The sequence below is a fragment of the Vigna unguiculata genome, chromosome 3, assembly GCF_004118075.2.
Source record: "Vigna unguiculata cultivar IT97K-499-35 chromosome 3, ASM411807v1, whole genome shotgun sequence".
NCBI classification, from domain to species: domain Eukaryota; kingdom Viridiplantae; phylum Streptophyta; class Magnoliopsida; order Fabales; family Fabaceae; genus Vigna; species Vigna unguiculata.
Window position 1 is genome coordinate 30,392,174 of NC_040281.1, and position 72,089 is coordinate 30,464,262.

The 72,089-nt window shown below is 41.2% G+C and overlaps 6 protein-coding genes across 6 annotated transcripts; all 6 read right to left on the minus strand.

Moving 5' to 3' along the window:
* Window positions 1–31,274: 31,274 nt before the first annotated feature.
* Window positions 31,275–31,978, minus strand: LOC114175292 (glycine-rich protein 23-like). The gene is made up of 2 exons (XM_028060070.1): window positions 31,834–31,978; window positions 31,275–31,582 (listed from the first exon to the last, which is right to left on the minus strand). The coding sequence occupies exons 1-2, from the start codon at window positions 31,976–31,978 to the stop codon at window positions 31,275–31,277; spliced, it is 453 nt and encodes a 150-aa protein (XP_027915871.1).
* Window positions 31,979–32,274: 296 nt separating this feature from the next.
* LOC114175293 (ctenidin-1-like) lies at window positions 32,275–33,102 on the minus strand. The gene is made up of 3 exons (XM_028060072.1): window positions 32,972–33,102; window positions 32,834–32,913; window positions 32,275–32,582 (listed from the first exon to the last, which is right to left on the minus strand). The coding sequence occupies exons 1-3, from the start codon at window positions 33,100–33,102 to the stop codon at window positions 32,275–32,277; spliced, it is 519 nt and encodes a 172-aa protein (XP_027915873.1).
* Window positions 33,103–33,225: 123 nt separating this feature from the next.
* LOC114175294 (glycine-rich cell wall structural protein-like) lies at window positions 33,226–35,418 on the minus strand. Its single transcript, XM_028060073.1, has 5 exons — window positions 35,253–35,418; window positions 34,969–35,143; window positions 34,121–34,557; window positions 33,637–33,936; window positions 33,226–33,467 (listed from the first exon to the last, which is right to left on the minus strand). Exons 1-5 carry the CDS (start codon window positions 35,416–35,418, stop codon window positions 33,226–33,228), a joined length of 1,320 nt encoding a protein of 439 aa, XP_027915874.1.
* A 429-nt stretch (window positions 35,419–35,847) lies between these two features.
* On the minus strand, window positions 35,848–36,711 carry LOC114175295 (glycine-rich protein 5-like). Its single transcript, XM_028060074.1, has 3 exons — window positions 36,622–36,711; window positions 36,221–36,566; window positions 35,848–36,179 (listed from the first exon to the last, which is right to left on the minus strand). Exons 1-3 carry the CDS (start codon window positions 36,709–36,711, stop codon window positions 35,848–35,850), a joined length of 768 nt encoding a protein of 255 aa, XP_027915875.1.
* Window positions 36,712–36,713: 2 nt separating this feature from the next.
* LOC114175296 (ctenidin-1-like) lies at window positions 36,714–37,176 on the minus strand. Its single transcript, XM_028060075.1, has 2 exons — window positions 36,987–37,176; window positions 36,714–36,835 (listed from the first exon to the last, which is right to left on the minus strand). The coding sequence occupies exons 1-2, from the start codon at window positions 37,174–37,176 to the stop codon at window positions 36,714–36,716; spliced, it is 312 nt and encodes a 103-aa protein (XP_027915876.1).
* An 8,793-nt stretch (window positions 37,177–45,969) lies between these two features.
* LOC114175297 (ctenidin-3-like) lies at window positions 45,970–46,753 on the minus strand. The gene is made up of 3 exons (XM_028060076.1): window positions 46,602–46,753; window positions 46,328–46,500; window positions 45,970–46,238 (listed from the first exon to the last, which is right to left on the minus strand). The coding sequence occupies exons 1-3, from the start codon at window positions 46,751–46,753 to the stop codon at window positions 45,970–45,972; spliced, it is 594 nt and encodes a 197-aa protein (XP_027915877.1).
* Window positions 46,754–72,089: the final 25,336 nt, after the last annotated feature.

Consider the following 72,089-nt stretch of genomic DNA (forward strand, 5'->3'; position numbering starts at 1 on the left):
AAATTCCTTATGAAGAAAGCAGATTCGAAACCAAGGATATATGAAAATTGTGAGCAATGCCAAAGGGCAGCCAGATCCATTATAAGAAGGGATGAAATGCCTCAACAACCCATGCTATATTGTGAGGTATTTGATATTTGGGGTATTGATTTTATGGGTCCTTTTCCTCCTTCTTTTGGGTTTTCTTATATTTTGCTTGCTGTAGATTATGTCTCCAAATGGGTGGAAGCCATAGCTACAAGGACTAATGATTCTCGAGTTTTTATGAGTTTTGTCAGGTCTAACATTTTCTGTAGATTTGGGATACCACGAGCCATCATCAGTGACCAGGGGACTCATTTCTGTAATAGGCTACTTGAGAACATGTTGAAGAAGTATGGGGTGACACAAGATACTATATCATATCACCCCCAAACTAATGGGCAAGCAGAGATCTCTAACAGGGAGATTAAAAAGATACTAGAGAAAGTAGTGAAGCCTAGTCGAAAGGATTGGGCCACAAGATTGGATGATGCACTTTGGGCACACAGGACAGCCTACAAAACACCTATAGGTATGTCACCTTTGAGGGTGGTTTTTGGAAAGGCTTGTCATCTACCTGTGGAGATTGAACATCGGGTCTATTGGGTCGTGAAAGCATGCAACTTGGATTTGGAAGAAGCAGGAAATGAGCGAAAACTTCAGTTGCAAGAACTAGAGGAGATTAGGCTTGCAGCCTATGAAAATTCAAAGTTCTACAAAGAGAAAACCAAGAAGTTCCATGACCAAAAGCTTGTGGCTAGAAAGGATTTCAAGGTAGGCCAGAAGGTGTTACTATACAAATCCAAGTTTGGTCACATGAGTGGTAAGTTGCGCTCTACTTGGGAAGGACCATACATTATTACAGAAGTCTTCCCTTATGGAGCAGTGGAGATCAAGGAAGAATCTTCAGCAAGAACTTTTAAAGTTAATGGGCATCGTCTTCGGATATTCAATGAAAATCAAGATATGCTGAATAAGACGATGGATGGGATGAACTTGACTTCTCCCTCATACCTTCCACCTTGAGGAGGTAAGTACACTTCATACTTTTTCTTTGCATTTTATACATATTGAATACATTGAGGACAATGCATGGATAAAGTGTGGGGGTGTGGGGAGTTTTCCCCCTTTTCTGATTTCGTTTGCTATTTTTGTTTTCTTTCTTTTCTAAATTTTGTTTTTTTGTTTTCTGTTTGTTTTTATTAAAAAAAAGGGTTTCCGCTTTCAATAAAACATATTGACATTGGATTTTTGGATTTGATTTACTAATTGGAACGATCATAATTCTGGGAAAATAAGAGTCATGTGCTATGAATGGATTGTTTCTGTGATTTACTGATTGAGTTGATTTGAGAGTTTCTGCAATAAATCTTTTGTGAAAGAGTTTTTGACCTTGTGAGTTTTGAGCTTTATTGTAAGGATGAACTACCTTGTGTCATGCCTATCTTTCTGGTGTGATTTGCTCATGTCTTGTTGGTACTCAAATGTTTAGCTTGATTCTGTTGTTTTGCATCTTAGGTGAACATGCATGATTTGATATGACTGAGGCATTTCTTGTTTTTAACTATTTGGCCAAATAAGCTAACCATGACATTGATCCATTGGTAGCCCCTTGAGCTTAAACCTTTTTTTCTTGTTTTGAGCATACTGTTAAACCTTAAAAAGAAAAAGACCATTTTTTTCCTTACCTTAGGGAGAAAGAAGGAGCTAGTGGATTATGTTGAGATTGGTTGAGGAATAAAGTGTGGGGGTGAGTATTTTCCCCACAAAGTTATAAAAATGGCAAAAGGAAAATAATTGTTGATGACAGAGTGTTGAAATGAAAAATGATTGCTGTCTGAAAAAGAGCAACAAAGGAAGAGAAAAAAAAAGAAGAAGTAAGGATTGTTTTTGAAACTATGCTCCATAACTCTTTCTTCCCTACTATTTCAAAAACACACAAATCCTAAAGTTTTTCCTACCTTTGCCTTGGCTTCATTATAACTTGTGAAAAGTCCTCATGATTTTTGAATGCATGTTTTCTGAAAGCTGTGAATATTAGAGTCTTGCTAAGCATTGAGAGTGTTTACTTGCATGGGTATTTTGAGTGAAAACACAAGCCAAAACACTTGAGCGAATTTTGGTGAGAAAATATACATTTAACTTGAGTGTTTCTCTTTCATATTTGATTATCTTGTAAACTCAAAAGATTAACACATGTGTGAAAAACAGAATTTTATCCATTTGTTTGTGCTTGACAACATGATTTCTAGAAGATTGATCTGTTTCCATTTGTATTCATTTCTTTAATCCACTGAAAATATGGAATAAAAGACCTCAGAGTAAAGTTTTGAAATTGTTCAATTTTGCCCAGGAGTGTAAAAGGATAAGTGTGGGTGTGTGATGAGTTCAAATTTTTGCCCTCATTTAATATTTAAATTTGGGGATTTAATTGAATTTTCTGTGCTTAAAAATTGATTTAATTAGGATTTGTGATTATTGGATTTATTGAGTAAGTTTGGTAAAAATGACGTAAAAATTGATTTTAGTTGCATAAAATATTATTGGATATTCTAACGTTTGTTAATGCAGCTGGAATTTATTTTTGGTCAATTAATAGTGTGGATTTAAAATATTAAAAGTTACAAAATAAGTCCAAAATCAGGAAATTCTGGAAAAGAATAAATCAGGAGCTAAATGCACCCCTAGTTTTTATTTGCACACTCCTTCTAAAGTGGACCACCAAAAACCCTGTTCTGCACCCCTAGTTTTTACTAAGTTGCACCCCTCCTACCACTTAAACTCCACTCAACCAGATCATGCCATGTGGCAATCCCCACTTTTTAAAATTAGCCAACTAGAACAAGCCACGTGTCATAATCCTCCACTCATCAAATTGACCACTCAGATCTTGCCATGTCATCATCTCCTCCATCTCACACATGAAACCCTAACCCTAATTTTCCTCCTCTCCTTCCATCACCACAGCAGCAGCCACCACGACGCAACGCACCTCCCTTGTGCCCTTGCACCCGCGTTCCGCAGCCACCGCAGGAGCGCAACTCGCCGAAAATCCGACCACCATCACCGAGAGCTAGAACCAGAAACGCGCACCGCAGCAGCGCACCTCACTGCATCTCGCCGGAAACAGCACCGTCCTTGCAGAACCATGGCAGCACCACCAGTCACGGTCGCGCTTCATCCCTGCACCAGCACGCACCAGATTGGAGAAAAAGAACCACTGCATCTGCAACACTTCCCGCGAACCAGAACAGCACCACGTCTACGGCAGCAACATCTCGCTGGCAGCCTCCATTCCCGCAACCTTCACGCACCATCGCAGCAGCCATGACAGCCATTGCTCCGCCACCGTCAAGCCTCGCCGGAGAAGGAGGAGCCGCGCCGTCAGCTGCACCATTGCAGCACCTACAAGCCTCCATGAAACCCTAAATGCAGCAAACCCTAGTCTGGAGAGAGAAAGTGCATTTTGCGCCACGTGTCAGCATCTGATAGGCAGTCAACTGGTCAAACTCTGGTCAACTTGTCAAACTCTGGTCAAAACTGCAAAAATGGTTAAATAAGAGGGACAAAATTGGAAATTGGACAGAAATTAAGTTGCTAATTAATTAAATAAAAATAAAAGATTTTATGAACTGACAGATAAAGCCCAAAGTCCAGTGGAAGCCTATATAAAGAGACTTAAGGGAGCTGAAGCGGGACAACTTACAACATACAACTTAGACAGTTTAGAACTCTCTGGTTTTGGCAGACACCGTCATCCATCACATCTATCATTCTCTCTTCTCTTTTTATATTTCTTTCCTTCGTATCATCATGTATTCCATCAAAGCCATGGAGGGCTAAGCTTTTAGGGTTGATTCCATTGTAATTTCTTAACTGGATTCTGAGGTTAGATGAATTTATGTGTTTGTTATTTTGATTATTGTTGTGGTTTTTGTTTATCTATGTCCTTTGCTTCTTAATCGAATAGAAAATAATGATTTTAAATATACATGCATGCTAATCATATGAGTCAAAAGGTTTTTAAATTAAATTGAGACTTTACATTGATTTTATTTAGAAACTTTCATTTGATTAAATAAGTTTTTGCCAATAATTGAGACTATACTTTGATTAGAGGTAATTACTTTAACTAAAATTAGTCAAGACTTTACTTTGATTAATTAAGTTTTCTATTTGGTGAAGAAACAAAGGAATAGACATGATTAGGCATAGTAAAATTAATTGAGACTGTACTTTAATTGAATTTACTATGGACAATCTAACAATTCTCATTTTTAATTGAGACTTTACTTTGATTAAAAATGAGAATGCCAACAAATGAATTGAGTCTTTACATTGATTGATTTGTAAATCAACAACAATAATTAATTTAACAATAATCTCTAGATAACCAATGAAGAATCTTATTTAGAAAAAGTAGTGGAATTGACCTATTTACTATTACTGTGTTTACAATCTTCCGTGTCATTTTCTTTGCACATCAAAATCCCCCTATTTTTATAGTTGCTAGTTTTAATTGCATTTTTGAGAATCAAATATTTGAGATCAATTTCGTATTCGTTGTGAGACGACTCAGGGTTATCTTAACCCTAACTATTTTGTTCACTACTAACTGGCAATACTGAAGTTGCTAAAGTAGTGGTAATTTGATCGCCTAACGACAGCAATATCAGACACCTAAAATATTTTTACACCCATTGAACACCCGAAATATTTTTACACCTATTTGACACTTAATATATTTTTACACCCATTTGACACCTAAAATATTTGTACACCCATTTGACACCTCAAATATTTTGACTCCCATTTGAATCCAAAATTTTTTTTACAGCCATTGGAGGCGTAAAATATTTGTATACCCATTTGACACCGAAAATATTTTAACACCCATTTGAGACTTAAAATATTTAATATTTTTGCACCCATTTGACACCTAAAATATTTTTACACCCATTTGAAACATAAAATCTTTTTACTCCTATTTGACCTGTTGACCTCGAGTACCTGTCGTATCTGCTCACATCAATAAGTTGATGATCATCACAAAAGGAAAAGAACCACATACAAAGCAACCAAATGATGAAGGATTATCTTGTTCCTTTTTAAGATTATTGAATATGGTGTGAGTTGATTAAGAAAGCTAAGTGAAATCCCCACTGGAGATTAAGATAGCGTGTTATCTAGATGTGAAGGTTCCTGTCACAAAGCTCAAGAGAAGAAGATGATGGATTGATTCAAAACAAAAAGGAAATGGAAATCACATAAACCATAGAAAACCCAGAATAATTAAAGGAAGAAGAAAACATAAAATGGTAAAAAATGTGAGAAGCACCCCACTACAAGGCCAGGCTAGAAGCCATGGCAACCTTGAAGATGAGTGGATGTGTGTTGCCACTTGCTATGCAAGATAAGGCTTAAAAGTATTCACTCCTAAGGGAGGAAACTCTCACAAATGGTTGAGACACAAGAGTGTTTTTACTTCAAAATGTTCAACCCTTTTACATGTCTAGGAGCACCCCTTATATAGAAGAATTTAGGGGCCTCTAAGCAAATAAAAGATACCTAAGGATGTCTCTACTAAAACCTAACCCTAGCTTCTAGAAACTAGGTCAAATAAGGTTACAAAAATGAGAACAAAAGAGCTAACTATGGTGTGTGCAAGGCTAATTTCGTTCTAGCACAAAAGGAGACAAAGAATGTGTCTCATATGTCTCCAAAAAGTGGCCATAGTGTGCTAAAAACAAAGGAGACCAAAGGTACATAGGTACACTTGCTTTATGCATTTTTCTTTATGCTTTATGCCTTTGCTTTACTCTCTCCTCCACATCATTTATGCTCCCCAATCACCATGCGCCACCTAGCATTGATTTCTTACTCCTAATTAACCTACGAAGCAAATAAACGTAGATTAGCATGTTGGCTTAAGTTAAGTCAACTATAGTCAACAAGTCAAACCTAGTCAAAGGTCAACAAGTCAACTAAAGTTGATTCAACTAAGTCAACTTAGGGAATCAAAAATAACAAACACAAATGAAAGGGATGAAGGATTAGTGAACTTCCTTTCTAAACATGCTTAGTCTTCTTAGGCATGTGCCTCCATCCTTGGTTGGGGTCAATCCTTCATCAAAAAGCCACCACACAAACAGTAGAAGACTGAGTTCCATTGGGGAACTCTCACTGGTTCGGATCCTAGGAGGTGAATACCTCAACTAGAAGATGAAGGGTTAGCTAAGAGGAACGGTGGGAGTCTTCTCAACCAAATCAACATTTATCAAAGCTAAGTGTTTACAAACAATGGTCTGCCCTTTCATAGAGTCAAAGGCAACCATAGAAACTAAACCCAAACCCTAAAGGAAGAAAAGGAAAATTGCAAATATACACTAGAATTGGGAAGGAGAAAGGAAACGATGTTCTAACTAGTTCCTAATGACAAAGTAGAAATGCTAGTCAAACCCTAACGGTGATAAGGTGAAGAATACATATGGAATGCTAACGGCAAGGCGCAGTGAAACTGGTGGTTGATGGCAGAAATGCGTGTGGGTAGAAAGTGAACCCTAATGCATTAAGATTGATTTTCAAAAGGAGGAGAAGCACGCTATCCAAGCTACATGCGAAAAAGATGTTCAAAAACATTATTTGGGCTGGAACATGGGCTTCATGGTGCAGGAGGCTGATGAGAGATGTTGGTTGTAGATGGAATAAGCCTAATCAAAGGGTTCTCTAAGATGCTGCAGAAAGTCATGCTAGGTGTTAGATGCGCGGGCTACAAGAGCTAGATCCATATCATGCTGACCACGCATAAGTTCTGGAAGTAATTGGAATCGAAATTGGTTGCCACGTGCAGGCCCAGTTGTTGAAGAAAATGGTTGCTGCCAGCGTGGAGGTGTGCAGAATGATATTGGGTTGGGGTGCTGGTTGTAGACCCAAAACGAAACCCCAATCTTTCATGTGGATGAATGTGGGCCGCAAACCCACTACCAATTGGGCACCTTAGAAAAATAACTACAATTAACAAACAGCCAAATTAGATCATCATTTATTTAATTACAAATAAAAGAAAAATAAAAATAATGGGACCTAGCCAATGGCCCAAGCTGATGAGGTTGGCGATACCATTGATCGGCGGAAATGTACTCCGTTCGATAGAGATGGCCTCCTAACGTCGATTGTTCGATGGAATCGACGGGAAAACGCAATGGAAGATCGATGACTCGATTAGTTCGGAATTCCAGTGGGGAACTCACGCACTCCTCACTGTTACAGTAACCCAAGAGGAGAAATCCTCAACTAAGGAAGGAGGTAAGCTGACGAAAATGGAGGAAAGATTCAACTCTCATATATTCATCTAAGTTATTTTGATACAAAGCATGGCTTACCATTTTATAGTTCGAATGGCAGCCGTGAGAAAACAGAAAAGGTAAACTAACTAATCGATAAAACTGTCGTGAAGTGATGAAGGATTCAAACCATGAATCCTAACGGTGCTAAGGGTTAGAGTTTGTGATTGAAGAAAGGAAACCCTACGGGTTTGAACCCTAACGCTCCAAGAGACAACGAGACTCGAGTGGAAACCCGTGAACCCTTAGCAGAAAAGAGAAAATAGGGCTGGCGCGATGTGTGTTGGGTCCGTGTGATGCAAAGTAATGCTGGCTGCAGATGTTGGAAGAAATTGGGATGAATCAGCCGTTGCAAGCCCACACAAAAGGTGTTGTCTTGCTTGGGCAAAAATCAGCATTATTGACGCATGGAGATATGCAGATAAAGAGCAAGCCACTCGTGAGTGAAATATAGATGTGTGAGGTTTGAAGAATTGGGCTTAGGCCCAACTGGGTTGATGTGCGAAGCTCAATTGCCATTTACAAACCCAAACACGTGAATGAACTAGTTTGCACATGCAGAAAGGTGTGGTATTTGATGTAGAGAAGAGTTGGGCCGCAGGCCCAATGCCAAATACTTCAATATCTGGCATCTTGGAAAAGTAGGCTACATTTAGCAAAACAATCCAATTAGAACAAGTTTTATTTAATTAAAAATAAAAGAAATTAAAAAGAAATTAAAAGGAATGGGCCTAGGCGTTGGCCTAATGTTGTAAGCCTTATTGGGGTCACATCACAAGCTATTAAAAGCCCTTTAGGTGAAGCAAGAAAATAGCATTTGGCCTCTTAACGAATCCACCTCTAGTAGTTAAAGGCTGGTATTCCGATCTTTGATCCGCAGATTTAGGAGCGATTGAAGCGAATACAATAATAGAATGCAAGAAAGGGTTCCCCCAAGAAAGGCAGGCATCTCGACTGCTTCCAAAATCAGGTCATCGACCAGTAATGCGACTTGTAGAAGTCTCCCTACCTGTACTTAGCGAAGTTGGTTGGCACTAATAAGGAGAGTAGAAAGCAGCTACCAGCCATCAAGAGATCCACGACTTTCAGATCCGCATGCAAGGGAAGATCTGCTTATTGTTTAGATGACAAAGCTCCCCACTAGACGCAAATTGTTGAATCAACACCAGGCAGTATAGGAGTGCTTTCTTTGATCAGGACTGACAGGACATACCAGCTCATGATTATCGGGCATTCCTTCATGTCGGGAGGAGGTACTAGTTGGAGGAGAAGATAAGGACCGCTTTCTTCAATTCCGCTCTTGCTCCCATCCCAATGGTCTAAGATTGAAGATGATGTCAATAGTTAGCCAAGAAGGTTTATGGCAAAGATATTCATCAACCACCACCCCCACCACCATCACCACCATTACCACCACCACCACCGCCATCACTACAGCCACGACTACAACAACCACCACCACCACCAACACCACAACGACAACAACCACGACCACGACCACCTCTACCACTACTCCACCAATACCACCACCACAACCACCTCCACGACCACCACCACAACTACAACCACATCCACCACTATCACCGCCACCACCATTGCCACAACCACCATCACAACCACCACCACCACCACCTCGGCCACCACCACCACTACCACCACTACCACCATCACAACCACAACGACCACCACTACCACCACCACCACCACCACCAACACCATCATCAACACCACCGCCATTACTACCAAGGCCACCACCACCACCGTGACCATCAGCACCAACACAACCAAGGCCACTAGCATGGGCACCACCACCACAACCAAAACCATCACCACCAGCACCACCACCACGGGCATCACCAACCCCACACCAACCACCACCACCACCACCATCACCACCACCACCATCACCACCACCACAACCACTACCACCACCACCACCACAACCACAACCATCGCCACCAGCACCACCACAACCACCACCACCCCCTCACCAACCACCACAACCACTACCATCACCACTACCACCCTCACTACCGCCACGACTAGCACAACCAACACCACCACAAACACCACAACGACCACCACCACCACCACCACGACTACCACCACCACCACCACTACTCCACCAACACCACCATCACAACCACCATCACGGCCACCACCACCACTGCAACTACATCCACCACCATCACCCCACCACCACTAGCATAACCACCACCACCATCACAACCACCACCACCACCAGCATCGCTACCACACCACGACCATTATCATCACCACCTCCACCATCACCACCACCATTACCACCCCCACCAACACCACCACCACCACCAAAACAACGACAACCACCAATAGTTTTACCACCACCAAAACCACAGCCGCCACCACCGCGGCCACTACCACAACCACTTCAACCCCCGCGACGACCACCACGTCCATAATCACCACCAACACCAACACCACCTCGGCCACTACAACCATTCCACGACCACCCCCGCCATTACCACAACCACCACCACCCACAATACCGTCACCACCATCACCACCACCATCGCTGCAACCACCACCACCACCACGGTTGTCACCACCACCACAGCCACGACCACCACCAAGGAAACCACAACCACCACCACAGCCACGACCACCACCAAGGAAACCACAACCACCACCACAACGACTACCAGCACCACGACCATCAGCACCACTAGCACCAAGGCCACCACTGATGTGACCCCAACAAGCCCAAGCTCAAGTGCATCAACAAGCCCAAGCCCACATCAAGGCCCAATCACTAGAAGTATGATGAGAAAGATTCACATGGGCCTCTCACAAGATTATCAAGTCAATCATGGGCTTTTTACATTATTCACATGGGCTAAAGAAATCTCTAAAATATGAGATGATGCATGAAGGAAGTAGTATAGATTTAAATTGGGCCATTGTTTAGGCCTTGTTTTTCTAGAATAATAAATCAAACAATGTGTAGTTGAATTGATAAAATTGGGCTTAACTAAGCCCAATTGGAGGTTTGGCCATGAGCTACCAAAGGTCAAAGGTAGACTAAGTGGAAGTCAACATTCCTCCCTACACCTCATGGATCATGCATCCCATGGAGCCAAGTCCATACTCCACCCATGTGCCTCTTTCATCCAAGGGCTAAGAGAGTGTCTTCTTTTCCAAGTCTTCATCCAAAGGCTAGGAAGATGCCTCCTTCTCCAAGCCACCATCCAAGGGTGATGATTAAAGCTTCTTCTCCAAGCTTAATCTAAAGGCCAAGAATTAGTCTAGCTTTTAGGCTCACATATAAAAGCCAAAAGTAGACCATTTGTACATTTTAACTCTTGAAATTTCTAATAGAATGTTTGTGTTGAGATCACTCCACTCTTCTATTATTTTGAGAGCATACATGGCTAACCTTCTCCTTCATCTCCTCTAGCCACCTTCCATACCATAGTTCCACTTCTACTCTTCATCTTCACCAAAAACCTCCATTGCCTAGAGCTCTTCTTGCTCTTATCTTCATTTCCGCTGCATTTCATCTTTTTTTTTGGTGTCTTCCATGGATCTCTTACCTCTCCTACACCAAGGACGTCCAACAATTGGTATCTAGAGCCATCCATGCCTTTGGTGCATCCATCCTCTTGGTTTGGGTAAGGTTCTTGGTCCATACTTCTCTCTTGTTTCAATTTCCATTTTGTCTCTCTTCTACACTGTTTTCTTCACTTTTGCTGCTATTTTTTCATGTTTTTTATGCTCTCCACCGTTTGACATTGAGGCTACATGAATCTCCATTGATTGATCTTGTAGTACTGCTTGCTTCATTGGTGCAAATCTGTTTTTAGGTTCCATTTTCGTTTTCCAGCACTTGTTCTTTTCTTCCTTGTTATTTTTTCTTCATTTTAATTGGTGCATCTTTCAATTTTCAGTTCCTTATGTTGTGTTTTGTCTTAAGTCATGTTTTAGCACTTTAATTCATCTTAATTTTCGTTCATATGGCTGAATTCTGCACTTGCTTGATGAGAACCAAGTCCTACATCACACAAAATGAGCTATGAACTTCAAGTGATGCTTGTGGATGTGTAAGGCAATGGTCTCACTATTTTTCGTCCATTTCATCGATTGGATTGTGCTTTTGAGTGTTTAAGATGTTCTTCTATGATTCAAACTTGATACAAGATCATAATCAAGTTCATTCATCTTGAATTTTCATAGAACATCTTACAATTTCCGTGAACAATTATGCTCTAGTCTGTTTTTCCAAATTTCACTGCACGCACACCTACTGTTTGAGATTTTTCATGACTGATTGCCTGATTTTCCTCATTTAGCTAACATCCAGACGAAAAATACAAAAAAAGAATCATTCAAAAATGTTAAGTACAAAAAAAATGAAAAAAAAATCGGCGAAGTTAAGGAAAATTTTCACGTTTTCTGGCGCAGTGGTCTTGGGAATTTTATGTTTTACTATTGTTTTGTGCAATTTGTGGTGCTTTTAAGTGCTCTTTGTTATTCTAATTGATTCCTTGATTGTGTACTCTATATTTGCTAGAGTTTGCCTGTAATAGAAGTGGAATTTATTCCCTCAATTTGGCATAAAATTGCAATGAGTACAGTGGCTGTTTTTGAGCACTTTTTCTTCACTATTTTCAGTTTTTTTTCATCTATTCTAGTGCATTTCTAGGTTCCTTTTTGTGGTGCTTGCCTTTCTTTCCAGCCTTTAATTTCTTGCTTGTCACTTCTTGAATCTCCTTCTAGTCATGTTTCATTTCAATTCTCTTTTGGCTTAACATTTCTAATTAGTTTTTCTTGCTTTCTCCTTTGTTTGGGTTCATATACTTGACTCTTGGTTATTGGTTGTGATTGATGATGCTATGAAGTTTAGAATGGTTTCTATGATTTGGTAGCATCTTATCCTTTTGCACTCCTGGGCAAAATCAAACAATTTCAAAACTTAATCTGAGGTATTTTTTTCACATCAACACTGAATCAAAGGAATGAACATCACTGGAGACAAATCAATACTCTAGAGATCAAATTATCATGTATATACAAATAGAAAGGTTCTATTTTTCACACATGAGTTAATCTTTTGAATTCACAAGACAATCAATTATGAAAGAAAGCACTCAAGTTAAATATGTATTTTCTCACCAAAATTCTCTCAAGTGTTTTGGCTTGTGTTTTCACTCAAAATACTCATGTAAGTAAACTCTCATAATACTTAACAAGACTCTAATATTCACAAACTTTCAGAAAATATGCATTCAAAGATCATGAGGACTTTTCATAGGTTATAATGGGGCCAAGGCAAAGGTAGGAAAAATTTTAGGATTTTTGGGTTTTTGAAATTAAAATATAGAAAGAATAATGGAGCATAATTTCAAAAACAACTTTTTTTCGTTTATTGCTCTTTGTTGCTCTCTTTTTTTTTTTTATAAAGCAATATTTTTTTTCATTTCAACACTTTTTCATCAACAATTTTTCCTTTTGCCATTTTTATTAATTTGTGGGTGAGGTACTCACCCACACACTTTATTCCTCAACCATTCCTGAACACAATCCATTAGCTCCTTCTTTCTTTTCAAGGTTATGCAATAGGCTTAAAACAAGAAAAAGAGGTTTAAAGCTCAAAGGGGCTACCAATGGATTAATATCAAGGTGGGCTTATTTGGCCAAGTAGCTAAAAACAAGAAATGCCTCAGTCATATCAAATCATGCATATTCACCTAAGATGCAAAACAAAAGACTCAAGCTAAACATTTGAGTATAAACAAACATGAGCAAGTCACTCAAGAAAAAAATAGGAATGACATATGGCAGTTCATCCTTTACATTAAGGCTCAAGACTCACAAGGTCAAATTCTTTCACAAAAGATTTAATCAAGAAATTCTCAAATCAACTCAATTAGCAAATCATAGAAACAGTCCACTCATACCAACATGACTTTTAGTTTTCTATAATCATGATCATCCCAATTATTGAATCAAATCCCAAAATCCAATGTCAATATGTTTTATTGAAAGCAGGGAAATATTTTTGGTGGATTTCTTATGAGACATATTGTTTAAAAGTTTCACTTAGTAAAAAGTTAATACTTTCACAATTTTCTCAAAACGAAATCACAATTTTTTTTAAATGAAAAAAAACACAAAAAACAAAAACAAAAAACAAAAAAAAAACAAAAAACAAAAAACATCAAAAGGAAAATCCTACCTACAGTTTGTCTCCCCCACACTTATTTCAGAAAAAATGTCCTTGATGGACTTATTTTGGGGAGGAAACGAAAAATCTTTTGACTATTGGCTCAATCTGGCCATATGTCAAAATTTATTTTCTTTAATTTTATAAAGTACAAGTCAGCTTGTACAATTTTATTAAAGAAAACAAAAACACATATTTTTGAAATTTTTTTAATATTTTTAAAATTAAAAACAGAAACAAAAAACAAACATGCATGTAAATTAACTTTTTTATCAACAATGTTTTCAAAAGAATATGAATCTAAGCTTTTTACCTGTTGTAGCAACCTTTCTTCTTTTTCTGCAGCCATATCAACAAAGATAACCACTGAAAACTTATTTGCATCATTCACATCAACAAACTTGATGTGTCGAGTGTGTGGCTTCAACTCAACTTGAGCATCATCAGGTGCATTCAGATGGTTAACCGAATCATCAGTAATCCTTGTAATCTCATCTTGTGAGCAAAAATTTACACCTGAAGTAGTTGAATCTGCTGCTTCATTATTAACCAAGTCAGTTGCAATAGTAGATGCTTCAGCTGCATCCTCGAATATTGTTAGCTCTTCAACTGCACTTGGTTCCTCCATTGTATTGTTCTCACAACTTTGCTCTTGAAAATGATCATTTGTACTCATATCCTCATCGACGGGTACAACTTTATATTCACATTGAGCATCATCAACATATCCATCAGTAGATATGTTTGTGTGAGAACCTTCAATTTCTTCATCAACTTCAGCAACATCCTTAATATGTCCATCAGTAGATATGTTTATGTGAGAATCTTTAATTTCTTCATCAGCAACATCTTTAGCAAAATTGATATGTCCATCAGTAGACATATTACTATGAGCATCATTATATTTATCAGTAGATATATCAGTGTGATGTGATTCCGCTATCAATTTTTCAGATTGATTCTGCAAGCTTTGTGTGGCAGCATTCATCATCTCTTTCTGATCTGTCTGATTCATTTTCATCATTTCAGTCATCATATTCATCATATCTTCCAAAGTGACCTTTCTCACTACAACATTCATTAGCTGACTCAAATCTTCAGACATTTGTTCAGCTCTGATGGCCAACTTCAGAAGCACATCTTTGATTTTATGACGAAGTTCGTTAAAATCTAGATTTTTAGGAAATCTCTGATGGGGTTGAGGGGTGGTATTAACAGTTACAAGTAATTCTATGAAGTTGTTCTTACTTGCATCCCTCAACATATCAGACAATATTTGCTTATTTTCGTACCACTCTTGCTCAATATTTCTGCATCTTTGATCAACTCGCAACCTTTCATCCATGGACTCTAATTTCTCTATAACTCCGCCCATTAGTATCATAACTTCTTTGTAGGATGGTCCATTGGTTGCTTCAACTTGCTGTGGTGGTATATATTGTTGCTGAACACTATTTGGAACATATGGTTGCTGAGGTGAACACTCAGAATATGGTTGTTGCTCATATCCCAAAAAAGATGATCTAGGATATAGATCATTAAATTGTCGTAAAGTTAACCCACTTGTATCAGGTGCAGAAGTAGGTGTGACAATTTGTTGCTGATAATCATATGAATCACGTGGTTGCTGTGGATAGTAATCATAATTCACTTGAAAATCACACTGTTGATTATTTTCATATGAAAAACTATTTTGCATTTTTGAAAGAGGTTTTCTGAAAAGAAATAAGTTGAAAGCTTGTTGAGTAGACATCCAGGAAAGAGAGGTGCGTCTCAATGGACAACTTAAGTACCTTGTCTTTCCTTAGCCAAAGTTTTTCCCAACTAGTTTCACAAATTTCCCAACAAAATTCCTCAAACAAAATAAAAAAATTTCCCAATAAAATAAAATAACTAAAGAAAATAAAAAAAATGTTAGAACAAAAATTGAGAAAAGAAAATGTTAGTGATAAACAAAAAAAATAAAAAAAAATAAAAAAATAAAAAATAAAAAAAATCAAAAAATCAAAAGAATAAAAATAGAAATAAGAACTAAAATGATAAAAATTTTAACCGTGTTCCCCGGCAACGGCGCCAAATTTGATAACGCTGTCGTTGACGCGATCAAATTAATACTACTTGTCTATAACAACTTCAGTATTGTTAGGAAAGTAGTCAACAAAATAGAAAGGGTAAAGTAACCCAAAGTCGTCTCCCAACGAACACGGAATTGATTTTTAACAAATTAGTTCTTATAAAACTATACAAAGCGGTTAGTCAAATAAAATAAAAAATATAGGGGATTAAAATAAACAAAGATAGAAATAAAATTTAAAAGATAAAAAGAAATAAAAACAATAGTAAAGAAAATAGATTGATTCCATTGCCTTTTCAAAATAGATTCATCATCGGTTATCTAAAGATTATTGCTCAATTAATTATTGTTGTAGATTTGCAAATTAATCAATGTAAAGTCTCAATTAATTTGTTGGCGTTCTCACTTTTAACCAAAGTACAGTCTCAATTAAAAGTGAGAACTTTTAGATTATCCATAGTAAATTCAATCAAAGTACAGTCTCAATCAAATTTTACTATGCCTAATCATGTCTATTCTTTTATCTCCTCGCCAAATAAAAAGCTTAATTAATCAAAGTAAAGTCTCGATTAATTTTCATTAGAGTAAATACCTTTAACCAAAGTAAAGTCTCAATTATTGGTAAAAACTCATTTAATCACATGAAAGTTTCTAAATAAAATCAAAGTAAAGTCTCAATTAAATTTAAAAACCCTTGAACTCATATGATCAACATGCATATAGATTTAAAATCATTACTTTTTACGAGATTTAAAGATAAAAGACATAGATAAATTAAAACCTCAACAATAATAAAAAGAACAAAGAAATTAATTCATTCTAACCTCAGAATCCATAATGAAATTACAATGGAATCAACCCAAGAAGTTTAGAACTCCATGAATGCAAAATAAAGATAAAAGAAGAATAGAGAGAAGAAAAGAGAGAGAAAGAAATTAGGCCCCCCTAAGGGTTCCTAAATTCCGACGTGCCGAGCTTGTTTTTTTTCTGCTTCTCCCTTGGTCTCTTTATATAGGAATTGGACTGGGCTTTTCTGTTGCTAAAATCTCTCAAATATCTTTTAAAATAAAGATAAAGATAAATATTTAAAAATATTTGAAGAGATATAGACTGTTTGACAAATATAATTGGTTGATAATATCAATATCTAATATAATTAAATTAATTAATTAATTAAAGATATATGATAAATTATCACCAATTAGTATTTGTATTAATTTTCCAAATCAACCCTTTGCAATCTCCTTAAATTATCTTCTAAATAATCCAATATCTTCAAGATCTATTTGTTTGTTGTGTAACTAAAAAGATTCAAGAAGATCTTGTCATATTTAAACAGATTTGGTAGTTATTATCTTTTAATATTTTATGATATAATTAAATAAGATAATTATTTAAAAATATCAAATAAAATATCTAAAGATATATTTTCCCAAATTATCTTCTATCATAAAGATAAAGAAAACCGCAAGGTCCAATTTTTTTGTTCCTTTCTTCTTGGTTTAGCCAAACTTCTTCACTTTTCCAAGTTTTTCTTGTCGTCTTCATGCAATGCTTGGCCTGAATTTTTGTGCTTTTGATAATTTCTTATTCTTTGATTTATCTTTAAGGTGTCATGAAGCTTTAATCAATTTATTTCCACACCTCTAAATGAGCTTAAAACTTAACTTCAGCTGCATCAACAAACGTTAAAATATCCAAAAATAATTTATGCAGCTAAAAATCACTTTTTAAGACATTTTTATCACACAAGCTCAAACAACCTAATTATCAGAATTATCAATTAAATCACTCTTTAAGCACACAAATTCAATTAAATACCCAGAATTAAACATTAAATGAGGGCAAAAATACGCACTCATCAATGATGCTATGAAGTTTAGAATGGTTTCTATGATTTGGTAGCATCTTAGGTGGTGGATATTGAAGTAGAATTTTAGCTTGTGTGCTTATCCTTTTCCTCACCTATTGAGAGTTTTGGACCTATTCATTTGAGAGTGTGTGTGCTAACTCCATTGCTTGGTATAGTTTTCTTGCTGTTTTGTTTTTTGGTGCAGGTTTGGTGGCTGTTTTGGCCTTAAAACCAAGGCTATAGTTGCTGTTTTGAACTTCATTTTGGTGGCTTAAGGTGCTTACAAGTGCCTTACTTGGTGGTGGTCTTTGTTCAAATCAAAAGGAGGCTACAAGCCAAGCTCTTGGCTCTTGATTTTGTGCAAATTGGCAGCACTTTGGCAGCACATTTGGAGTTGCATTGTTTCTTATTTTTGGCTTTATTTCTTTGTACTTTGTATTTCTTTTGGGCACATCTTATTTGGTACCATTTTGAGGCCTCCTTGATTGTGAAATTGCATCTTTTGAGCATCAAAATTTGAGATATTAAGTGGCTTGAGGTTGCTTCATTTTGAGTACCAAATTAGTGAACCAAAAATGCTTTCAAATTCTCATTTGTATCAATGGCCTACTTAGGTGTCTTCAGGAACCAAAGGTGTTCAATCCCATCTCCTAAATAGAACCTTTTTCATATTATAGTGCAACATTTTAGTAAGTGAGTGTGTTGAAAGTTCTAAGTGCTTTTTCACCTTGCTTTTAGGCCGCATAGTTAGACGCTTAGTGGTTTAAATTTGTGAGACCAAATTTGAGTCTTGTTTGTGTTTGTTTGTGCTTAGTGTCTCAAGTGATTCTATTTACTTAGCCTTAAACAATTGTGTGATCTTTGAAACCTTTTGCAAGTACATCTTGGCAAGGATTGGCCTTGGTACTTAAGAAGTCTTTTAGACTCACCTCGCCTAACCTGGAGGTCTACTTGTGCTTGGTTTCTTCTTTCACCATTTTGTTAAAGTTCTAAGTTCTTTTAATCACCATGAGCACTAGAAGGGCTACTCGTGCTAGTACCCAACATCAACAACATGATGAAAACAACCTCCACACAAGTGGTGATGAGGAGGTTGAGGTTGATCCTAGAGTCCTAAATAATCTCTCTCAAGAGGTTAGGGACCTTAAAATTCAAATGGCTTCCATGCAAGCCAATCTTCAATTAATTGCCAATCAACTTACCCCTCCCAACCATAATACCCGTGCCTCTCCTAGGCCTTCTCGTGCCCCTTCAAGGCATGAGTATGATTTTGAAGAGGAGGAAGATGAGCGCATTAACCTTAGACAATCGCCTCGTGTAAGAAGGCAAAGGCGCATACCTCCTCACCCAAAGGAAGTCAAAATTGATTTGCCTCATTTCTATGGAAAGGATAATGTTGAGGTTTTTCTTGATTGGGTTGCCAAAGTAGAACAATTGTTTGAGATTCATGTTGTGGAGGAAGAGAGGCGTGTGTCTTTAGCTACTCTTAGCTTTCAAGGGCATGCTCTTAATTGGTGGACTTCCTTAGTCCTCCAAAGAAGGAGAAAAGGGCTACATGATATTGAGTATTGGAATGATCTTAAGGAAGCCCTTCATGCCCGCCATGTTCCCTCCTACTACAAAAGGGAGCTCTTGGACAAGCTCCAAAGGCTCCAACAAAGATCTATGTCTATAGAAGCGTATAGACAAAAGATGGAGCTCTACATCATGAAAGCTGAAATTGAAGAAGAAGAGGAACTTACCATTGCTAGGTTCTTAAGTGGACTCAATTACAACATAAGAGATAAAGTTGAGTTGCTCCCCTACCGCAATTTTAATGATCTTATTCAAATGAGCATCAAGGTGGAGCAACAACTTTTGAGACGTCCTTCTCGCAAGGATTCTCCCTCTTTTTCTAAAAGTGATTTTCAAAAGAAAGATTTTTCAAAAGAAAAAGAGTCCACTCATAAGAGCCTTACAAAGGTAAGTGACAAGGGTGAATCCTCCACCAACAAAAGAGGTAGTGACATTAAATGTTTCAAGTGTCTAGGTAGAGGTCATGTGGCCGCTCAATGCCCTACCAAACGCACCATTGTGCTTATGGGCGAAGACCTCTACACTAGCCAAGATGAGTCATCTTCAAGTGACTCCGCCACTTCTCATTCTAGTGATTCTCAAGAACATTCATATCCAAATGAAGGGAAACTTTTGATGATTAAGAGGCTTCTCAATAACCAACCTAGCATTCCTCTCAATGATCAAAGAGAAAATATTTTCCACACAAGATGTGAGGTTTTGAAAAACACTTGTTCTTTGATCATTGATAGTGAGTCTTGTTGCAATTGTTGTAGCGCAAGATTGGTTGAGAAGTTGAATTTGAATTTGTTACCCCATCCCAAACCTTACAAACTTCATTGGCTTAATGAAGATGGGGATCTCAAAGTTGAACATCAAGTAAAAGTCAAGTTCTCCATTGGGAAATTTAAAGATAAAGTTTTATGAGATGTAATCCCAATGGAAGCTTGCCATATTCTCTTGGGGAGGCCTTGGCAATTTGATCATAAAACCTTACACAATGGCCACACCAATGAGATCACCCTCCAACATCATTCAAAAACTTTTGTGTTGCATCCCCTTACTCCTAGCCAAGTTGCTAGTGATCAAGTTCAAATGCGAGCTAGGAGAGAGGAAGAGAGTTCCAAGAACTCTAGTGCTTCTAAAGATTCTAAGGACAAGACAAAGGTAGAGGAAGTTTCTTCTTCTAAGGATGTTGCTCATGAAGTTCTTTTAACTCATAAAACTCTTTTGCACACTCTTCATAATGAGCAAACTCCCTTCCTCTTACTTTGTCAAGCAATCCTTACTTGTCTTGAACATCCTTCTCTTAAGGATCTACCTCCTTCCATTCGTGCTCTCCTTCATGAATTTCAAGATATTTTTCCAAAGGATGGCCCTCATGGTCTCCCACCTTTTAGAGGGATTGAGCACCAAATTGATTTTGTCCCAGGGGCAAGTCTTCCTAATAGACCTGCCTATAGGACAAACCCAATTGAGACCAAGGAGATAGAAACTCAAGTGAATGAGTTGCTAGACAAGGGATGGGTTCAAAAAAGTTTAAGTCCTTGTGTTGTGCCTGTGTTGTTGGTGCCCAAGAAAGATGGAAAGTGGCGTATGTGCTCTAATTGTAGGGCTATCAACAACATCACCATAAAATATAAGCACCCAATCCCAAGACTAGATGATATGTTGGGTGAATTACATGGAGCACAAATATTTTCAAAAATAGACCTCAAAAGTGGTTATCACCAAATTCGTATTCAAAAAGGTGATGAGTGGAAAACTGCTTTCAAAACAAAATTTGGTCTATATGAATGGTTAGTCATGCCCTTTGGTCTAACCAATGCTCCTAGTACATTCATGCACCTAATGAATCATGTCTTGCGAGATTGTATAGGCAAGTTTGTTGTTGTCTATTTTGATGACATCTTGGTGTATAGTACAAGCTCTAAGCTTCATGTGGGTCATCTTAGAGTTGTGTTATCTCTTCTCCGAGACCACCAACTCTATGCTAAGATTGACAAGTGCACTTTCTGTGTAGAATGTCATCTTTTTGGGATTTGTGGTCAATAAGAGTGGGGTGCATGTTGACCCTGCAAAAATCAAGGCCATCCAAGAATGGCCTGTGCCAAAGAATGTTGGGGACATTAGAAGTTTTCATGGACTAGCAAGTTTTTATAGAAGATTTGTCCCCAACTTCTCCACCATTGCTTCAACCCTCAATGAACTTGTTAAGAAAAACATATCTTTTGAATGGGGTGAAAGACAACAAAAGGCTTTTGATGATATCAAGACTAGGCTCACCCAAGCTCCCATTCTTGCTCTTCCAAACTTTGAGAAAACTTTTGAGCTAGAATGTGATGCTTCTGGGGTGGGAATAGGTGCGATTTTGTTACAAGAAGGCCATCCACTTGCCTATTTTAGAGAAAAACTAAATGGTCCTTCTCGTAACTATCCCACCTATGACAAAGAGCTATATGCTCTTGTGCGAGCTGTTCACACTTGGGAACATTATCTTGTGACAAAAGAGTTTATTATCCATAGTGATCATGAAACTCTCAAGTATTTGAAGAGCCAACACAAATTGAATAAAAGGCATGCAAAGTGGGTTGAGTACTTGGAACAATTCCCTTATGTTATCAAGTACAAAGGGAAAGCTAATGTGGTGGCTGATGCACTATCAAGGAGATATACTCTCTTAGCCAAGCTTGGGTCCCAAATTCTTGGATTTGACAACATATGTGAATTGTATATTCATGATCCCTTCTTTGCTACCATCTATCATGATTGTCTCACTAAGTCCCAAGGCGGCTTTTATCTCTCAAATGGATATCTTTTCAAAGAAGGCCGCCTATGTATTCCTCTAGGTTCCCATAGAAAACTTTTGATCAAAGAAATGCATGAGGGGGGACTTATGGGTCACTTTGGGGTCGCAAAAACTTTGGCCATGCTTAAAGAGAAATTCTTTTGGTCCCATATGAAAAGGGAAATACAAAACTATTGCGCTAGTTGTTTGAATTGTTTGCATGCTAAGTCTAGCGCAATGCCTGCAGGGATGTATACTCCTTTACATGTTGCTTCCACCCCTTGAGAGGATATAAGTATGGATTTTGTCCTAGGGCTTCCAAGGACTTCTAGGGGTGTTGACTCTATATTTGTGGTAGTGGATCGTTTTTCTAAAATGGCACATTTTATACCATGCCACAAAGTAGATGATGCTAGCAACATAGCAAGATTGTTCTTTAGATAAGTGGTTCGCCTCCATGGTTTACCCTAAACAATTGTGTCTGATAGGGATGCTAAATTCCTAAGCCATTTTTGGAGGACCTTGTGGTCTAGGCTAGGAACAAAACTTTCTTTCTCTACCTCTTGTCACCCACAAACTGATGGGCAAACCAAGGTAGTCAATAGATCCCTTTCCACATTGCTTAGGGTTTGGCTTAAGGGGAATCATAAATCTTGGGATGAGTATCTTCCCCACAGTGAATTTGCTTACAATAGAGTGGTCCATAGCACCACCAAACTCCACCAGTGCAGAAAAGTGTTTTTGTCGCGGTTATTTTGGTCATTTGGCCTCGATTTAAGACCCGAGGCATATCTAGCCGAGGTAAAAAGGTCCACCTTTCTGCCTCGGTTCTCACCCGAGGCATATCTCATCATTACTGCCTCGGTTTTGATACCAACCGAGGCATAAAATACGTTAAAATTTTAAAAAAATAATTTCGAAATGGCTGAAACTTGCAAGAACACAAGCAAGCAAAAATGCAACTCCGCCAGTTCGCAAAACCTCAACACCTTGCGCGTCCAAAATCTCGTGCCAACAACCATTACATCAACCATTATGTGAAGTTCACCTACACCAAAACGTGAGGAAACACAGCAAGACGAACCCCAACCCTACAGGAAAAACACCCAAGAAAATGGATTCAAATCGCAAAATGAAAACGCAAAACATACCCCAATGTGCGGACGAAGGTAAGCTGCTATTCTCGTCGGAGGAGGCGCAACGCCGACAGCAAGTGGAGAAGTCGGGCATGGCGGCGGATCTGCGATGGTTGGTCGCGGGACTGAACAGTGAAGATGCATCTGCAGTGGTGGCGGAACGGCGTGGAGGCACAAATTTTTTAAAACCTAACTAGGCTTACTGCCTCGGTTGGTTCGAAACCGAGGCATATACTCACGCAAAAAAAAAACAGCCACGTGGAAAAATTATGGCACTGATAGGCCTCGGGTGAAACAACCCGCTGTAGTAAACCATTATATGCCTCGGTTCAGTGGGACCCGAGGCATAAAATTGCCCAATTATTTTCGAATTTTAAAAAAAGCGGGAAAGTGTGAGTTTCTGCCAACGTTACTGCCTCAGTTAAATTTATAACCGAGGTATAAACATTCATAGGCCTCGGTTGTTTGGTTAACGAGGCATAAAAGTTGTTCGAAATCACAAAAATGCCACCGCGTCCTTATCTACCTCGTTTATGCAAGAACCGAGGCATATAGGGCGCTGTCTAAACATGAAACTGCACTAGTGCTCTCACCCTTTGAGGTAGTTTATGGTTTTAACCCTCTCACACCATTGGACTTATTACCTCTTCCAACTTCTTTCGATTTTGTTCATAAAGATGGGGTTTCTAAGTCCAAGTTCATAAAAGATTTTCATGAGAAGGTTAAACACCAAATTCAAGCCCATGTTGAAAAGATTGCTCATTCTAAAAACAAGGGCAAGAGAGTTCGGTCTTTTAATGAAGGAGATTTAGTTTGGTTGCACTTAAGGAAGGAAAGATTTCCTAATATAAGAACATCCAAACTTAGTCCCCGAGGTGATGGTCCATTCCAAATCATCAAGAAGATCAATAATAATGCTTATCAATTGGATCTTCCACCGGAATATGGTGTGCATCCTACTTTCAACATTACTGATTTGGTTCCTTTTGTAGGTATTTTTGATGAAGAGGGTGACCACCAAGATTTGAGGGCAAATCCTCTTCAAGGGTGAGGGGATGATGTGACCCCAACAAGCCCAAGCTCAAGTGCATCAACAAGCTCAAGCCCACATCAAGGCCCAATCACTAGAAGCATGATGAGAAAGATTCACATGGGTCTCTCACAAGATGATCAAGTCAATCATGGGCTTTTTACATTATTCACATGGGCTAAAGAAATCTCTAAAATATGAGATGATGCATGAAGGAAGTAGTATAAATTTAAATTAGGCCATTGTTTAGGCCTTGTTTTTCTAGAATAATAAATCAAACAATGTGTAGTTGAATTGATAAAATTGGGCTTGACTAAGCCCAATAGGAGATTTGGCCATGAGCTACCAAAGGTTAAAGGTAGACTAAGTGGAAGTCAGCATTCCTTCCTACACCTCATGGATCATGCATCCCATGGAGCCAAGTCCACACTGCACGCATGTGCCTCTTTCATCCAAGGGCTAAGAGAGTGTCTTTTTTTCCAAGTCTTCATCCAAAGGCTAGGAAGATGCCTCCTTCTCCAAGCCACCATCCAAGGGTGATGATTAAAGCTTCTTCTCCAAGCTTAATCTAAGGGCCAAGAATTAGTCTAGCTTTTAGGCTCACATATAAAAGCCAAAAGTAGACAATTTGTACATTTTAACTCTTGAAATTTCTAATAGAATGTTTGTGTTGAGATCACTCCACTCTTTTATTATTTTAAGAGCATACATGGCTAACCTTTTCCTTCATCTCCTCTAGCCACCTTCCATACCATAGTTCCACTTCTACTCTTCATCTTCACCAAAGACCTCCATTGCTTAGAGCTCTTCTTGCTCTTATCTTCATTTCCGCTGCATTTCATCTTCTTTTTGGTGTCTTCCATGGATCTCCTTCCTCTCCTACACCAAGGACGTCCATCAACCAGAACCAGAACCACGACCACCACCAACCCCACGACCAAAACCACCACCACACCCACGACCATAATCACCACCATGACCAACACCACCACCTTAACCACAGGCACCACCACCACAACCATGGGAACAACCACCACAAGCACAACCACGACCACCACTACCAACCCCACCACGGCCACCGCCACCACCACCACCATCATCATCACCACCACCACCACCACCACTAACACCACCAACACCACCATCATTCCCACACCACCACTACCACTACCATCACCACCACCACCATGGGCGCCACCACCATTACCTCCACCACGGCCACCATACCTCCACCACCACCACAACCACCACCACCACCACCACCACCACACCACGACCATTATCATCACCACTACGACCAGATTCACAATCACCACCACTACCACCACGTTCACAATCACCACGACCACTACGATTACAATCACCAACACAACCTCCACCACCACTAGCAATATACCACTGCAAAAACTACTACCACAACAACCACCATCACCACCAACTCCACCACCACCACTACCACCACCACCACGGCCACCACCACCACGAAAACTAACACCACCACCACCACGGCCACCACCACCACGAAAACTAACACCACCACCAGAGCCACCACCACGACCATCATCACCACCACCAACACCACAACCACCACCACCACAACCATCACTGCCACCACGAGAACCACTACCGCTACCACCACCACCACCACACCCATCACCAACACCACCACCATGACCACCAGCACCCCACGACCATGACCAGCACCACGACTACCCCCACCAAGGCCACCATCCGGGCCACCACCACACCCACGACCAACACCACAACCACACCCACCACCAACATCTCCACGACCGCCACGACCACGATCACTACCACCACCACTATTGCCACAACAACCATTACCACAACCACGACCACCACGGCCACCGCAACCTCCATCACCACATCAACCACTACCACCACCAACCTCACCAACACTACCACGACAATCACCACCACTAAAACCATGACCACCACGACGACCACCACCACCACCACAATAACAACCACTACCACCACCACCACAGCCACCACGACCAACACGCAACCACCACCTCCACCATGACCACCACCATCCCCACCACCAACACCACCACCACCTACAACAGCACCGTATGACCATGACCACCACCACAGCCATCACCATCACCACCATCACCATTACAAGCACGACCACCACCACCACTACTACCACCACTACCACCACCACCACCATCACCACCACCACCACCGCAACCGTCACCACTACCACCACCACCACCACTATCTACACCACATCACCAAATTCACAATCACCACCACCACTATGATCAGAATGACCAACAAAACCTCCATCACTACCACCACCAATATACCACTACAAGAATCACCACCACAACAACCACCATCACCACTACCACGATAACCACCACCACAATCACAACCACCACCACCACAACCACTACCACCCCTACGAACACTACCATTATCCAAACCAAAACCAGGACCACCACCACCACTGCCACCGCCACCACCACCATCACGACTACCACCACTAGTACAACTACGACCATCACCACCACCACCACCACCACAACCACGACGACTACCACCACCACCAAGGCCACCACTACCACCATGGACACCGCTAACCCCACCACCACACCTACCGCCACCACCACCACCACTATCACCACTACCAGCATGGCCACCACCACCACCACCACCAACATCACCACCATCATTACCACCACGACAACCACTATTACTACAACAACCACAAGCACTACCACCACAACCACAACCACCACAACCACGACCACCACCTTAAACCCTAAACCCTACACCCTAAACGCTAAACCCTACACCCCAAACCTTAAACCTTAAACCCTAAACACTAAACCCTAACCCTAAACCCTAAACACTAAATCATAAACCCTAAACCAGAAACCCTAAACCATACACCATAAACTCTAAATCTTGAACCTTGAACCATGAACCGACCTGAAGCCAGCTCAACAATCATCACCACCGCTACCACACCACGACCGTTATCATCACCACTACCACCAAATTCACAATCACTACCACCACCACACCGATAATGATGTGACCCCAATAAGGCTTTTAGCATTGGGCCAACGTCGAGGCCCATTCCTTTTAATTTCTTTTAAATTTATTTTATTTTTAATTAAATAAATGTTGTTTTAATTGTGATTGTTGTGTTAATTGCAGCTGAAGTGTTGACATTGGGCTTGCAACCCAACTCTCCTTTGCACCAAATATCACTCCTTTGTCCATGTGCAGCCCCAAGCCCAATTCTTCCATATTTCACTCCACGCTAGCAGCCAACATTTTGCTTCAGCGGCTTCAACGTCAATTGGGCCTACACGTGGCAACCCAACCACCACGACCACCACCACCACTTCCAGTACCACCACCAAAACCACAACCACCACGACGACCACCACCACCAATGCCACCATCACCACCCCCACCATGGCCATTGCCAACCCCACGAGCACCACCCACGAACACACCCACAACCACCCCACTACCACCATGGCCACCACCACCACCACCACTACCACCACCACCATAATAAAAATAAAGGGGATTAAGATAAACAAAGATAGAAATAAAATTTAAAAGATAAAAAAAAATAAAAACAATAGTAAAGAAAATAGATTGATTCCATTGCCTTTTTAAAATAGATTCATCATCGGTTATCTAAAGATTATTGCTCAATTAATTATTGTTATATATTTACAAATTAATCAATGTAAAGTCTCAATTAATTTGTTGGCATTCTCACTTTTAACCAAAGTACAGTGTCAATTAAAAGTGAAAACTTTTAGATTATCCACAATAAATTCAACCAAAGTACAGTCTCAATCAAATTTACTATGCCTAATCATGTCTATTCTTCTATCTCCTCACCAAATAAAAAGCTTAATTAATCAAAGTAAAGTCTCAATTAATTTTTGTTAGAGTAAATACCTTTAATCAAGGTAAAGTCTCAATTATTGGTAAAAACCCATTTAATCACATGAAAGTTTCTAAATAAAATCAAAGTAAAGTCTCAATTAGATTTAAAAACCCTTGAACTCATATGATCAACATGCATATAGATTTAAAATCATTACTTTCTACGTGATTTAAAGATAAAAGACATAGATGAATTAAAACCTCAATATTAATAAAAAGAACAAAGAAATTAATTGATCTAAACTCAGAATCCAATTAAGAAATTACAATGGAATCAACCCAAGATGTTTAGAACTCCATGAAGGCAAAATAAAGAGAGAAGAATAGAGAGAAGAAAAGAGAGAAGAAAAGAGAGAGAAAGAAATTAGGTCCCCCTAAGGGTTCCTCAATTCCGATGTGCCGAGCTTGTTCCTTTCTGCTTCCCCCATTGGTCTCTTTATATAGAACTTCGACTGGATTTGGGCTTTATCTGTTTTGTTGCTGAAATATTTTATCTTTATTTAATTAATTAGCAACTTAATTTCTGTCCAATTTTCAAATTTGCCCCTCTTATTTAAACATTTTTACAGTATTGACCAGAATTTGACAATAGTTGACCTGAGTTGACTACTGCTTTAACCAGTTGACCAGTTAACCCGTTTGACTGTGCAATAGCAGATTGACACGTGGCAGAGTGCACTTTCTCTCTCCAAACTAGGGTTTCTGCCATGGAGGAATAAGTGAGGCTGGGCATTTGGTCTCTTTGACGGCTGCCATGACTGCACTTTCGTTTTCTTCTCCAGCGAAGTGAGTGAACGCTACAATGATGGTTGGGGCGAAGATGTTCAAGCGTAGTACAAATCTGGTGGACGTGTTGCTGTAGTATTCCGACGACTTGGCTGCTCGAACAGTTGCAGAAACGCTGCTAGTCACGGTGGCTATGAAGCTGGTGCAAGGATGGTTCAGTTTTTCGGCGAAGTTGGAGGTGATGGTGGATGCGATGGTCTGGTCAGGTTGTGCGTTTTGGTTGCAGGTCTGCGGTGGCAATGGTGCAGGTTTTCGACGAGCGAAGCAGATGCGTGAACACTACTGTTGCTGGTTGACGCGAGGTGATCTACGACATCACTACAGATGCGTGGTGATGGTTGCGCGCTCGTTGTCAAGCTTGGTGTGATGGTTTCCGCTGCTGTTGGTGTAGGTCTATTCCAGCGTCAATGGTACGCGTTTCTAATGGTTGAGAATGAAGATGCACGAGATGGAAGATCATTCCATGGTGATTGTTCGAACAGTTGGTGCGAATCTGGATCTGCTATGGTTCAGAAACTTGATGCTCGACTTCTCTCTTCTCCGGCAACATGGTGAACGGCGACTGTTGCCGGCATGGTGAAGGCTAGGGTTTGGGGAGAAATTAGGGTTTGTCATGGGAAAGATGAAGATGATGAGATGGCACCATTTGGTTGGCTGAATTTTTAGTGCTTGGATGCCGCCACATGTCATTCTCTTATTGGTTAGTTTAATAAGTGGAGGATTATGACACATGTCATCATGGTTTATAAGTGGAAAGAGGGGTGAAAATAGACAAAAGCAAGGGTGTAGAAGTAGATTTTATGTAGCCCATTTTGGAAGAGGGGAGTGTATAAGTAAAAACTGGGGTGCAGAAGTGATTTATCCAGAACTTGTTGATTTTAGCCTTATTTCTAGGTGTTTTGTAATTTCAATCAATTAATTTTTCCACCTTTAAATAAGCTTAATCTTAACTTCAGCTGCATCAACAAACGTTACAATATCCAAAAATAATTTACGCAGCTAAAAATCACTTTTTAAGACATTTTTATCACACAAGTTCAAATAACCTAATTATCAGAATTATCAATTAAATCACTTTTTAAGCACATAAATTCAATTAAATACCCAGAATTAAACACCGAATGAGAGCAAAAATATGCACTCATCACCCCACCCCCGCCTACACCACCACCACAAAAATAACGGCCACCATTACCATTGCCACCACCACCCCCACCCCCACCAACACCATGACCACCACTACCACCACCACCACCATTGCCACAACCAGCATTACCACCACCACCACCACAACCACCACCATAACCAACCCCACAGCCACAACCACCACCACAATCACCACCATCACCACCACCACCACCACCGTCACCATCACCACCACCATCACCACTACCACCACGGCCACCACCACCACGACCACCACCATAACCACAGCCAGCCCCACCACCAACACCACCACAATAAACACCACCACCACCACCAACACCCTACGACCATGACCACAACCACTACAACCACCACCACCACCACACCCATCACCATCACCACCAATATCACCACTACCACCACCATTATCATCACCACCATCACCAAATTCACAATCACCACCACCACTACGATCATAATAACAAACACAACCTCCACCAGCACCACCAATATACCAGTACAAGAATCACCAACACAACAACCACCATCACCACTACCACGGCAACCATAACCACCACCACCACCAACACCACAACCACCACCACTACCACCACTACAACCACCACTACCCCCCACCAACACCAACACCATGACCACCAAAACCACTGCCACCACTACCATAACCATCACGACTACCACCACCAATACAACCACGACCACCACTACCACCACCACAACCACAACCACGACAACCACCATCACCACCAAGGCCACCACCACCACCTCCACCATGGCCACCGCCAACCCCACCAGTACAACCATGCCGAACATCACCACCACCACCACCATAACCACTATCACGACAACCACTACCACCACCAAGGCCACCACCCCTACCATGGCCACCGCCAACCACACTAGCATCACCCACCACCACACCCACCAACATCACCACCACCACTACTACCAGCATGGCCACAACCACCACTACCACCACCACCACCACCATCACCACCCCCACCACTACCACCACGGCAACCACTACTACTATAACCACCACAACCACTACCACCACAACCACAACCACAACCACGACCACCATGACCACCACCACCACCACCACCACCACCGCTACCCTAAACCTTAAACCCTACACCCTAAACCCTGCATCCTAAACCCTAAACCCTAAACCCTAAAGCCTAAACATTAAACCCTAAACTCAAACCTAAATCCATAAACCCCAAACACTAAACACTAAATCATAAACCCTAAACCAAAAACCCTAAACCAAACACCCTAAACTCTAATACCTAAATCCTGAACCTTGAACCATGAACCGACATGAACCCAGCTGAACAACCATTACCACCGCTACCACACCACGACCACTATCATCACCACCACCACCAATTCCCAATCACCACCACCACCACACTGATCACAATCACCACTACCACCACCAAAATAATGACCACCACCACCCTGCCACCCGCACCCCCACCCCTACCAACACAATTAACACCACCACCACCACCACCAAAACCACAACCACCACCACTATTGCCACCACCTGCACCACTGCCACCACCATTACCACCACCACCACCATAACCACGACCACCATGGCCACTACCACCACGGTAACCACCCCCAACCCCGTGACGACCACCACGTCCACAATCACCACCAACACCACAACCACCTTGACCACCACCACAAATCCATGACTACCCCCACCTTTACCACCACCACTAGCCCCACCACGTCCATCACTACCACCACCAACACCACCATCACCCCCACCACCACGGACACCACCACCACCACCACGAAAACCACCACCAAAGCAACCACCACCACCAAAGCCACCACCATCACCACCACCAAGGCCACAACCACAACCACCACCAACACTACCACTACACCCACCACCACCACCACGACAACCAGTACCACCACGACCACCATCACCACCAACACCACTACCAACACATCCACCAACACCACCTTTCCCACGACCACAACCACCACCACTGCCATAGACACCTCCACCATCAGCATCACCAGCACCATCACCACCACAACAATCACTGCACATCCACCACGCCTATCACCACCACCACCACCACCGCTACCCTAAACCCTAAACCCTACACCCTAAACCCTGCACCCTAAACCCTAAACCCTAAACCCTAAAGCCTAAACATTAAACCCTAAACTCAAACCTAAATCCATAAACCCCAAACACTAAACACTAAATCATAAACCCTAAACCAAAAACCCTAAACCAAACACCCTAAACTCTAATACCTAAATCCTGAACCTTGAACCATGAACCGACATGAACCCAGCTGAACAACCATCACCACCGCTACCACACCACGACCACTATCATCACCACCACCACCAATTCCCAATCACCACCACCACCACACTGATCACAATCACCACTACCACCACCAAAATAATGACCACCACCACCCTGCCACCCGCACCCCCACCCCTACCAACACAATTAACACCACCACCACCACCACCAAAACCACAACCACCACCACTATTGCCACCACCTGCACCACTGCCACCACCATTACCACCACCACCACCATAACCACGACCACCATGGCCACTACCACCACGGTAACCACCCCCAACCCCGTGACGACCACCACGTCCACAATCACCACCAACACCACAACCACCTTGACCACCACCACAAATCCATGACTACCCCCACCTTTACCACCACCACTAGCCCCACCACGTCCATCACTACCACCACCAACACCACCATCACCCCCACCACCACGGACACCACCACCACCACCACGAAAACCACCACCAAAGCAACCACCACCACCAAAGCCACCACCATCACCACCACCAAGGCCACAACCACAACCACCACCAACACTACCACTACACCCACCACCACCACCACGACAACCAGTACCACCACGACCACCATCACCACCAACACCACTACCAACACATCCACCAACACCACCTTTCCCACGACCATAACCACCACCACTGCCACAGACACCTCCACCATCAGCATCACCAGCACCATCACCACCACAACAATCACTGCACATCCACCACGCCTACCACCACCAGCACCAACACCACCACGACAACCAAGGCGAGCACCCCCACAACCATATCAACAACCACCACCACCACCACCACAACCACCCCCACCATGGCCACCAACACCATGACCACCATCACCATCACCACCACCACCATGGCTACCAACCACCTCCACCACCACCACCCCCACCAACACCATCAAAATCATGACCACGACCACCATTGCCACCATCACCACCAGTACGACCACTACCATGACCACCACAACCACCACAGACCACTACAAGAATCACCACCATAAAAACCACCCTCACCACTACCACGACAACCACCACCACCACCGCAACCATGACGACCACCGCCACTACCACCCATACCACCACCACCACCATCACGACTACCACCATCAGTACAACCAAGGCCACCACCACCTCCACAACCATAACCACAACGACCGCCACCACCACCAAGTGACCCACCCCGACCATGGCCTTCGCCAACCCCACAACCACCACCCACAACCACACCCACCACCACCACCACGTCCACCACCACCACCACCAAAACCACCATCACCACCACCCCAACCACGGCCACCACCACGAAAACCAGCACCAGCACCACCACAACCACCACCATCACCACCACCAAGGCCATCACCACAACCACCACCAACACTACCACTACACCCACCATCAATACGACCACCACCACCACCATCGCGGCAACCACTACCACAACCACCACCACCACCGTTACTAACAACACCACTACCAGCACGCCCACCACCATCACCCTCACCACGACCACAACCACCATCACCACCACAACAACCTCCCCACATCACCACCACAATCACCGCCACATCCACCACCCCTACAACCACCAGCACCACCACCAGCTCCACCACCACCACGGTAACCATGGCCACCACCCCCACAACCATAACCATAACCAAGACTACCACGACCACGTCCACCACCACCACGACCACCATCACCATCACCACAACCATGACCACCACCATCACTGCCACCACCACCACCAAGACCTCCACCACACCCACCACCACCACCTCCAACACCACCACCACAACCACCACAACCACAACCACCACAACCAACAGCTCCACCACCACCACAACCCCCCCCACAAACACCACCACCACAAAAACCACGACCATGACCACCATCGTCACCACCATGACCACCACCACCAGTACCACCACTATCACCACAATCAGAACCATCACCATCATAACCAACCTCACCAACACCATCACCACCACCACCAGCACCACCACATCCACCACCCCTATCACCACCACCACCACCATCAACACCACCATAACAACCACCCCCACCATGGCCATTACGACCGCCACCACCATAACTATGGCCACAAACACCACCACCACTACTACGACGACCACCACCACGATGGCCACACCCACCATCAGCACCACCATGGCCAACACAAAGGCCAACACCATGACCACCACAACTACAACCACCACGCAAACCACAACCACCTCCACAATCACGGCCACCACCACGTCCAAAAGCACCACCAAAACCACCACTACATCGGCCACCACAACCACTCCACGGCCACCCCCAGCATTAGCCCAACCACCAACACCAACACCACCACCACCACCATCACCACCACCACAATGTCTACTAACACCTTGGCCACCGCCACGTCTACAATAAGCACTACCTCGACCACCACCACCATCACCACTACCACCACGGCCACCACCACCACCACGACCACCACCATAACCACAGCCAGCCCCACCACCAACACCACCACCATAAACACCACCACCACCACCAACACCCTACGACCATGACCACAACCACTACAACCACCACCACCACCACACCCATCACCATCACCACCAATATCACCACTACCACCACCATCATCATCACCACCATCACCAAATTCACAATCACCACCACCACTACGATCATAATAACAAACACAACCTCCACCAGCACCACCAATATACCAGTACAAGAATCACCAACACAACAACCACCATCACCACTACCACGGCAACCACAACCACCACCACCACCAACACCACAACCACCACTACAACCACCACTACCCCCCACCAACACCAAGACCATGACCACCAAAACCACTGCCACCACTACCATAACCATCACGACTACCACCACCAATACAACCACGACCACCACTACCACCACCACAACAACAACCACAACAACCACCACCACCACCAAGGCCACCACCACCACCTCCACCATGGCCACCGCCAACCCCACCAGTACAACCATGCCGAACATGACCACCACCACCACCATAACCACTAGCACGACAACCACTACCACCACCAAGGCCACCACCCCCACCATGGCCACCGCCAACCACACTAGCATCACCCACCACCACACCCACCAACATCACCACCACCACCACTACCAGCATGGCCACAACCACCACTACCACCACCACCACCACCATCACCACCCCCACCACTACCACCACGGCAACCACTACTACTACAACCACCACAACCACTACCACCACAACCACAACCACAACCACCACCACCATGACCACCACCACCACCACCACCACCACCACCACCGCTACCCTAAACCCCAAACCCTACACCCTAAACCCTAAACCCTACACCCCAAACCCTAAACCCTAAAGCCTAAACATTAAACCCTAAACTCAAACCTAAATCCATAAACCCCAAACACTAAACACTAAATCATAAACCCTAAACCAAAAACCCTAAACCAAACACCCTAAACCCTAATACCTAAAATCCTGAACCTTGAACCATGAACCGACATGAACCCAGCTGAACAACCATCACCACCGCTACCACACCACGACCACTATCATCACCACCACCACCAATTCCCAATCACCACCACCACCACACTGATCACAATCATCACCACCACCACCAAAATAATGACCACCACCACCCCTGCCACCCGCACTCCCACCCCTACCAACACAATCAACACCACCACCACCACCACCAAAACCACAACCACCACCACTATTACCACCACCTGCACCACTGCCACCACCATTACCACCACTACCACCATAACCACGACCACCATGGCCACTACCACCATGGTAACCACCCCCAACCCCGTGACGACCACCACGTCCACAATCACCACCAACACCACAACCACCTTGACCACCACCACAAATCCATGACTACCCCCACCTTTACCACCACCACTAGCCCCACCACGTCCATCACTACCACCACCAACACCACCATCACCCCCACCACCACGGACACCACCACCACCACAACGAAAACCACCACCAAAGCCACCACCATCACCACCACCAAGGCCATAACCACAACCACCACCAACACTACCACTACACCCACCACCACCACCACGGCAACCAGTACCACCACGACCACCATCACCACCAACACCACTACCACCACATCCACCAACACCATCTTTCCCACGACCACAACCACCACCACTGCCACAGGCACCTCCACCATCAGCATCACCAGCACCATCACCACCACAACCATCATTGCACTTCCACCACGCCTACCACCACCAGCACCAACACCACCACGACAACCAAGGCGCCCAACCCCACAACCATATCAACAACCACCACCACCACCACCAAAACCACCCCCACCATGGCCACCAACACGATGACCACCATCACCATCACCACCACAACCATGGCTACCACCCACCTCCACCACCACCACCCCCACCAACACCATCAAAACCATGACCACGACCACCGTTGCCACCATCACCACCAGTACGACCACTACCATGACCACCACAACCACCACAGACCACTACAAGAATCACCACCATAAAAACCACCCTCACCACTACCACGACAACCACCACCACCACCGCAACCATAACGACCACCGCCACTACCACCCATACCACCACCACCACCAACAACAAACCCACGACCACCACCACCACTAGCACAACAACCACCACCATCACGACTACCACGGTCAGTACAACCAAGGCCACCACCACCTCCACAACCATAACCACAACGACCGCCACCAACACCAAGTGACCCACCCTGACCATGGCCTTCGCCAACCCCACCACCACCACCCACAACCACACCCACCACCACCACCACGTCCACCACCACCACCACCAAAACCACCATCATAAGGTTCTCCAAAAATGGCTTAGGAACTTGGAGTCCCTATCACTTACAATAGACCTAGGTAGGCCATGTAGTCTTACCACTTCCTTGAAGAAAAGATTTGCAATATAAGTTGCATCATCAATCTTATGACAAGGAATGAAATGGGCCATCTTAGAGAACCTATCCACCACTACAAAAATGGAATCCCTACCTTTTTTGATCCTTGGGAGACCTAAGACAAAATCCATAGAAATGTCAACCCAAGGCTTGGAAGGGATAGGCAAGGGGGTGTAAAGACCATGGGGTTGGACTCTAGACTTGGCTTTCATGCATGCTATGCAACCTTTGCAATGCCTATCTACATGCTTCCTCATGTGAGGCCAATAGAAATGTTCTTTCAAGACTTCCAAAGTCTTGTTTGGCCCAAAATGCCCCATTAATCCCCCCTCATGTGCCTCTCTAATGAATGATGCTCTTAAGGAACCTTGGGGAATGCAAAGTCTTTTACCTTTGAAAAGATATTGATTGAGGAGGTAAAAGTCTTTGTAAGCCCCTTGGTGGCACTCACTAAGAATGGGGGAGAAATCAACATCCTTTGGATACAATTCCTTAATATGATCAAAACTAAGAAATTTAGTTTCAAGAATGGAAAGGAGGGAATGCCTTCTTGAAAGTGCATCCGCCACAATGTTAGTCTTTCCTTGCTTATGTTTGATCACATATGGGAATTGTTCTAAGAACTCTACCCACCTAGCATGTCTCTTGTTTAACTTGCCTTGGCTTTTCAAAAATTTGAGTGACTCATGGTCACTATGTATCACAAACTCCTTTGAAAGAAGATAGTGTTGCCAAGTTTGCAAAGTTCTCACAAGAGCATAAAGCTCTTTGTCATAGGTGGAGTAGTTGATGTGACTCCCCTTGAGTTTCTCACTAAAATAAGCTATGGGGTGCCCTTCTTGGAGAAGCACGGCCCCAATGCCTACATTGGATGCATCACACTCAATTTCAAAAGTTTTGGAGAAGTTAGGGAGGGCTAAGAGTGGTGCATTGATCAATTTTTGTTTTAAAATTTCAAAAGCCTTTTCTTGATCTTTGCCCTACTTATAGGCCACACCTTTCTTGACCAATTCATTGAGAGGGGCAGCTATGGTGCTAAAGTTTGGCACAAACCTCCTATAGAAACTAGCTAACCCATGGAAAGACCTAAGCTCACTTACATTCTTTGGGGGAGGCCAATCCTTGATTGCCATCACTTTTTCTTGGTCCACATGGACCCCATGTTGAGTTATTTTGAAACCTAGGAAGATCACATGATCCATCCCAAACACACATTTCTCCATGTTAGCATACAAGGATGCCTTCCTTAAGGTTTCTAACACACTCCTTAAATGATGCAAGTGGTCATCTTGAGACATACTATAAATGAGAATGTCATCAAAGTATACCACAACAAACTTCCCTAAGAACTCTCTAAGAACATGGTGCATGAGTCTCATGAATGTACTAGGTGCATTGGTCAAGCCAAAAGGCATGACTAACCACTCATATAATCCAAACTTAGTCTTGAAAGAGGTTTTCCATTCATCACCTTCTTTGATTCTAATTTGATTGTACCCACTTTTCAAGTCTATTTTGGAAAATATGGTTGCACCATGTAACTCATCAATCAAATCATCTAACCTAGGAATGGGATGCCTATACTTGATGGTTATGTTGTTGATAGCCCTACAATCTATGCACATTCTCCATGTTCCATCCTTTTTGGGGACTAGGATCACAGGCATTGCACAAGGACTCATGCTATGTTGCACCCACCCCTTTTCTAACAACTCATTCACTTGTTTTTGAATTTCTTTAGCCTCCTCGGGACTAGTCCTATAGGCTGGCCTATTAGGCAAAGATGAGCCTTGTATGAAATCAATTTGGTGTTCTATACCTCTTAGGGGTGGGAGACCCTTTGGAGGTTCTTGAAAAACATCTTTGAACTCATCTAAGACTAATGACAAGTCTAAGGGACATCTAGAGTGAGGGTTTTGGAAGGAAGGGGAAGATTCACTAGGATAAGCTAGGAAGATGGGTTTTTGGGCAAGCATTACCTTCTTCACCCCCTTGAGAGTGATCATGCTCTTGGACTCATGCCCTTGCGCCTTCTTTTGCGCCTTCTCTTCTTTTCTTTTCTTAATCATTTGCAATTGGTCCTCATTGACTTCTCTTGGTGAAAGAGGTAGTAATGTGATCTTTTTGCCTTGGAAGCTAAAGGTAAACTTGTTAGCATGACCATCATGAAAAGCTTTTCTATCAAATTGCCATGGCCTTCCTAATAAAATGTGAGTTGCTTCCATGGGCACTAAGTCACATAATACCTCATCCTTGTAGTTTCCAATGGAGAAGTTAATAAGGACTTGTTTGTCCACTTTAATTTCACCTTCCTCACTAAGCCAAGAAAGCTTATAGGGCTTGGCATGAGGGATGGTTTTCAAGCCAAGCTTGTCCACAACCCTTGTGCTAGCCACATTAACACAACTTCCACTATCAATTATGAGGGAGCAAGTTTTGTTGTTGATTTGGCACCTTGAGTGAAAAATATTTTCTCTTTGGTTTTCAAATTCTTTAGGCACTTGGCCTAGCATGCGCCTAACCACCAACAAACCTCCTTCATTAGGTTTGATTTCATCCTCACTTGAAGATTGGGAAGAAGTGTGGGAGGAAGAACTTTTAGGGGAGGGGGGAGAAGAATGTTCACTTTCAACCTCTCCTTTAGGGTTCAAGATCATGTTCCTTTTTGTTGGGCAATTTGAAGCAATGTGACCATAGCCCAAACACTTAAAACATTTGATGGAACTAGTTCTTGAACTTTGAGAAGAGTTTGCATTTTCATGGGAGGTTCTAGACGAATTGGTCCTAGGTGGGTGGTCTTTGGAAGTAGGTTTCTCATCCTTTCTTTCTTTTCCTTTCCAAGTTCTAGAGTAGTATTCATTGTATGAAGTATTCCTCTTGGCCTCTTGTTTCTTTTTCAATTGACTTTCAACTTTTAAGGCCAAGTGTAAAATTTTGTCAAGAGTGGAATACTCATACAACTCAACTACATCTTGAACTTCTCTTCTAAGACCACTCACAAATCTAGCTACCTTTTCTTCTTCACTTTCAAATTGGAGTCCTACTTTGAGAAGCATTGACTCCATCATTTTAAAATATTCATTCACACACATAGACCCTTGTTGAAGCCTTTGGAGCTTCAAAAGAGTCTCCCTCCTATAGTAGGAAGGAACAAATCTAGCGCGCATCAAAGTTTTAATGTCCATCCAAGAGGCCGCGGGTGGCTCTTGGTTAATATTGTCCATACACAATTGATGCCACCATGTCATGGCATAATCTTCAAATTCTAAAACTACTAAATCTACTTGTTCTTGATTACTAACTAAATGAATATTGAAGATTTGGTCCACTTTTTGCTCCCACTCTATGTAGAGGTTTGGATCATTCTCCCCCTTGAACTTTGGAATCTTGATTGGTGGAGGTTGTCTTTGTGGGAGTTGATTGCGCCTTCCACCACCATCATAGCCGTGTCTTCTTCTTCTTCCACCATGGCTAGAGTCCTCGGAAGAGGACCTCCTCCTTCTCCTCTCATCTTCCCTAAGCTCAAGTCTTTGGATGTGCTCTTGTAGGAAGATCTCACTTTGCCTCCTATCCGCCCTCAATTGGTCAAAAGTTTCTCTCCTACTCACTTCCATCTCACGTAAGATGTTGGCAAGGGTTATTTGTCCACTTTCTTGGGCCATAGGAGTCACCATGGGAGGGGAATAAGGTGAGGCCGACTCCTCCTCTTCTTCTACCTCCAAGATTGGATCCATATTCATGTTCCTACACCAAAAACTCACCAAAAACCGAGACAAAGAAGAGGTTAGCTAACAAACAATTCCAAACCCGAGACCAAGTGTGGTCTTCTCAAGCACCCAAGTGTTTTTGATCACACTCCCAAAGCACACAAGCAAGGCTAGCACTCAAAAACCTTCCAAACAAGTGAAAACACCTTTAAAGAGATGAAAACCTTTTCAAAGCTCAAACAAGTGGCTCGGCCACAACACTCTAGGAAGACAAGGAAAGAAAACTACTAAGACAAAACAAAGATTACCTAAAGACAAGCAAGCAAAGCTAAAAAAAAAAAACAAGAAAGTTTAACTTCTAAGGAAACTTGTTTTTAAAGACAAAACTTGAACAAGACTAAAACAATAAAAAGCACTTTTAAGGACTCTATGGAAAGCATTTGAACAAGCCAAGATTATACCTCAAATTATGCATACACCGTGAAAGATCATAACCAAGTCAAAGCATGGAACTAATTTGCCAATATCACCCAAAATCCAAGTATAAATTTTGGTAGCATAACACCTAGTAAAAATGGCCAAATGGATTCACCAAACATTGTAAAAGCTCGCGGTCAAACTGTTTTTGGTCTTGAAAACACTTTTTCTTTTCAAAACTAGGTACTTAAAATGATGATAAGGATGTTTTAGGGTGTCTTGAACACTTAGTTCCTTAAAATTAGGTCAAAATCAATTTCAAGGAGCATACAACAATACAAGGCATAGATCTCATGCAATAGTTCAAAAACTTAGAAACAAGAACAAGAAAACTCAAAGAAGCATATGACAAGAGACTCAAGCAAAAGTTAGACACATTTAAAGACTCAACATGACATACATAAAGACACAAACATGTAGCTATCATGCATTTAAACTCATGGATTTGAGGCTCAAAGAGTAAGCATCAAAAGACATGTTATCCAACCACATTTAGGAGCAAAAGAGTCACAAAACCGAAGCCAAAATTTCCACAACATAACCTGAAAACGTTGTTTTTCGTATTCTCGGCAGCTCTGACCTTTGCTGACTCATTTGATCATAACTCTCTCCACAAAACTCCAAATGCGTTAATTCTTTTTTTTTTGGAAACTAGACACACAGAGCTTTCTTTTGATATAAAGAACGTTACTTTTGGACCACTGAGCTAGCTGCAGTATTTTTTTCAAAAACGTACACGTTGCTGCCAGCACTGTTTTTTTTGTGGACCATTCAAAGATAGCTACACAAAACAAGGTTAGAACATGAAAACACCATATTCAAGGACAACCAAAGCTCTACATACCAAATGATGAAGGATTATCTTGTTTCCTTTTAGAGTTATGAATATGGTGAAGTTGTTTAAGAAGCTTTTTGAAAATTCCCACTGGACATTAAGATAGCATGCTATCTAGATGTGAAGGTTCATTTCTCAAGCTCATGAAAGGAAGAAGAGAGTTGGATTCAAGCTTAAACACACACGGCAATAACAACACTAAAGAGCAAAATGAAAGAAGAAACAATAAAAATGGAAAGCATAGAAGATGAAGAATGGAAGAAGCACGCCACTCATAGGGGGGGATCTAAGCCAACCAAGCCCTAGAGATGAGTGATGGTGCCGCCACTTGCAAGCAAGATAAGGCAAAGGTGAGTTCACTTTTAGGAAGGAGAGCTCACGAAAATTTAAAGGTTGAAACACAATAGTTTAGAAACAAAATGATCAACCCTTTTACAAGACAAGGAGCACCCTTTAAATAGGAGTTCATAGGGGTCCTTTAGCAAATACAAAAACATGAAAAAGGATTAACTAGCAAACCCTAAACCTAATGTGAGAGTGAGTCTTGGCCAAGTGAAGGGAGATGATTGGTAGAGGCATTCCCATGAGGATTCTAGGCCAAAAGAGGAAGGAGACCAAGTGACCTTCTAAGGCATAAACCACAAAGGCAAAAGGAGACAAGGTACATGTCTACTTTTGCTTTTGCTTTATGCTTTTTGCTTTCCTCTCTCTTCCACTTCATCCAAGTGCTCCAATCACCAAGTGCCACCTAGCCATGCTCTACTTTCTCTTAATTACCTACAAAACAAGACAAACAAGGATTAACATGTTGGTTTAAGTTAATCTAATCTTGGTCAAAGGTCAACTTTGGATCAAAGTCAACAAGTCAACCAAAATAAATCAACTAGAAACCAACTTAGGGAATTCAAACTAAAGTAATGCAAAACAAAGATAAAGGTGATGGAATAGAAGACTCCCCTCTAGACATGCTTCTAGTGATCCTTCTTGATGGAGCTTCTAAGGAGGTGGTCATGCCTTCATCATCATGTCACCCACAAACTGATGGGCAAACTGAAGTTGTTAATAGGTCTCTGTCTACTATGTTAAGGGCAATTTTGAAAGGGAACCACAAATCTTGGGATGAATGCCTTCCCCATATTGAGTTTGCCTACAATAGAGTAGGTCATAGGACTACTAAAATCTCTCCATTTGAAGCTGTTTATGGCTTTAATCCTCTCACTCCCATGGACTTGCTACCACTTCCTACATCTTTTGATTTTATTCATAAAGAAGGGGTGGCAAAATCTGATTTTGTTAAAAAAATGCATGAAAAGATTAAAAGCCAAATCCAGCAACAAATAGAGAGGTATGCTAAGTACAACAATAAGGGGAAGAGGGAAATGATTTTTGAAGAAGGGGATTGGGTGTGGCTACACCTTAGAAAAGATAGATTTCCTAAGCAAAGGAAGTCTAAACTTAGTCCTCGAGGTGATGGTCCCTTTAAAGTGCTGAAAAGAGTAAATGATAATGCGTATAGGCTAAAGTTGCCTGAAGGGTATGATGTGCATGCCACCTTTAATGTTGCTGACTTAATACCTTTTGCAGGTGGTACAGATGATGAGACAGAGACTATAGATTTGAGGACAAATCCTTCTCAAGAGGGAGGGGATGATGAGAAGCCTCGAGCCAAGGGACCTACAACAAGAGCCATGGCTAGGAGAATACAAGAGGAATGGGCCTTAAATGCGCATGCAAGGCCCAAGATGAACTTCACATGGGCCAAGGAAGATGTGAAGACCTAGCCTAGGACATTTTGCTTGTAAATACTAGATTAGGATTTTATTTTGGGCTTTGTATTTTGGGCCCAGTAGAATAGGATTTTCTTTGGGCCATGTATTGGGCCTTAGAGGAAATTGGGCTTTAGAAGTAATTTTGGACCAAAAAGGGGAATTGGGCCAAATGGGCCAAGAGTAGTGTGTCTACTCTAGAAAAGCCTAGAAGCTTCTCAAACTTGCTCTCCAAGGATGAGAGTTAGCTTCCCATGGCAAGACAAGTGTGACTTGCTTAGGTGGCAAGTCACACCTCCCACATGCTCCTTTTTGGCTCCAAAATTCAACTTTCTAGACTCCTTTTTCCCTCCACTTTTTGGAGACCCCTTGGTCTCATTTTAGCCTATAAATAGAAGGCTTAGGAGATGTATTTTTCAGCTTGAAATTGAGTAATGAATTGCTGCCCAAATTTGTGCACAAATCTCTTTTGAGCTCACCTTAGAGTAAACTCTTCTCTAGTTTACTCTAGTCTTCTTCCTTAGGAGTTGGCCTCACCTCTCTTAAGAATCCTTTCACCTACACCAAACCAAACACCTTAAGCTTCTTTCCTTCATGCTTCCGCATCCAACACCATCCATGGAGCCTCTATTCTTCATGCAAGCTTCAATGGAGACAAGAAGAAGCCATCAACCACGACCATCACCACCACATCCACAATCCTTTCACCACCACCACAACCACAATAACCACCACCACCACGCCAACCACCACCACGACCACAACCACTATCACAACCACCACAACCACCACCACCACTACCACCATCACAAACACTACAACCACCACCACCCCTACTACGGCTACCACGCGCTCCACCACAATAACCGTTGCCACAACCACCACCACCATTACCACGACCACGACCACCCCCACCACCACCACGGCCACAATGGCCACCACCACTACCAATATACCATTACAAGAATCACCACCATCACCACTACCACGACAACTACCACCACCACCAACACCACCAGCACCCCCGCCAACACCACCACCACCACGACGACCACCACCACCACAACCACCACAAACTCCACCATCAACACATCAACCACACCCCCTACCACCACCACCACCACAATCACCATTACAACACGATCACCACCACCACTAAAACCACCACCACCACCACCACCACTATCACCACTACCACCAACACTATCATCACCACCATCACCAAACTCACAATAACCACCACCACTACGATCACAATCACCAACACAACTCTACCACCACCACAAATAGACCACTACAAGAATCACCACCATAAAAACCACCGTCACCACTAGCACGACAACCACCACCACCGCCGCGACCATGACGCCACCGCCACTACCACCCATACCACGACCACCACCAACAACAACAAACCCATGACCACCACCACCACTAGCACAACCACCACCACCATGACGACTACGACCACCAGTACAACCATGGCCACCACCACCACCACCACCTCCACAACCATAACCACAACGACCGCCACCAACACCAAATGACCCACCCCTACCATGGCCATCGCCAACCCCACCACCACCACCCACAACCACACCCACCACCACCACGTCCACCACCACCACCACCAAAACCACCATCACCACCACCCCAACCACGACCACCACCACCAAAACCAGCACCAGCACCAGCACCACCACAACCACCACCATCACCACCACCAAGGCCACCACCACAACCACCACCAACACTACCACTACACCCACCATCATCACCACCACCACCATCAATACGACGACCACCACCACCATCGCGGCAACCACTACCACCACCACCACCACCGTTACCACCAACACCACTACCAGCACGTCCACCACCATCACCCTCACCACGGCCACAACCACCATCACCACCACAACACCACCACAACAACCTCCCCCACATCACCACCACAATCACCGCCGCATCCACCACCCCTACCCCCACCACCACCACCACCAGCTCCACCACCACCACGGTAACCAAGGCCACCACCCCCATCACCATAGCCACAACCAAGACCACCACGACCACGTCCACCACCACCAAGACCACCATCACCATCATCACCACCATGACCACCACCATCACTGCCACCACCACCACCAAGACCTCCACCACACCCATCACCACCACCTCCACCACCACCACCACAACCACAACCACCACAACCAACACCTCTACCACCACCACGACCACCACAACCACCACCACAGTCCCCCCACAAACACCACCATAACCACCACCACCACCAAAACCACGACCATGACCACCATCGCCACCACCATCGCCACCACCACCAGTACCACCACTATCACCACAATCAGAACCACCACCACCATAACCAACCTCACCAACACCATCACCACCACCACCATCACCACCACATCCACCACCCCTATCACCAACACCACCACCACCACCACCATCAACACCACCACAACCACCACCCTGACCATGGCCACTACGACCACCACCACCATAACTATGGCCGCAAACACCACCACCACTACTACGACCACCACCACCACGATGGCCACACCCACCATCACCACCACCACCACGTTCACCACCACCACGGCCAACACAAAGGCCAACACCACCACCACCACAACTACAACCACCACGCACACCACAACCACCTCCACCATCGCGGCCACCACCACGTCCAAAAGCACCACTAAAACTACCACTACATCGGCCACCACAACCACTCCACGGCCACCCCCAGCATTAGCTCAACCACCAACACCAACACCACCACCACCAACACCACCATTACCAAAACCTTCACCACCACATCCACCAAGACCACGACGACCACCACCACCACCACAACAACAACCATAACCCCCACCACCACTACCTCAATGACTACCACTACCATCACCACAATAGTCACCACCACAACCCCGACCACCACCATATAAACCACAACTACCACCACCACCACTTGCACCCTAAATGATGGACGTCCTTGGAGTAGGAGAGGAAGGAAATCCATGGAGAATGATGAGGAGGAGATGGAGTGCAGCGGAATTTGGAGAATTAGAGGAAAGTAGCTCTTAAAAATGGAGAATTTGGTGAAGATGAAGAGTAGAAGTGGAGCTATGGTATGAAAGGTGGCTAGAGGAGATGAAGGAGAAGGTTAGCCATGTATGCTCTCAAATTAATAGAAGTGTGGAGTGATCTCAAACACTAGCATCTATTAGCAATTCAAGAGTAACCATTACAATATTTGAGTGGCTCTATTTATAGGCACATGGCTGGCCAAATGAAGAGAAAATGCAACAAAGATGAAATGCAAATGTAGCTTGGAGAAGAAGCTTGATTGTAGACCATGTGATGTAGTAGATGAGTCTTGATAATGCCAAGTGGCATATCGCACTCTCCTTGCCCAAGTCACACGCACCATGCTTCCATCACATTCTCCTTGCTTAGTTCATGCTTTGGTTGCATCCAAATGGAGAGTCACTCAAGTAATTCTTGGCCAAAGGTAGCACATTGGGCTCAACCCAATTGATCCCAAAAAGTGTTCTAGCTTTTATTGAAAGCAAAGCCTAAACAATGGCCCAATTTAAATCTAGACTACTTCCTTCATGCATCATCTCATATTTTAGAGATTTCTTTAGCCCATGTGAATAATGTAAAAAGCCCATGATTGAATTTATCATCTTGTGAGAGGCCCATCTAAATCTTTCTCATCATGCTTCTAGTGATTGGGCCTTGATGTGGGCTTGGGCTTGTTGATGTATTTGAGGTTGGCCTTGTTGGGGTCACATCATCCCCTCCCCCTTGAAGAGGATTTGCCCTCAAATCTTTGTTGTCACCCTCTTCATCAAAAATACCTACAAAAGGTACCAAATCAGTAATGTTGAAAGTAGGATGCACACCATATTCCGGAGGAAGATCCAATTGATAAGCATTATTATTAATCTTCTTGATGATTTGGAATGGACCATCACCTCGGGGACTAAGTTTGGATTTTCTTATATTAAGAAATCTTTCCTTCCTTAAGTGCAACCAAACAAAATCTCCTTCATTGAAAGACCGAACTCTCTTGCCCTTGTTTTTAGAATGAGCAATCTTTTCAACATGGGCTTGAATTTGGTGTTTAACCTTCTCATGAAAATCTTTTATGAACTTGGACTTAGAAACCCCTTATTTATGAACAAAATCAAATGAAGTTGGAAGAGGTAATAAGTCCAATGGGGTGAGAGGGTTAAAACCATAAACTACCTCAAAGGGTGAGAGTTTGGTGGTGCTATGGACCACTCTATTGTAAGCAAATTCAATGTGGGGAAGATACTCATCCCAAGATTTATGATTCCTCTTAAGCAAAACACTAAGCAATGTGGAAAGGGATCTATTAACTACCTCGGTTTGCCCATCAGTTTGTGGGTGACAAGAGGTAAAAAAAGAAAGTTTTGTTCCTAGCCTAGACCACAAGGTCCTCCAAAAATGGCTTAGGAATTTAGCATCCCTATCAGACACAATTGTTTTGGGTAAAACATGGAGGTGAACCACTTCTCTAAAGAACAACCTTGCTATGTTGCTAGCATCATCTACTTTGTGGCATGGTATAAAATGTGCCATTTTAGAAAAACGGTCCACTACCACAAATATAGAGTCAACACCCCTAGAAGTCCTTAGAAGCCCTAGGACAAAATCCATACTTATATCCTCCCAAGGGGTAGAAGCAACAGGCAAAGGAGTATACATCCCTGCAGGCATTGTGCTAAACTTAGCATGTAAATAATTCAAATAACTAGCGCAATGGTTTTGTATTTCCCTTTTCATATAGGGCCAAAAGAATTTCTCTTTAAGCATGGCCAAAGTTTTGGCGACCCCAAAGTGACCCATAAGTCCCCCCTCATGCATTTCTTTGATCAAAAGTTTTCTATGAGAACCTAGAGGAATACATAGGTGGCCTTCTTTGAAAAGATATCCATTTGAGAGATAAAAGCCGCCTTGGGACTTAGTGAGACAATCATGATAAATGATAGCAAAGAAGGGATCATGAATATACAATTCACATATGTTGTCAAATCCAAGAATTTGGGACCCAAGCTTGGCTAAGAGAGTATATCTCCTTGATAGTGCATCAGCCACCACATTAGCTTTCCCTTTCTTGTACTTGATAACATAAGGAAATTGTTCCAAGTACTCAACCCACTTTGCATGTCTTTTATTCAATTTGTGTTGGCTCTTCAAATACTTAAGAGTTTCATTATCACTATAGATAATAAACTCTTTTGTCACTAGATAATGTTCCCAAGTATGAAGAGCTCGTACAAGAGCATATAGCTCTTTGTCATAGGTGGGATAGTTACGAGAAGGACCATTTAGTTTTTCACTAAAATAGGCAATTGGATGGCCTTCTTGTAACAAAACCGCACCTATTCCCACCCCAGAAGCAGCACATTCTAGCTCAAAAGTTTTCTCAAAGTTTGGAAGAGCAAGAATGGGAGCTTGGGTGAGCCTAGTCTTAATATCATCAAAAGCCTTTTGTTGTCTTTCACCCCACTCAAAAGATATGTCTTTCTTAACAAGTTCATTGAGGGGTGAAGCAATGGTGGAGAAGTTGGGGACAAATCTTCTATAAAAACTTGCTAATCCATGAAAACTTCTAATGTCCCCAACATTCTTTAGCACAGGCCATTCTTGGATGGCCTTGATTTTTGCGGGGTCAACATGCACCCCACTCTTATTGAGCACAAATCCCAAAAAGATGACACTCTCTACACAAAAAGTGCACTTGTCAATGTTAGCATAGAGTTGGTGGTCTCAGAGAAGAGATAACACAACTCTAAGATGACCCACATGAAGCTTAGAACTTGTACTATACACCAAAATGTCATCAAAATAGACAACAACAAACTTGCCTATACAATCTCGCAAGACATGATTCATTAGGCGCATGAATGTACTAGGAGCATTGGTTAGACCAAAGGGCATGACTAACCATTCATATAGACCAAATTTTGTTTTGAAAGCAGTTTTCCACTCATCACCTTTTTGAATACGAATTTGGTGATAACCACTTTTGAGGTCTATTTTTGAAAATATTTGTGCTTCATGTAATTCATCCAACATATCATCTAGTCTTGGGATTGGGTGCCTATATTTTATGGTGATGTTGTTGATAGCCCTACAATCACAGCACATACGCCACTTTCCATCTTTCTTGGGCACCAACAACATAGGCACAGCACAAGGACTTAAACTTTTTTGAACCCATCCCTTGTCTAACAACTCATTCACTTGAGTTTCTATCTCCTTGGTCTCAATTGGGTTTGTCCTATAGGTAGGTCTATTCGGAAGACTTGCCCCTAGGACAAAATCAATTTGGTGCTCAATCCCTCTAAAAGGTGGGAGACCATGAGGGCCATCCTTTGGAAAAATATCTTGAAATTCATGAAGGATAGCACGAATGGAAGGAGGTAGATCCTTAAGAGAAGGATGTTAAAGACAAGTAAGGATTGCTTGACAAAGTAAGAGCAAGGGAGGTTGCTCATTATGAAGAGTATGCAAAAGAGTTTTATAAGTTAAAAGAACTTCATGAGCAACATCATTAGAAAAAGAAACTCCCTCTACCTTTGTCTTGTCCTTAGAATCTTTAGAAGCATTAGAGTTCTTCAAACTCTCTTCCTCTCTCCTAGCTCGCATTTGAACTTGATCACTAGCAACTTGGCTAGGAGTGAGGGGATACAACACAAAAGTTTTTGAATGATGTTGGAGGGTGATCTCATTCGTGTGGCCATTGTGTAAGGTTTTATGATCAAATTGCCAGGGCCTCCCCAAGAGAATATGTCAAGCTTCCATTGGGATTATATCACATAAAACTTTATCTTTAAATTTCCAAATGGAGAACTTGACTTTCACTTGATGTTCAACTTTGAGATCCCCATCTTCATTAAGCCAATGAAGTTTGTAAGGTTTGGGATGGGGTAACAAAGTCAAATTCAACTTCTTAACCAATCTTGTGCTACAACAATTGCGACAATATCCACTATCAATGATCAAAGAACAAGTGTTTTTCAAAACCTCACATCTTGTGTGGAAAATATTTTCTCTTTGATCATTGAGAGGAATGCTAGGTTGGTTATTGAGAAGCCTCCTAATCATCAAAAGTTTCCCTTCATTTGGATATGAATGTTCTTGAGAATCACTAAAATGAGAAGTGTCGGAGTCACTTGAAGATGACTCCTCTTGGCTAGTGTAGAGGTCTTTGCCCTTGAGCACAATGGTGCGTTTGGTAGGGCATTGAGCGGCCACATGACCTCTACCTAGACACTTGAAACATTTGATGTCACTACCTCTTTTGTTGGTGGAGGATTCACCCTTGTCACTTACCATTGTAAGGCTCTTAAGAGTGGACTCTTTTTCTTTTGAAAAATCTTTCTTTGGAAAATCAATTTTAGAAAAAGAGGGAGAATCCTTGCAAGAAGGACGTCTCAAAAGTTGTTGCTCCACCTTGATGCTCATTTGAACAAGATCATTAAAATTGCGGTAGGGGAGCAACTCAACTTTATCTCTTATGTTGTAATTGAGTCCACTTAAGAACCTAGCAATGGTAAGTTCCTCTTCTTTTTCAATTCCGGCTCTCATGATGTAGAGCTCCATCTTTTGTCTATACTCTTCTATAGACATAGATCTTTATTGGAGCCTTTGGAGCTTGTCCAAGAGCTCTCTTTTGTAGTAAAAGGGAACATGGCGGGCATGAAGGGCTTCCTTAAGATCATTCCAATACTCAATATCATGTAGCCCTTTTCTCCTTCTTTGGAGGACTAAGGAAGTCCACCAATTAAGAGCATGCCCTTGAAAGCTAAAAGTAGCTAGAGACACACGCATCTCTTCCTCCACAACATGACTCTCAAACAATTGTTCTACTTTGGCAACCCAATCAAGAAAAACCTCAACATTATCCTTTCCATAGAAATGAGGCAAATCAATTTTGACTTCCTTTGGGTGAGGAGGTATGCGCCTGTGCCTTCTTACACAAGGCGATTGTCTAAGGTTAATGCGCTCATCTTCCTCCTTTTCAAAATCATACTCATGCATTGAAGGGGCACGAGAAGGCCTAGCAGAGGCACAAGTATTATGGTTGGGAGGGGTAAGTTGATTGGCAATTAATTGAAGATTGGCTTGCATGGAAGCCATTTGAATTTTAAGGTCCCTAACCTCTTGAGAGAGATTATTTAGGACTCTAGGATCAACCTCAACCTCCTCATCACCACTTGTGTGGAGGTTGTTTTCATCATGTTGTTGATGTTAGGTATTAGCACGAGTAGCCCTTCTAGTGCTCATTGTGATTGAACGAACTTAGAACTTTAACAAAATGGTGAAAGAAGAAACCAAGCATAAGTAGACCTCCAGGTTAGGCGAGGTGAGTCTAAAGGACTTCTTAAGTACCAAGGCCAATCCTTGCCAAGATGTACTTGCAAAAGGTTTCAAAGATCACACAATTGTTTAAGGCTAAGTAAATAGAATCACTTGAGACACTAAGCACTAACAAACACAAACAAGACTCAAAGAAAAGAAAAGACTAACACTAAAAATGGACCCCTAAATGGCAAAAATTTTAGAGACTTTGGTCTCACAAATTTAAACCACTAAGCATCTAACTATGCGGCCTAAAAGCAAGGTGAGAAAGCACTTAGAACTTTCAACACACTCACTTACTAAAACGTTGCACTAGAATATGAAAAAGGTTCTACTTAGGAGATGGGATTGAACACATTTGGTTCCCCAAGACACCTAAGTAGGCCATGGATACAATGGAATGTTCAAAGCAAAAGAAATTGATGCACAAGTTTTGGTACAAAGTGAAGCAAACCGAGAGCAAATTGGATGCTAGAAAACAAGATTTTAAGGCTTTTGGGAGAACCAATAAAATGCCTTAGAATGCTTCAATTGTACCAAAAAGAGGTGTCCAAATTATACACAATTAAAGAACTAAAAGGTGTTGCTAAAATGAGGTCCAAAATGTGCAGCCAAAGACTCCAAAACAGCACCAAAACAAGCTCTCCAAAGATCACAGCTGCTGGAAAATGTACTATCCCGAGAGCAAAAGAGGCTTTGGTAGCCTTTGTATATGACCAAATTCAAGCACCAAAGTGTGTAAAAGTTTCCTTTGCAGCACCACACTACTACAACATCCAAAAAGAGCAACCAAATCTGCAAAAGAGTGAAAGAAAGAAACAAAACAAACTATGGCAAGCAAACTAGTTAGCACACACTCTCTCAAATGAATAGGCTCAAAACTCTCAAACTCTCAAAGGTAAGGAGAAGGCAATCATATAGAAAACACACAAGCTAAAATTCTATTTCAATATCCACCACCTAAGATGCTACCATATCATACAAACCATTCTAAACTTCATAGCATCATTAATCAACCAAAACGAGAGACAAGTAGATGAACCCAAACAAAGGAGAAAGCAAGAAAAACTAATTAGAAATGCTAAACCAAAAGAGAATTGAAATGAAACATGACTAGAAGGAGGTTCAAGAAGTGACAAGCAAAAAATTTAAGGCTGGAAAATAAAAACAAACACCACAAAAGGAACCTAGAAAGGCACTAGAATAGATGAAAACAGCAAAAACAGCAAAACAAAAGTGCTCAATCATATGGCTGAAGTACTCATTGCAAAGCAGTAGCAAATGAAGTGATGAATTGACTTCCAAAGCAAATCAATAATGAAGCAATATAGAGTCAAAACTCAAGCCAAAATTCATGTGAAAACAAGCACTAAAAACACACAAACACGCACAAAACAGCAATGGAACAGTGAATTTTTTTGAAACTGCAGTGCCAGAAGACGAAAATATGAGCCTCAACTTGTGTGATTTTTCATTTGTTTTGTACTCAACATTTTTGAATGATTCTTTTTTTGTATTTTTCGTCTAGATTGAATTTTGGTGCACTGAGTTACTAAAAAAAATCAAAAACAGAAACTGTGCGTGCAGTGATTTGGTAGAGAACAGAAGAAAACTGGAGCAGATTTACTCTCTGAAATTGGAGGAGATGTTCTATGGAAAGCATAGCTAAAGAACTTGATTATGAACTGAAATGAATTTTGTATTTTATTCTATGCAAAGCATAGCAGGTTGAACTCATCACACACCCACACTTATCCTTTTGCACTCCTGGGCAAAATTGAACAATTTCAAAACTTTTATTCTGAGGTCTTTTATTCCATATTTTCAGTGGATTAGAGGAATTAATACAAATGGAAACAGATCAATCTTCTAGAAATCATGTTGTCATGCACATACAAATGGATAAAATTTTGTTCTTCACACATGAGTTAATCTTTTAAGTTTACAAGATAATCAAATATGAAAGAAAAACACTCAAGTTAAATGTATATTTTCTCACCAAAATTCGCTCAAGTGTTTTGGCTTGTGTTTTCACTCAAAATACCCATGCAAGTAAACACTCTCAATGCTTAGCAAGACTCTAATATTCACAACTTTCAGAAAACATGCATTACAAAATCATGAGGACTTTTCACAGGTTATAATGAGGCAAAGGCAAAGGTAGGAAAAACTTTAGGATTTGTGTGTTTTGGACATAGTAAGGAAGAAAGAGTTATGGAGCATAGTTTCAAAAACAAGCCTTACTTTTTTCTCTTTTTTTTTCTTTTTTTTATCCTTTGTTGCTCTTTTTCAGACAGCAATCATTTTTCATTTCAACACTCTATCATCAACAATTATTTTCCTTTTGCCATTTTTATAACTTTGTGGGGGAAATACTCACCCCCACACTTTATTCCTCAACCAATCTCAACATAATCCACTAGCTCCTTCTTTCTCCCTAAGGTAAGGAAAAACATGGTCTTTTTCTTTTTAAGGTTTAGCAATATGCTCAAAACAAGAAAAGAGGTTTAAGCTCAAGGGGCTGCCAATGGATCAATGTCATGGTTAGCTTATTTGGCCAAGTAGCTAAAAACAAGAAATGCCTCAATCATATCAAATCATGCATGTTCACCTAAGATGCAAAACAACAGAATCAAGCTAAACATTTGAGTATCAACAAAACATGAGCAAGTTACACAAGAAAAATACGAATGACACATGGTAGTTCATCCTTACAATAAAGCTCAAAACTCACAAGGTCAAAAAATCTTTCACAAAAGATTTATTCCAGAAACTCTCAAATCAACTCAATTAGTAAATCACAGAAACAATCCATTCATATCACATGACTCTTATTTTCCCAGAATTATGATCGTTCCAATTAGTGAATCAAATCCAAAAATCCAATGTCAATATGTTTTATTGAAAGCAAAATTTTATTTTTTTTATATTTTTTATATTTTTTTATATTTTTTTTGTTTTTTTTTTGTTTTTTTTAATCAAAATTTTTTTTTAATCAAAACAAACAAAAAACAAAATTAGAAAAGGAAAAACAAAACAAATAGAAAACAAAATCAGAAAAAGGGGAAATCTCCCCACACCCCCACACTTTATCCATGCATTGTCCTCAATGTATTCAATATGTATAAAATGCAAAGAAAAAGTATGAAGTGTACTTACCTCCTCAAGGTGGAAGGTATGAGGGAGAAGTCAAGTTCATCCCATCCATCGTCTTATTTAGCATATCTTGATTTTCATTGAGTATCCGAAGACGATGCCCATTAACTTTAAAAGTTCTTGCTGAGGATTCTTCCTTGATCTCCACTGCTCCATAAGGGAAGACTTCTGTAACAATGTATGGTCCTTCCCAAGTAGAGCGCAACTTACCACACATGTGACCAAGCTTGGATTTGTATAGTAACACCTTCTGGACTACCTTGAAATCCTTTCTAGCCACAAGATTTTGGTCATGGAACCTCTTGGTTTTCTCTTTGTAGAACTTTGAGTTTTCATAGGCTGCAAGCCTAATCTCCTCTAGTTCTTGCAACTGAAGTTTTCGCTCATTTCCTGCTTCTTCCAAATCCAAGTTGCATGCTTTCACGACCCAATAGGCCCGATGTTCAATCTCCACAGGTAGATGACAAGGCTTTCCAAAAACCACCCTGAAAGGTGACATACCTATAGGTGTTTTGTAGGCTGTCCTGTGTGCCCAAAGTGCATCATCCAATCTTGTGGCCCAATCCTTTCGACTAGGCTTCACTACTTTCTCTAGTATCTTTTCAATCTCCCTGTTAGAGATCTCTGCTTGCCCATTAGTTTGGGGGTGATATGGTGTAGCAATGCGATGTGTCACCCTATACTTCTTCAACATGTTCTCAAGTAGCCTATTACAGAAATGAGTCCCCTGGTCACTGATGATGGCTCGTGGTATCCCAAATCTGCAGAAAATGTTAGACCTGACAAAACTCATAACAACTCGAGAATCATTAGTCCTTGTAGCTATGGCTTCTACCCATTTGGAGACATAGTCTACAACAAGCAAAATATAAGAAAACCCAAAAGAAGGAGGAAAAGGACCCATAAAATCAATACCCTAAATATCAAATACCTCACAATATAGCATGGGTTGTTGAGGCATTTCATCCCTTCTTGTAATGGATCTGGCTGCCCTTTGGCACTGCTCACAATTTTCATATACCCTCTGTGCATCTTTAAAAATAGTAGGCCAATATAATCCACAATCCAACACCTTCCTACTTGTTCTTTGTGTGCCATAATGTCCACCAAAAGGAGACGAATGGCAGAACTCAAGCACATGAGGTATCTCGATATCTGGAACACACCTCTTTATGACTTGGTCACTACCAATGCGCCACAAGATTGGGTCTTCCAAGATATAGTACTTTGCCTCACTTTTTAGCTTGATTCTTTCATATTTGGAGAAGGAAGGAGGAATAGCAGAAACAACCAAATAGTTAACAATGTCAGCAAACCAAGGTTCAGGAAACATACCTTTCACAGTAGTCAATGCTAGGAGGACTTCATCAGGAAAGTCATCCTTAATAGGAATGTTATCTTCTCCATTTTCAATCCTGCTAAGATGATCGACTACTAAGTTATGTGCTCCACTTCTGTCTAGAATCTCAATGTCAAACTCTTGGAGCAGTAGCATCCATCTGATCAACCTTGGTTTCGAATCTGCTTTCTTCAGAAGGAATTTTAATGCTGCATGATCAGTATAAACAATTACCTTGGAATCAAGTATATACGGTCTGAATTTGTCCAAGGCAAACACAACAACCAATAATTCCTTCTCAGTCGTGGTGTAGTTAGCCTGCGCTGTGTCCAACGTTCTGGAAGTCCTTGATAAACCTCTTGTAAAATCCTGCATGTCCAAGAAAAGATCGAACCTCTTTCACAGAAGAGGGGTAAGGCAATTGTGAAATAATATCAATTTTAGCAGGATCTACATATATACCATTCTTGGAAACAACGTGACCTAAAACTATATGTTCTTACGGGACCCAAGGTTGTAATTCACAAATCACTTGAGAGCTTCAGACGATTGATCTCGGCTGTTCTTCTGTTGCTTCAAAGGGATTCCGGAGGCGGAGCAAGGGACCTGTAAAAGACACTCCGATGCCTAAGTCAGCACTGGTGATGTCAGGGTATCAGAATAATTTAATGCGTATTCAATGCATGGAACAATGTGCTATTTATACAATTTTACCTGTGGGTCCTACCTGGAATGGGCTTTGTGGCCCAACCATTCTCTTTGAGCTATCCTTGGATCCATTGTTTAGAAGGGAAATTACCAAAGGATCCTTCAGGGGTTGACGGTAATCGGTACTCGGTTATGAGGATCTCTATGGGTGGATTGTTTCATGTTGGCTGGAGTGATTACGTTGTGGATCTGGGCTATTTTAAGGGAGGACACTCGTGATGCGGGGTATGCGGCCTGTGACGCGGGGTAGGCGCCACCTGGGTGGTCGTTGAGGGCTGCGTAGTTTGTGAGGTTGCTTTCTATGGGTATGCGGTCCCGGCCCTGCTGAGGGTCGTGCTCTTTAGGGAGGGCGTTTGGTGTGGCGTATACGGCTGGTGGGACCTGGGTTGAGTAAGCGGCTACTAGACTTTGTTGGAGGCCGTATACCGGGGGTTGGGATCTTCCATACCAGAAGGTGACGTGGGCGGTCATCAACCTTGTTGGGTGCTTCATGAACCAGGGGGGCTTTGTTAAGGTACGCGGTTGGCGGATGTGTCTGGTGCCGCGTACCTAGGTTTGGGACACTATACCTTGTTCCACCATAAAATGACATTTTTCAAAATTTAAAACAAGGTTAGTTTCTTCACATCTCTCCAAGACTCTAGCAAGATTAGACAAGTAGTGATCAAAAGATGAACCATATACACTAAAATCATCCATAAAAACCTCAATATAATGCTCCAACAAATCTGTAAAAATACTCATCATACATCGCTGAAATGTTCCAGGAGCATTGCAAAGGCCAAATGGCATTTTGCTATAAGCATATGTACCGAATGGACAAGTAAAGGTAGTCTTATGTTGATCCTCTAGGGCAATACAAATCTGAAAATACCCAGAGAATCCATCAAGAAAACAGTAATGAGACTTACCTGCCAATCGGTCTAACATCTGGTCCATGAATGGTAAAGGAAAGTGATCCTTCCTGGTGGCCTGGTTTAGTCTTCTATAATCAATACAGACCCTCCAGCTATTCTGAATACGAGTAAGAATCAACTCATTCTTCTCATTCTTGACCACGGTGATCCCAGATTTCTTGGGGACCACATGTACAGGACTCACCCAAGTGTTGTCAGAAATATGATATATAATACCTTCTTGTAGCAACTTGGTGACTTCTTTCTTCACAACCTCCATCAGCTGAGGATTCAGTCTCCTCTAAGGTTGCCTTATTGGCTTAGCATCCTCCTCCAAGAGTATTCTATGCATGCAGAAAGACGGACTAATACTAGGAATATCTGCCAAAGTCCAGCCTATTGCTCGCTTGTGATCTTTGATAACCTGCAATAGCTTTTGTTCCTGCTCGTGAGTAAGCAAGGCAGATATAATAACAGGGAGTTTCCCATCCCTCTCAAGATAAACATATTTCAAATGAGATGGTAAAGGTTTCAACTCCAAAGTGGGTGGCTGTTCCACAGATGGCAACATTTTACTGCCTAAGGTAATTTCAGCCACCTCAGCATCACACTTAGACGCCACAGAGGTATCAAATAGTGACACCGCGTCCTCAATATCACCTATTTTACAATTTTCTCTTTCGTCAAAAAGTGAGCCAGAAATATTCAAAAAAGAAAAATCCAAAGAAGAAGAAAAACCAAATAAAACGTCCAAAAGTCCAAAAGCATAATTGTTCACTACATTACTCAATAAATCAATACAAAACAAAGAATGGTCTTCGGTCGGGTGCTTCATGGCTTCTAGCACATTGAACTGCACCTTCTCATCTCCTATCTCCATAGTTAAGGATCCTGCATGCACGTCTATCTTGGTACGTGCTGTCATCATGAATGGTCTTCCCAAGATAATTGTGGTTGAACTCATTCCTTCATCATCCTTCAAGTCCAAGATGTAGAAATCTGCAGGAAAAATTACCTTGTCCACACGGATAAGCACATCTTCTAGCACACCTGCAGGGTTAACTGTGCTACGGTTGGTCAATTGAATGACCACACCAGTAGACTTCAGAGGTCCAAGATGAAGTGAAGTAAAAACTAATAAAGGCATTACATTAATGGAAGCTTTTAAATCTAACATAGCATTATTAAACTTAGTACTTCCTATAATGTAGGGAACAGAAAACATACCTGGATCCTTACACTTTTGCGGCATTCAGACTGCAGGCTTCGTAATTAAGCTAGACACGTTTCTTCCCATGTTCACTACCTCTTTGTCCATAATACGCCTTTTATGTGTACATAATTCTTTGAGAAACTTGGCGTATTTAGGAATTTGAAAGTATTCAGGATTTCTTTGTCTAACTCCTCCATCTTTTTAGTTTTTGGTTTCAAACGGTTTGGATAGGGAGGAGGAGGAGAATAAGGAGAAGAATTTTCAGAGGAAGTATTAGGGGATACCAACCTGGAGTTATCACTAGTTGCAGGCATTTTAGATGTTGCTTGTGTTGCTTCATCTGATCTTCCACTTTCATTATCAGGTACAACTTCATTGTCCTTATCTTCATCTTCTTGGGCATCCCCAAGGCCTTGTATTTGCTTACCCGATCTTAAAGTAATAGCACTTACATTTCGCAGGTTAATTACAATTTGTGCAGGCAAATTGCTCGAGCCTTGTTGAGACTTCATATGATTTAACTCATTTGCCATTTGTCCAATCTGGTTTTGCAAATTTTGATTGGTTGCTTCCATCGTCTGTTTCAACTCATTGATTTGTCCCTTCATCATGTCAGCCATCTTTTTCATCATTGCTTCCATGTTTGAGTCACCAGAGGTTGTAGCTGGTTGTGGTTGTTGCCTCTATTGAGGTGGAACATAGACTTGTTGGTGTTGAGGCTGTTGATTTCCCCATTTCTGGCTGGGATATTCCTTCCAATCTGGGTTGTACTTGTTGGAGGACAAATCATGGTTGTATTGCTGCCGAGGTGGTCTATTATTGCCATAGATGTTTGCAGCATATGCCTGAGGTTGTTCATTGTCTAACGTCCCTGTCTCTTTTAACATAGAACAAGCCTCTGTAGGATGATTAGTAGAAGCACAAATTCCACATAAAGTAGAAGGGGTAGGCTTTTTCTGTAAGTCTGTCAAGGTCCTTACCATGGCCGCTAAGTCATCCAACTTCCCTTCTATTTTCTTGTGATCTGCAACATATGAAGCTTCTACTCCATGGGTTCCCTTCAATAGAGTTATAGAATTAGTCCTTGTGGAAAATTGTTGATGGTTCGACGCCATAGTTTCAATCAATTGTCTTGCATTTGTTGGCGTTTTGTCCACCAATGACCCTCCACTTGCAGCATCTATCATTTGTCTATCCATGATACTCAATCCCTCATAAAAGTACTGAATGAGGAGATACTCGTTTATTTGGTGATGAGGACAGGAAGCACATAACTTTTTGAATCTTTCCCAATACTCGTGAAGATTTCTCTTTCTTATTGCCTTATCCCATAAATATCTTTGTGAATAGCAGCAACTCTAGATGCTGGAAAAATCCTTAAGCTTGATATGTTCCTCTGTCATTATTGTAGGTCTCATGGATGAACAAACAACATGAAATTCCTTCAAATGATGGTACGGGTTTTCTCCTGCTAATCCATGGAATTTGGGTAAGAGATTGATTAACCCAGACTTAAGCTCACATTCTCCATCTGGATATTGGATGCACATGTTTTGTGTAATTGCTGCATCCGGTGAAGCCAACTCTCTTATTGTTCTTAATTGCACATATCTTCTTGAATTTCTGGTTCAGGTGATGGATCAGAAGATATGTTAATCACTGGAGGTGATTCTAGCGGTACACTTTCAGTGGTAGGTTCAGATGATGATGGTGCTCCTTCAGTAGAACACCTGAGTTCAAGTCTCCTACGTGATTTACGCAAGTACCTTTCAAGTTTTGAATCAAGTTGATAAAATTGACCCGGATTGGCCCGAGTCATGCACTATGCAGTCCACCTGAAAGTGTTTCCCTGTGTGTTTTTTTTCTTTCTATTCTTGTTTTGGAGAAAGATTTCAAGAAAGAAATAAGTTAAGATGTCGTTGGGTCTACTCCCAGGAAAGAGAGGTGCGTCACAGTGGACAACTTAAATACCAAGTCTTTCCTAGACAGAGTTTTCCAAACTAGTCTCAAAAAATTTCTTAAAAGAAATTCTTAATCAAAACAAAAATAGAACTTTGCTTGGAATATATTAAAAGAAAACTAAAGACTACAAAATAACAAACTCTATTAAACGTATATGCGTAAAATAAATAAGTAAATAAAAAATAAAATAACCATACTCCCCGGCAATGGCGCCAAATTTGATATCGTTGTCGTTAGGCGATCAAATTACCATTACTTTAGCAACTTCAGTATTGTAGTTAGTAGTGAACAAAATAGTTAGGGTTAAGATAACCCTGAGTCGTCTCACAACGAATACGGAATTGATCTCAAATATTTGATTCTTAAAAATGCAATTAAAACTAGCAATTATAAAAATAGGGGGTTTTGATATGCAAAGAAAATGACACGGAAGATTGTAAACACAGGTAATAGTAAATAGGTCGATTCCACTGCTTTTTCTAAATAAGATTTTTCATTGGTTATCTAGAGATTATTTTTAAATTAATTATTGTTGTTGATTTACAAAATCAATCAATGTAAAGACTCAATTCATTTGTTGGCATTCTCATTTTTAATCAAAGTAAAGTCTCAATTAAAAATGAGAATTGTTAGATTGTCCATAGTAAATTCAATCAAAGTACAGTCTCAATTAATTTTACTATGCCTAATCATGTTTATTCCTTTGTTTCTTCACCAAATAGAAAACTTAATTAATCAAAGTAAAGTCTTGACAAATTTTAGTTAAAGTAATTACCACTAATCAAAGTAAAGTCTCAATTATTGGCAAAAACTTATTTAATCAAATGAAAGTTTCTAAATAAAATCAAAGTAAAGTCTCAATTTAATTTAAAAACCTTTTAACTCATATGATTAGCATGCATGTAGATTTAAAATCATTATTTTCTATTCAATTAAGAAGCAAAGGACATAGATAAACAAAAACCACAACAATAATCAAAATAACAACACATAAATTCATCTAACCTCAGAATCCAGTTAAGAAATTACAGTGGAATCAACCCTAAAAGCTTAGCCCTCCATGGCTTTGATGGAATACATGATGATATGAAGGAAAGAAAATAAAAGAAAGAATGAGAGATGTGGTGGAGACGGTATCTGCTCCCTTAAGTTTCTTTATATAGGCTTCAACTGGACTTTGGGCTTTATCTGTCAGTTGCTAAAATCTTTTATTTTTATTTATTTAATTAGCAACTTAATTCCTGTCCAATTTCCAATTATGCCCCTCTTATTTAACCATTTTTGCAGTTTTGACCAGAGTTTGACCAGTTGACCAAAGTTTGACCAGTTGACTACCTATCAGATGCTGACACGTGGCGCAGAGTGCAATTTCTCTCTCCAGACTAGGGTTTGCTGGGTTTAGGGTTTCATGGAGGCTTGTGGCTGCTGCAATGGCGCGGCTGACGGCGCGGCTGCTCTGACTTCTTCTCCGGCGATGCTCACAACATGGTGGTTCACGGTGGTGCGTTGCGGTGGCATTGCTGGTCTGGAAGCTACGGTTATCGTGGCTGCTGTGGCTTGAATGGCGCTACTGGTAGTGCAGGCGTGAATGAAGATGGTGGAGTTGCTGCTGCAGCGGTGGCTGACGAAGGAACTGCGTTGATGTTGTTGTTCCCGACGTTGTTTTCGTGAAGAGAAGATGGTGGTTGCTGCAACTGTTCCGTTTGCGTGCTTCGTTGTGGCTGCTGGTTCGCGCAGATCTGTGTGTGTGGCGCGCTGTAGCTGCATTGCGGAGAAGATGCTGCGGCGTGAAGGTTGCGGGAATGGAGCAGATGCAGGCGCGCGAGGAATGGACGAGAATGAGGGTGGCTCATGGTGGTGGTGTTCGCTGGAAGTGTTGCAGATGCAGTGGTTCTTCTTCTCCGATCTGGTGCACGCTGGTGCAGGGATGAAGCGCGACCGTGACTGGTGGTGCTGCCATGGTTAGACGCGGATCTGGTGGTGACGGAACTGCGGTGCAGATCTATGAACCTGCTACCGTCGAGATTGGTCCATGGTGGCGAGAAGATGGTGGTGCGGTGGTTCTGCAGGGACGGTGGTTCAGTTGCGGTGTTGCGCAGCTTGAAGATGACGGAGGATGGCCGTGACTGGTGCTGCATGAAGTGTGGTGGTCGGAAACAGCGGCAGCTACCGTGGAGGTTGATGGTGGCGGCTAGGGTTTGAGGAAAATTAGGGTTTCTGTTTTGGGAGATGAAGATGATGACGTGGCAGCCTTCCATTGGACAGCTTGTTAGTGCAAGGATTGTGACACGTGGCTTGTTCTGGTTGGGGAGCATAAATGTTGTGGAGGAGAGAGTAAAGCAAAGGCATAAAGCATAAAGTAAAAGGCATAAAACAAGTGTACCTATGTACCTTTGGTCTCCTTTGTTTTTTAGCACACTTTAGCCACTGTTGGAGACATATGAGACACCTTCTTGGTCTCCTTTAGTGCTAGAACGAAATTAGCCTTGCACACACCATAGTTAGCTCTTTTGTCTCTCATTTTGTAACCTTATTTGACCTAGTTTCTAGAAGCTAGGGTTAGGTTTTTGTAGAGACATCCTTAGGTATCTTTTATTTGCTTAGAGGCCCCTAAACTCTTCTATATAAGGGGTGCTCCTAGACATGTAAAAGGGTTGAACATTTTGAAGTAAAAACACTCTTGTGTCTCAACCTTTTGTGAGAGTTTCCTCCCTAGGGAGTGAATACTTTTAAGCCTTATCCTGCATAGCAAGTGGCGGCACACATCCACTCATCTTCAAGGTTGCCATGGCTTCTAGCCTAGCCTTGTAGTGGCGTGCTTCTCACATTTTTACCATTCCTTTCCTTTCCACTTTATGTTTTCTTCTTCCTTTAATTGTTCTCGATTTTCTATGGTTTATGTGCTTTCATTTCCTTTTTGTTTTGAAACAATCCATCATCTTCTTCTCTTGAGCTTTGTGAAAGGAACCTTCACATCTAGATAGCTTGCTATCTTAATGTCCAGTGGGGATTTCACTTAGCTTTATTAATCAACTCACACCATATTCAATAATCTTAAATTGGAACAAGATAATCCTTCATCAGTCTCTCAACAAGGTTAGGGAAGAAGCAATTCAGAAAAATCTTAGTTGAGAAGTATATTAGAGTTGATAGGTATAAATCAAACTAAAAAAAATTTCAAGTCAAGGAAAGACATGGTTCTAAGGCTTTTGTGGAAGGATGGTTACAAGTTAGTAGATCAAAAATGAAGGTGAGATGCTGAAATGAATTTGGTTGTTGTAAAAGAGGGAAGTGTAATTTGGAAATGGAATGACTTAGTTGTGGATTTTGCTACCATTGGTTAAAGTAGTACAGAAGGCAAGCTGTTATGAGTGTCGTTATGCGTAAAAGTGGTAAGGAGTGTTGATGGTGAGGTAGTGGGCCAGAACTCAATAGTGATCAAGTCAATGGAGTGATGCATAAAGCAGTGAACAAGGTGAAGGGAAGTGATAACGAACATACTTTAGTTTGAGACTTAAAGTGATCTGAGACTTTGATAAAAAACCTACAACAGGTATGGGAGCGCATATGGTGGGTGAGTCAGTATATCAGATACAAGTTAGTTAGGCAAGTATGAGGGAGCAATCCCAGTGTTAAGGTTGCAAGTTGGAAGTTAGTTCGAGAGTAGTGACTAACCCAAGTTACATTGTTGGACACATATCGCATAACACAAAGGTAAAGTTTATGGTGACTATAAGTATTGGAGTCATCAAATCTGTCATGTTTAGGTGGTGGTTGTCGGAGGGCGTGAGGAAAATGTGGTTTTCTTTCTATCCCATCGGTGAATTTTCGAGGACAAAAATTTTTGTTGTGGGGAGAATGTAAAACCCTTTTTTTATTTCTGCCCTAATTTAAAAACGGTTGCCCCAAATTAGTCGGGCCTAGGGCTGACCCATAGGGTGTCCAAAGCCCCTAAGGCAGCCTAACCCCTCTCATTCTGCCACACTTTGCAAAGACAGTGCTCTTACCCTCTTTCCCTTCTAACAGAAGCTCTACTAGGGTTTGGACATTTCCCTCATCGAGCTCACGCAACTCCATTGTTTCTGCTCACGTAAGTAATTTCCCCTCGTGTTTTCTTTGTTTCCAGCTTTGTAGTCTTGAGTCTAACTAGGGTTCACCTTGGTAACCCATTTTGAATGGTTCCACTATTTTCCAGCTCCCTAAATTGTTCTTGGAGCTACTGTACTCACTACCGTGGTGTCAGAATCCTCTACTAAACCTTTTTCAGGTAAGGGAAGCTAGGGTTTCACATTATTACTATTTTATACGAATAATATTTTATGAAATATGAGAAGAGATAGGGGAAAACGTTAGTTTTTGGTATATTTCTGAGTTAGGGGTTCAAATGTTCATGAAACTGTGATATCTAACGTTATTTCTCGTTGCTGGATGCGTCGCACAGTCGCTGGGCGAGTGCCTTTGGTCGCTGGGCGATTGTGTGTTTTTCTGATATGCGTAGTTTTAGTAAAATTGAATTTTCTGACTCATTAACCGTTGGATTGGGCTCAAATTTTGACATTTGGTTCATAACATGCTATTTTATGGTTTGACCGGTTGGATCGTCGATTAGATGTCTGTATCTTGACAATTGTGTCACGCATTACTGCAATGATTTTGGTTTTGTGATAATAAATTTTCATAGGAATTTTGGTGTAAGAATTATGGTTGTGGGTTGTGCTTGATTGTATGGAATTGAAGGTACTTAAATGTTGGCACACATTTATTTGGGATGAATACTATTTTGTGATATATGTATGTCTTGGTATGCATTTATAAAGTATGAGATGAATGAATTTGCATGAGTGATGTGATTCATGAATTGTGAATGATGAACTTGGATAAATCTTGGCATGCGATTTCAATGAAATGTTTGGTTTATGATGTACCTTATATAATGCATGAGACCTACGAAATGATGTGCATGATATAAGTTGTGGTTACAAATTGGATTTATATGATTGTATGATCTCGGCATGTGAAACAAATGAGATGGTTGGTGTTAAAGTAGCATGGTATTGGCATGAGATGGAACTCACAACTATGGTTTGAGAATGATGGATGGGTATGGATTTACCGGGAAAATGAAAGAGGAGAAACAATAAAGAGCTGGTGTGATATGTAAATGTATATGCATGTTAATTCCTCTTGATTTATTGAGCATGATTGGTCTGTGTCAATGCGTAATTCCTTGGGATCTCTAGGTGAGATCTTCAGGATCGTGCTTCAGTGGTCGGGATGTAATTCCATGGCCCCTGATAGTGGGTGTCCATGGTGGTGCCCCATCTGTATAACTTGGTAAGGATTCAAGGTAAGGATTGTATCCTGACGCTCTAAGGGGTCAGTTAGTCTCACTTAGAGCGGATTGACTCCTGTGGTGATGGAAATTGATTCATTATAACACTTGTAACACATAGCTCGGGGGTGAGCAGCTCGGGGGTGAGCAGCTCGGGGGTGAGCAGAGGTATCCACCACAAGTGCAAGCATCCGCTGAATCCGACCAAGTTATATGTATCCGAATGAGTCGAGTCCAGTCTTAGTGTATTGTTTGAGAAGTCATAACATGCTTGGTTGAGATGTGTGTATTGGATAGTGAAAATGTATCTGCTTGTATTGATGAAATCTTTTGGCTTTAGCTTACCCTTTCTTGTCTGAATGTCTTGTATGTTATTCTTCTACTCTTGCGATGATCATCAATTTATTGATTGGAGTAGAGGAGAGAGGTACTCATGGCCAACATAGGGGAGAGGATTCCGCTGCATAATCCACCTGGGTTGGACCTGATGTTCTATTTTATTAGGCTTTTCTTAGGACTATGACCCATGTACTCGTTTGACTTATGATCTCTTTATATTCCTCTTGACTTTATAACTAGTTTTCCTGTGGCACCGCAGTGTGCCTTATGTTGTAATAGGAGTTGGGTTTAAACTCCAGGACTGCACTATTACGCTATCTCGTGCAACGTTTCCGTTAATTATGTTTGATAGTTTAATGGGACGTTACATTATTTGACACGTAAAATATTTTTACACCAATTTCACACCTATTATTTTTTACTCCCATTTGACACCTAAAATATTTTTATACTCGTTTGACACGTAAAATAATTTTACACCCATTTGACACCTAAATTTTTTTACACCCATTTGACACCTAAAATTTTCTTACACCCATTTGACACTAAAAATATTTTACACCTATTTGAGACGTAAAATATTTTTACACCCATTTCACACCTAAAATACTTTTACACCCGTTTGACAATTAAAATATTTTTACACCCATTTGACACCTAAAATATTTTTGAACCCATTTGACACCTGAAAGTTGTTTATATCCATTTTAGAGGTAATATAATTTTACACCCATTTCACACATCAAATATTTTTACACCCATTTGACTCCTAAAGTTTTTTTACTCCAATTTGACACCTAAATTTATTTTCAACCCATTTGACACGTAAAATATTTTTTCACCCATTTGACACCTAAAATACTTTTACACCCGTTTGACAACTAAAATATTTTTACCCCCATTTGACACCTAAAATATTTTTGAACCCATTTGACACCTGTTCCTGCACGAGCATCACCTTACCTATGTAGTCCGCTATCTCCTTAGTTGGCCTCTTCCTGGTGGGTACATGTCTACTTGGACCCAGGAAGGGTTACCTGCAGAAGGGCCTCCGAAGCTCAAGTAAGTTGAAACTCTCAAAAAGTCAAATCAAGTGATTAATGGAGTAATGAATGCGTAACTTTAATTACTGGGGTCCACGTGTATTTATAGAGTATTAATTATGTCTGGTTATGCCATGGGTCAGGCCCCAGCTTGGGCCCCTAGTTTGGGCTGTAAATGGGCCTGGGCCCTAACCCAGGCCTTTAGGTGGGCTCATTGAATACCAGGGGGGCCTTGATTTTGCTAAGTATATTGAGGTTGTCGGCCTAAACCGACTACTTCCCTTGGTGGTTTGTGTTGCCCATGTGATGTCTTAGGCAGGTTGTTCCTTTAGATGTTTATGTTACCGGTTTAGGCCGGCTAGGCTCAGGTCAGCACAGCCTAGGCCGGTTACTTGAGTGCTTTGGTATATATGTAGGGTGGTCGTTTTATTATTATTTTGTTAAGTTGGCTTGGTGTGGTACACCAGTCCCCCAGCCTTGACCGACATAGGTGTCGGTCAAGGGTGATGTGTGTTGACATTTTTACACCCATGTGACACCTAAATTTATTTTACATCCATTGAAGACGTAAAATTTGTTTACACCCATTTGACACTTAAAATAATTTTACACCCGTTTGACAACTAAAATATTTTTACACTCATTTGACACCTAAAATATTTTTGAACCCATTTGACACCTAAAAATTTGTTTACATCCATTCTAGAGGTAATATAATTTTACACCCATTTCACACATAAAATATTTTTACACCCATTTCACACCTAAAGTTTTTTTACTCCAATTTGACACCTAAATTTTTTTTACACCCATTGGAGACATAAAATATTTTTACACCCATTTGACAGCTAAAATATTTTTACACCTATTTGACAGCTAAAATATTTTTACACCCATTTGACACCTAAAATATTTTTGAACCCATTTGACACCTGAAATTTGTTTACATCCATTTTAGAGGTAATATAATTTTACACACATTTCACACATAAAACATATTTACACCCATTTGACACCTAAAGTTTTTAAACTCCAAATTGACACCTAAATTTATTTTACACCCTTTTGAGATGTAAAATATTTTGTCACCTATTTGACAACTAAAATAGTTTTACACCCAATTGAGACGTAAAATATTTGTACGCTAATTTCACACCTGAGATATTTTTACACCCGTTTGACGCCTAAATTATTTTTACACCCATTTTAACACCTAAAAGTTTTTTACACCCATTTGAGACGTAGAGCATTTTTTCACCCATTTGACAACTAAAATAGTTTTAGACCCAATAGAGACGTAAAATATTTGTACGCTAATTTCAAACCTGAATTATTCTTACAGCCCTTTGACACCTAAATTATTTTTAAACCCATTTGACACCTGAAAAGTTTTTACATCCATTTTAGACGTAAAATTATTTTACACCCATTTGACACCTAAAATATTTTTACACCCATTTGACACCTAAAATATTTTTACATGCATTTGACACCTAAAATATTTTTACAGCCATTTGACACCTAAAATATTTTTACACCTACTTGAGACGTAAAATTTTTTTACACCCATTTGACACCTAAATCATTTTTACACTCGTTTGACAACTAAAATATTTTTACACTCATTTGACACCTGAAATTTTTTTACTTCCCTTTTAGAGGTAAAATAATTTTACGCCCATTTCACACCTAAAATATTTTTACACCCATTTGACACCTAAAGTTTTTGTACTCCAATTTGACACCTAAATTTATTTACCACCCATTTGAGACGTAAAATATTTTTTCACCCATTTGACAACTAAAATTTTTTTACACCCATTTGACACCTAAAAATTCTTTACACCCATTTGAGACATAAAATATTTTTACACTCGTTTGACATCTACTATTTTTGTACTCCTATATGAAACTAAAAATATTTAAACACGCTTTTCACCCCTAAATATTTTTACACCAATTTGACACCTACTATTTTTTTACTCGCATTTGGCACCTAGAATATTTTTACACCCGTTTGCCACCTAAAATATTTTTACACCAAAAAAATTTTTCCTCCAGTTTGACAACTAAAATATTTTTACACCCATCCGACACATAAAATATTTTTACACCCATTTGACTCATAAGATTTTTTACACCCATTTGACACCTAATATATTTTTACACCCATTTGACACCAAAAATATTTTTACACCCATTTGACACCAAAAATATTTTTACACCCATTTGACACCTGAAATTTTTTTCCATCTATTTTAGAGGTAAAATAGTTTTACACCCATTTCACACCTAAAATATTTTTACACCCAATTGACACCTAAAGTTTTTTTACAGCAATTTGACACCTAAATTTTTCTTACACCTATTGGAGAGGTAAAATATTTTTTCACCCATTTGACAAGTAAAATGGTTTTACACCCAATTGAGACGTAAAATATTTGTACTCCAATTTCACACCTGAGATATTTTTACCCCCATTTGACACCTAAATTATTTTTCACCCATTTCACACTAAAAATATTTTTACATGCATTTGAGACGTAAAGTAGTTTTACACCCATTTGACTCCTAAAAGATTTTTTCACCCATTTGACACTTAAAATGTTTTTACACCCAATTGAGACGTACAATATTGGTACTCCTATTTGAAACTAAAAATATTTAAATACTCTTTTGACACCTAAATATTTTTTCACCAATTTCACACCTACTATTTTTTTACTCACGTTTGAGACGTAGAATATTTTTATACCCGTTTGACACCTAAAAAAATTTTATACCCATTTTACACCAAAAAATTCTTTCCTCGCATTTGACAACTAATATATTTTTACACCCATTTGACACCTAAAATAATTTTACACCCATTTCACTCCTAAAATGTTTTTTCATCCATTTTAGATGTAAAATAGTTTTACAACCCCTTGAGAGGGAAAATATTTTTACTCCCATTAGACACCTAAAATATTTTTACACCCATTCGACATTTGAAATATTTCCACACCCTTTTGATAACTAAATAAGTTTACACCCAATTGAGACGTTAAATATTTGTACCCTAATTGAAACTAAAAATATTTAAATACACTTTTGACATTTAAATATTTTTACACCAATTTGAAACCTATTATTTTTTTACTCGCATTTGACACCTAAAATATTTTTACACCCATTTGACACCTAAAATATTTTTACACCCATTTGACACATAATATTTTGACACCCATTTGACATATAATTTTTTTAAACCCATTTGACAGCTAATATATTTTTATACCCATTTGACACCTAAATTATTTTTACAGCCATTTGACAACTGAAATTTTTTTTACATCCATTTGAGACGTAAAATAAATTTACACCCATCTAACACATAAAATTTTCACCCATTTGACACCTAAAATATTTTTACACCCATTCCACACTTTAAATATTTCCACGCCCTTTTGATAACTCAATAATTTTACACCCAATTGAGACGTTAAATATTTGAACCCTAGTTGAAATAAAAATATTTAAATACTCTTTTGACATTTAAATATTTTTACACCAATTTGAAACCTATTATTTTTTTACTCGCATTTGACACCTAAAATATTTTTACACCTGTT

Bases quoted from the DNA above. Each gene is read 5' to 3' on its own strand.
- LOC114175292 (XM_028060070.1), bottom strand. From the start codon at position 31,978: ATGTGCAGTGATTGTTGTGGTGGTGATGGTGCTGGTGATGCTGATGGT. The intron at 31,583-31,833 runs GTACTGGTTGTC...GTGGTGGTCAAG, and splicing joins TGGTGATGGTGGTCGTGGTG to GTGGTTGTGGTGTTGGTGGT.
- LOC114175294 (XM_028060073.1), bottom strand. From the start codon at position 35,418: ATGTTGGTGGGTGTGGTGGTGGGTGATGCTAGTGTGGTTGGCGGTGGC. The intron at 34,558-34,968 runs GTTTGTTATTAT...TGGCCGATGTAG, and splicing joins GTGGTGCTGGTGGAGGTTGT to TGGTGGTTTTGGTGGTGCTT. The intron at 33,468-33,636 runs GTGATGGCCTTG...GGGTTGGCGAAG, and splicing joins TAGTGTTGGTGGTGGTTGTG to GCCATGGTCGGGGTGGGTCA.
- LOC114175296 (XM_028060075.1), bottom strand. From the start codon at position 37,176: ATGGTGGTTTTGGTGGTGGTGGTGGTGGACGTGGTGGTGGTGGTGGGT. The intron at 36,836-36,986 runs GTTGTTGTGCTA...TGATTCTTGTAG, and splicing joins TGGTAGTCGTGATGGTGGTG to TGGTCTGTGGTGGTTGTGGT.
- LOC114175293 (XM_028060072.1), bottom strand. From the start codon at position 33,102: ATGGTGTTGGTGGCCATGGTGGGGGTGGTTGTGGTGGTGGTGGTGGTG. The intron at 32,914-32,971 runs GTGATTGTTGTG...TGTCTGTGGCAG, and splicing joins GTAGGCGTGGTGGATGTGCA to TGGTGGTGGTTATGGTCGTG. The intron at 32,583-32,833 runs GTACTGGTTGTC...GTGGTGGTCAAG, and splicing joins TGGTGATGGTGGTCGTGGTG to GTGGTTGTGGTGTTGGTGGT.
- LOC114175297 (XM_028060076.1), bottom strand. From the start codon at position 46,753: ATGGTGGAGGTGGTTGTGGTGTGCGTGGTGGTTGTAGTTGTGGTGGTG. The intron at 46,501-46,601 runs GTTTGCGGCCAT...TGTTGGTGATAG, and splicing joins GTCGTAGTAGTGGTGGTGGT to GGGTGGTGGATGTGGTGGTG. The intron at 46,239-46,327 runs GTGGGGGGACTG...GTGGTGGTGGAG, and splicing joins TGGTGGTTATGGTGGTGTTT to GTGGTGGTGATGGGTGTGGT.
- LOC114175295 (XM_028060074.1), bottom strand. From the start codon at position 36,711: ATGGTTGTGGTGGTGATGGTGATGGTGGTCATCGTGTTGGTGGCCATG. The intron at 36,567-36,621 runs GTTGTGGGGTTG...TGGTGGTGGTAG, and splicing joins TGGTGGTGGTTGTTGATATG to GCGTGGTGGAAGTGCAATGA. The intron at 36,180-36,220 runs GTAAAGGTGGGG...GTGGTGGTCAAG, and splicing joins TGGTGGGGCTAGTGGTGGTG to GTGGTTGTGGTGTTGGTGGT.